The 72,089-nt window shown below is 40.5% G+C and overlaps 3 protein-coding genes across 3 annotated transcripts in view; 2 read left to right on the top strand and 1 right to left on the bottom strand.

The window, feature by feature from the left end:
• The window catches only part of FCAR (Fc alpha receptor), an 8,807-nt gene extending 1,399 nt beyond the window's left edge, over positions 1-7,408 (top strand). Inside the window, 3 exon segments of the mRNA XM_087422272.1 lie at positions 2,528-2,812; positions 5,016-5,303; positions 7,031-7,408. Of these exon segments, the coding sequence (XP_087278398.1) occupies positions 2,528-2,812; positions 5,016-5,303; positions 7,031-7,278 (821 nt within the window). The 3' untranslated portion in view covers positions 7,279-7,408.
• An 8,311-nt stretch (positions 7,409-15,719) lies between these two features.
• NCR1 (natural cytotoxicity triggering receptor 1) lies at positions 15,720-29,959 on the top strand. The gene is made up of 7 exons (XM_087421131.1): positions 15,720-15,788; positions 15,872-15,907; positions 16,091-16,375; positions 25,098-25,376; positions 25,643-25,693; positions 26,579-26,626; positions 26,758-29,959. Exons 1-7 carry the CDS (start codon positions 15,755-15,757, stop codon positions 26,946-26,948), a joined length of 924 nt encoding a protein of 307 aa, XP_087277257.1. The 5' UTR covers positions 15,720-15,754; the 3' UTR covers positions 26,949-29,959.
• Positions 29,960-38,885: 8,926 nt separating this feature from the next.
• On the bottom strand, positions 38,886-52,931 carry LOC101387171 (NACHT, LRR and PYD domains-containing protein 2-like). Its single transcript, XM_014794198.2, has 7 exons — positions 51,469-52,931; positions 50,022-50,192; positions 47,460-47,630; positions 45,555-45,725; positions 45,067-45,237; positions 42,903-43,070; positions 38,886-39,214 (listed from the first exon to the last, which is right to left on the bottom strand). The coding sequence occupies exons 1-7, from the start codon at positions 52,914-52,916 to the stop codon at positions 38,911-38,913; spliced, it is 2,604 nt and encodes an 867-aa protein (XP_014649684.2). The 5' UTR covers positions 52,917-52,931; the 3' UTR covers positions 38,886-38,910.
• Between the last annotated feature and the right edge of the window lie 19,158 nt (positions 52,932-72,089).

Genomic DNA, 72,089 nt, shown 5'->3' with positions numbered 1-72,089 from the left:
TGTTGCCAATCCTCCTCTTTTTTGCTGAGGAAGATTGGCCCTGGGCTAACATCCATGCCCATCTTCCTCTACTTTATATGGGATGCTGCCATAGCATGGCTAGACAAGCGGTGCATAGGCCCACACCCGAGATCCAAATCTTTGAACCCCGGGCAGCTGAAGCGGAGCCTGCGAACTTAACTGCCACACCACTGGGCCGGCCCTCTCATTGTCCTTTCTACCTGCAATGCCCCAAACCTGCCTATCCACATCACCTAGGCAATTCCTACACAGCCTTATATATCAGCTGAACCCTCACGTCTGTTATCAGATCTCCGAGTTCTACGTCTTTATACTGCAGGCCGTATGTCATGATCTACAATTGTATATTTGTGTATTTTTTAATTAGAATCTCACATTTCCCATATCATCATCCCCCTAAAGGTATTGACCAGGTCTGTTCAGGTAAGGTTTCTTGAACTCAGCACTATTGACATTTGGGACCGGATAATCCTCTGTTCTGGGGCTGCCCTGTGCATTGTAAGATGTTCAGCAGCATCCCTGGCCTCTACCCACTAGATGCCAATAGTACCTCCCACCCCAGTTGTGACAACTAAAAATGTCTCCAGACATTGCCAAATTGTCGCCTGAGAGGCAAAATTGCCCCAAGTTGAGAACCACTGGTTTAGGTCATGATAGTAGATAAACAATGTGCTTGGGTCAATGGAGGCATCTTTTTATGTGTTTTGGAACAACAAATGCATGGATGTGTTGGTGAGTGAACGATATTGAATATAAGGAAATCCAGCAGGGTTTGTCTTGCTTGACAACAATCCTTGTGGGGATGGCAAACTCCCTTCTTATCCCCTGCACAGAGCTGCAGTTGAGCACATCAGTATCAGGTCTAAAATGATGATGGACCTTGACAAAGGGAACCAGCAGGTTTTGAGTGTCCCTCCCTCCGGTTTCCTATAATAGAGATTGGAAACTGGAGAATTGCTTTTTCATTAATTTCTCTCTTACAGTACTCTGTCCAGGCAAGGAAATTCAGGCACAGGAAGGTAAGTGTTCCCTATATCTCCCCAGCTCCTTTACACACTGTATCAGGGTTAAAGCTGAAAGCAGAAGTCTTCAAAATGCAAAGTTACTTGCTCACAGCCACTGAGCATGAATGGATTGGTGCCAAGAAGCTAACCGGCACCTTCTTATACCCCAATACCTTCCCAAATCCCTTTCTGTCCTAAATCTCACTCCTGGAGCTATGTAGTTTCCAAGTCCCAGCCTCTGGCCCTCTCTCACAGAACTAATCATCATGTTCACCAGCCACTTGTGTTAGTTGTCCCTCACATTGCATTCTCTAACTGTTTCAGGATAGAGAGCTCTCCTCATCTGCAGAGAAGAAAGTGCAGAATCTAAATGAGACATTCCTAGTTTCCAAACCAGGTCTGACCACTCTTCAGTTTGTGGTCTTGAGCAATTGGCATGGTTTCTCCAAGCTTCAGAACCCTCACTGTAGAGTGAAGAGCAAGATTGCATGTTGAGAAGATTGCCATGGCAAGAAAACTTCATGCCAGACTATAGGTTCCCAGGGGCTGTGAGGAGGGTAGAATGGAAGTGACTGCTTGATGTATATGGGGTCTTCTTTGGGGGTGATGAAAATGGAACTAGATAGAGGTGGTGGTTGCACAACATTATGAATGTGCTAAATGCCACTGAATTGTACACTTTAAAAATGGTTAATTTTATGTTATGTGAATTTCACCTCAATAAAAAATAAATAAACACATAAAAAGGAAGGAATTCAGTTCCTCAAAGAGCCCTTCAGTTCCTCAAAAGCTAAACATATGATCCAGCAATTCTGCTCCTACATATGTGACTGAAGGAATTGAAAGCAGAGACTCAAACACATATTTGTACACCGATGTTCATAGCAACATTATTCACAATAGCCAAAAGGTAGAAACAACCCAAATATCCATTGATATGAATGGATAAACAAAATGTGGTCTATACATACAATGGAATAATATTCAGCCATAAAAAGGAAAGATATTCTGACACATGCTACAACATGGATGAATATTGAGGACATCATGCTAGGTGAAATATGCCATACACAGAAAGACAAATATTGTATTATTCCACTGACGTGAGGTACCTAGAATAGGTGAATTCATAGAGATGGAAAGTAGATTAGAGGTTACCAGGGGCTGAGGAAAAAGAGATTAGGGAGTTATTGCTTACTCGTTAGAAGGTTTTTGTTTGGAGTCATGAAAAAGTTCTGAAAACAGCTGATGGTGATGGTTGCACAATTTTGTGAATACTATTAATGCCACTGAGATGTACACTTAAAATGATTTAAATGGTGAATTTTATGTTTGTATAACACATTCTATTCTGCCACAGGTATGAAATACAAAAAAAAACTATTTAAAAAGGAAGGAATTATAAGTTCTTTGCACCTTATTTATGTTACCCCCATAGGGAAGGAAAGAAGTATGGTTTCCCCCATGTAAGCCTTCTGAGTCTGGGCTCTATTTTCTTCCAGGGTGTTTTCCCATTCCTATTATATCTGCCACACCCAGTTCTGTGATTCCCTTGAATGAGTCTGTGAAGATCCTGTGCCGGGGAACTCCCTGGTCTTTCCTGTACCAACTGGAGATCCTGGGAAACTCCATAAACAAGGTGGTGGAGGAAAAATTTGGATTTCAGGAGGAGGCTGAATTCATCATTAACCACATGGATACAAACACTGCAGGGCATTATCAGTGCCGATATAGGAAAGAGTACAGCTGGTCGGAGTATAGTGTAGCCTTGGAGCTGGTGGTGACAGGTGAGGAGACATCCAGGGTCTCCAGCCCTCAGGTGGCTTTTCTTTCTTATTTTTTCATTGATGTCACTTTTAGAACAGTTTCAGATTTACAGGGAAATTGAGAAGATATGACAGAGAGTTTCCATATATGCGGCACCCAGTTTTCTCTATTGTTAACATCTTCCGCTAGTATGGTACATTCCTTACCATTAATGAACTGATGTTGATACATTATTATGAGCCAAAGACCACAGTTTATTTAGATGTCCTTAGGTTTTACCTAATGTCCTCCATCTATTCCAGGATCCCATCCCGCACTGAATTTAGTTGTCATGTCTCTTTAGGCTCCTCTTGGCCATGGAAGTTTCTCAGACTTTCCTTGTCTTTGACAACCTTGGCTGTTTTGAGGAGCACTGGTCAGGTGTTTTATACAATCCCCCACTGTTGGAAGTTGTCTGGTGTTTTACTCATGATAAGACAGGTGTTATGGATTATTGTGAGGGAGACATAGAGGCACAGTGTCATTTTTTTTTTTTTTCTTTTTTTTTTTTTTAAGATTTTATTTATTTTATTTTTCCCCCCAAAGCCCCAGTGGATAGTTGTATGTCGTAGCTGCACATCCTTCCAGTTGCTGTATGTGGGACTCGGCCTCAGGATGAACGGAGAAGTGGTGCCTCGATGCGCACCCGGGATCCGAACCCGGGCCACCAGCATCGCAGCGCGCGCACTTAACCACCAAGCCACAGGGCCGGCCCGCACAGTGTCATTTTAATCACATCATATCAAGGTTACATACTCTACAAATGATGTGACTGTTGATGTTGACCTTGAGCCCCTTGCTGAGATCCTGTTTGTCAGGTTTCTCACTGTAAAGTTACTTTTCCTCCCACCCATCCTTTCTGTTTGGAAGGAAATCACTATATGCAGCCTGTACTTAAGGAGAGAGGAGTTATTCTCCTGCTGCGGGAATCCAGCCCTCAGTTTTAAGCTCTGTCCTCAGTGTGGCCTGGACTCCGTGTTTCTAGAAGGGAGCACGCTGGATTTCCAGGTTGTTCTGCACGCTAGCATTCTTCTTACACATTATCACCTCCTTCAGCTCCTGACATAGCTCCTCAAACTTCTGGATACCATCCCCCCTTTTCTCCAACATACAGCTTGTGATATTGTGATTTATAATAAGAAATATATGTTTGGTCTTTGTCCCTGTTTCTGGCACAGAGCTCCTAAACCCTTGGAATTTCCTAAGAAATAAGAGTGATAAAGGTGTCTTGATAATCATAGCAAACCCCTTTCAACCACACCTGAGTATAGGTTAATGAGGTGACTTTTGGGAAGCACCTAAATATGGCGGCTGGTTACCAGTGGGGCCAATCATGTGATTAGAGGGTTGGAATTTTCAGTCCCAATCCCTGATCTCTGGGGAGAGGGGAGGGGCTGGAGATTGAATTCAATCACCAATGGCCAATGATTTAATCAATCATGCCTATGTAATGAAGCCTCCATAAAAACCCAAAAGGACAGGGTTCAGAGAGTTTCTGGATTGTTGAACACGTGGAGGTGCTGGGAGAGTGGTGCACCTGGAGAGGGCATGGAAGCTCCACGCTCTTTCCCCATACCTTGCCCTATGCATCTCTTCCATCTAGATGTTCCTGAGTTATATCCTTTTATAATAAACTGGTAATATAGTGAGTAAAATGTTTCTGTGAGTTCTGAGAGCCACTCTAGCAAATTAATTGAACCAAAGGAGGGGTTGTGCAATTGGAGTTCTAAAGTGGGTAGGGGGAAGTTGTGGTACTGAGCCCTTAGCCTATGGGATGTGACACTGTCTCAGTGTAGATAGTATCAGAATTGAGTTGAACTGTGGGACACCCAGCTGGTGTTGCAGAATTACTTGGTGGTGTGGGAAAAAGAAAACCCACAGGTTGTCATTGGTAACAGAATTGTATGGCTCTTCTGGCTTTAGAGACCAGATCTCTCTCTTGAAGATGGTGTCTCATCTAAGCCTCATGGGCTGCTTGTTTGCTCAGCCCTGTCTGCAACAGTTTGTGACAGAGTATAGGTCCTGTGGTAGTGAAGTGGGCTATTCCCAGCTCCCATTCATTTACAATAGGAAACATCAGTATCTTCCAGTCTCTTAGCATGGATCCAACATGAGTGGTAGGAATAAAAGGGAAAGAGAATAATTGCTAATACCTTGCTAATAGCTCACTCTCTTCCCTTTTAGGCTTGTATGACAAACCCTTCCTCTCCACTGACCAGGACTCTAAACTGATACCAAGAAAGAATATTTCCCTCCAATGTGGTTCAACACACGTCCTGTTTGATAGATTTTCACTGATCGAGGAGGGAGGAGCCACCTTGCCACAGCACCAAAGTGAGGGACACCAGGGCAACTTCACTCTGGGTCCTGTGAGCCCTGGCTTCTCAGGGAACTACAGGTGCTATGGTTGGTGAAGTGGCAGCCCTTATGTGTGGTCAGCCCCCAGTGATGCCCTGAAGCTTGTGGTCAAAGGTATGTGCATCCTAGCCCAGCCTATGTCTTCCTCTCTGGGGCTCTAGCTGGCTGTCCAGGGCCTGGGCATCAAGCAGGAGTCTGAAGAGGTGCTCTGAGAAAGAAGGATGGGGCAGTAGAGAGTCATTACTCAGAGGACTGTGAAGAGAGAAGCACTTCTATCCTACACCACATTCGACTTTCACATCCTCTCCTAAAGTTCTCCAGACAATATCCTTTGAAAACATGTGTGGTCTATTGAGAAAGCAGAAACCAACGTTCAGAATCATGTTAAGGGGCACTGTTGAGACAATAGATAGCTGACACAACCTTAGACTTGCTCTCTTCCCTTTTTCGCATGCTTAGTTGCCTCTGGGCATCCTTATACTAACCTGCAATACTAGAATCCATTCTGAGTGACTGGCTAGGAACTTACGGCTTGTGGGAAGAACTCTTAAAAGCTCTATTGCGGGCCGGCCCAGGGCACAAGTGGTTAAGTGTGCGTGCTCTGCTGCGGCGGCCCGAGGTTCGCTGGTTCGGATCCCGGGGCCGCACCGACACACCACTTGGCAAGCCATGGTGTGGCGGTGTCCCTTATAAAGTGAAGGAAGATTGGCACAGATGTTAGCCCAGGGCCAGTCTTCCTCAGCAAAAAAAGAGGAGGATTGGCAGATGTTAGCACAGGGCTGATCTTCCTCACAAAGAAAAAAGAAATCTATCGCAAGCCCCATTTTTATATTGTTTGCGTACATCACTCTGCTCAGAGGGAGAAAATAAGAGTTATAGCCGAGGAAAGCAACTGCCAATCACTGAGCAGGGCAACTACATCGTCTCTTAGGTCCACGTTGTCTAGTCATTCTACAAGCTAAGCAAATACGACAGTCACGGCTAGAATGGTCTTTTTGGTTAATGATGCATGGACAATCGGGCATCTATAGAGGAGGAGTGAATTTATTAGTCTTTTCCTTCAGAGTAGATAGTCACAGTATCTTGTTTTAGAAATAATCTGCTCTTCCAGTGTCAAGATGATTCTCTCGTATTATCTTCTCAAACTCAAAATATTTTGCATTTCACAAGTAGGAATTTTAAGTCCATTTGCAATTGATTTCAGCTTTTTAACAGGAGAGAGTTACTAGGATTTCTGAGCATTGTAATTTCACAGTATTTTATTGTGAGCATCCTTGAGACCAACAGAGGCCCATGCAGTCCACATAAAAAATGAAGAAATTTTTTAAAGTTTCAGAGAACAGCAAAGGTGTGAAAGTGAAAGGTCACACAATAATGGAGACCAATATTACCTAAGTTCATCTGAAAATTTTTTCCCACCTACTTACCAGATACCAACAGTGCTGTACCCTTTGTCATGTATAAGAGAGGAATAAAAATTCTTGTGTGGGTTGAAGAAGGTGTAGAAGAGAGAATGTAGGGCTCTGGATACATGGAGGTGTTGCTGGGATATGATTAGACATTCAGTGAAATCACCGCATGAGGAGGGAATGAAAAGTAAACACAAGATCCCCACAGCCACTTCCTTTCCCATTTATAAGACTCTCCTGGGAACCACAGTTCCTCACCATTGGACCCAGGCTTACAGACTAAGTATGGTGCTCATGAATGCATGACCTCATCGCAGAGGAGGTCCAAGTGGTACCACAAATAGGGAAAGGAGATCTCCCTTCAGGGCTCTGGGGTTGAAATGGAATAGAACGTGACCAATGACTGTTCATCTCCTTGAATTATGTCTCTAGATACCATGAACCAAGACTATACGTTGGAGAATTTGATCCGAATGGGCGTGGCAGGGATGGTCTTTGTGGCTCTCTTGGCCATACTGGCTGAAAATTGGCACACTTGTAAGGTTCCTCACAAAGAAGACAGGCAAGACTTGCCTGAATCGAGCTGGGGTAAGCAGAAACAGCATACTGAACCTCTGGACCAACCCCTAAGAGCCTCTGGACTGACTTCTAACAGCCACCAGGCAGACACGGGGTGCTAAAGGTAGATGAGTAGAAATCTACAGCATCCTGCAAAGCTACTTGGAGAATACAAGGAAGAAAGAGGCACTAACAAGCTTGGATACATTTTCAAGCCAATCAAATGGTTTGATATAAGCCAATCTTATATGGATCTGGTATATTTGCACTCCACCTTCCTGAACATTAGTGATAAAATTCTCACCACTGTTTTGGCTTAACTCACTCACTGTGATAAAAATAATTCAAAGCATTCCCAGTTCTCCTTGCTGATTGTTTTTCACCCTTCCTCTGTAGAAGTTCTGACCCATAACTTCGTTTTGTCTTGACTTTGTCAACAAAACTGAATACCTTTACATCCTCCTATATAAGACCTTAGCACTTAGAATTCCATGAATTATTAATACTAATAATTAATTAATTATTAATACCGTGCACTCAACATACCACATATTCCATGACATATGGGCTTCTAGTTTTTCCTACACCAAAATTTGTGTATTAACACATGCTTTCCCCATTGTTAAGAATACTCTCCTGTTCTTATGAAACTGTGACACATTTCAAAATGTCTCATGCCTCCCAGCACAGTAGATAGACTTGTGAAAACAGCCGGAACAAGCGTCTCCTTTGGGTTATCTCGCACTTTGAGCTACTTAGTCCATTGATTCGTCTTTTTGTAGTATTCATCACGAGGTCTAGAAAACATAAAATATTGGAAATATTTATTGAAATCATTAATAAATAAGTTGACGAAGAAAATGTTCGTGATTGGGCCTGATAAAACAACAAGCAAGTGCCACAATTTCAGAGGAGGGCTAATAAGAGTCTTTACATAAGATCCAGGGTTTGGACCAGAGAGATGCAATGGGGTTTGATTCCGAGAGAGGGATAAGATTAGCCTCAGATACATGGTTTAGTTGACAGCAGGGCCTCGTTTGAAGACAGGCTTCTGAGAATAAAAAGGTCTTGCACTCCTAGGAAAAGACTCTATCGTCCTGTAACCCCGGTAAACAAGGAGCAACCAGAACCGGTTTTTAACCCATCATCGATGACCACTCACCTCAGTGAAAATGCCTTGGTGATTCAACCAATCAGACAGCCTCTTGCTTCTAAACATCAGCCAATCAAAAACGAGTTCACTCCACTAAACACATCTATGAGTGACAACCAATCAAAATAGTCTCCCTCAAAAAAACATGCTTTTATAGGTGATGTCAAACCACAAGAGCCCCCGAAAATCGACATTTCCCCCAAAACCCTATGGGATATAGGATCATCAGTAGGCTTTGCTCAGAGACACCATGTCTGGCCAAGAGAACTATCCCTTACTATAGTAAAAATAAATTTGACTTTGCCTTTTTATTTCAGGCATTGAATAGTGAGTGCATCAGCCTTTGATAATTCATATATTGGATTGATCTAGGTTAAGTATAAGATTTTGCTTAGAGGCAAAGAGAATGGGGGCTTATATTCCGGGACCTTCTCTTCTATGTTAGGTTTTATGCTGGTCATTTCGTTTACAGGAGATCACTGTAACCCTGTGAATTTTATTTTAATCAAACTGCATTTCACATGAGCCAAAAGAGGCTCAGAAAATGACATGATTTGGATAATGATACAAATATATGGATACAGAGTTTCAGTTTGTGATGATGAAAAAGTTGTGGAGACAGATGATGGTCACACAACAACGTGAATGTACTTAATGCCACTGAACTGCACACTTTAAAATGGTTAAAATGAACCTCTATCCATTAAATGACAACTCCTCTTTTGGGGTACAGGGTTTCAGTTTTGCAAGATAAAAAAAGTTCTGAAGATTTGCTTCACAACAACATGAGTGTACTTCTCATTACTGAACTGCACACTTGAAAATGGTGAAGATGGTAAATTTCATGTTAGAAGGTTTTTTTACCACAATAAAAAAAACCTTTAAAAATGGTTAAAATGGTAAATTTTATGTTATGTATATTTTTCCACCATTTGTAAAAATTTCTTTAATAAAGTCTATAGAGACTGAAAGTAGATGAGTGGTTGCCTCACTGAAGGGTGAGGGGGTAGTGGGCAGCAACTGCTAGTGGGTATTGGGTTTATTTTGGGGATGCTGAAAAAGTTCTAAAATTAGATTGTGGTGATGGTCAAGCAACTCTATAAGTATACTAAAAACCACTGAATGATATACTTTAAATGGATGAATTGTATTGTATGTAAATTGAATCTCCATGAAGTTGAGGTTTTCTTCAAGTACCACAAACATGAATAAATTGGGATTGGCCCAGTGGCATAGTGGTTAAGTTTGCATGCTCTGCTTAGATGGCCCAGTGTTCACAGGTTCCAGTGCCAGGCGAGGACCTACACACCACTCATCAAGCCATGCTGTGGCAGGGTCCCACATGCAAAATACGGGAAGATTGGCACAGATGTTAGCTCAGGGCCAGTCTTCCTCAAGCAAAAAGAGGAAGATTGGCAACAGATGTTAGATCAGGGACAATCTTCCTCGAGCAAAAAGAAGAAGATTGGTAATAGATGTTAGCTTAGGGACAGTCTTCCTCACCAAAAAATAAATAAATAAATAAATAAATAAATAAATAAATAAATAAATAAATAAATAAATTATTAGCAACATCCTCAGTGTCACTTACTTTTTAATTGGTTGAGTCATGACTTGAAATCCATTATCCACAACATGTCTTACTGTCTGTATATGGGGATAGTTCTAGGAGTACAGGTGTGAGCTTAAGGTGGAAACCAGGCTGAACTAAATAGATACAGAAGACTCCATAAGAAAGCAGAGACAAACTTAGCGAGATGGATGGTATGGTTCAACTTAGAGTGTGGTGTCCAGGGAAGACACTCAGGTTCAGAGGCATATCCCCCTAAGATGATCACCCGACACCTCTAATTACCTGGATAAAACACGGCATTTATTTAACATCTTTGTACCTCAGTTTCTTATCTGCAAACTGATGGAATAAATGCTACCAATTTCATCAGTTTATCGTGAATATTCAATAAATTAATGATTGCAAACCAGTCAGGACAGTGCTTGCCAAATAGGAAACATTTATCAAGTCTAGTTAATGCAAGACACACTGTAAAGATGATTCTATCTTCAGGTCTTTATACACTGTTGAAGTAAACTGTTCTGCTCTGAGCAGCCTCATGCACCCAAGGTCTACATTGGTGAGTTCTGAAGCAGAAAAGAGAGGAGGAAAGAATCATTAATATGCTATGGGAGGGCATTGCCCTCCTCCATTTCCATACCGACTTCAAGAATTACTATAAAGCTACAATAATACAGTATAGTATTGGCAAAAGAACAGACAAATAGATCAATGGAACTGAATAGAGAGCCCAGAAATAGACCCACATAAATGTCAACTGATTTTTGACAGAGAAGCAAAGGCAATACAATGGAGCAAAGATAGTCTCTTCAAGAAATGGTGTGGAACAACTGGACACCCACATGCAAAAAAAATAAATCAGTCAAGACACAGACTTTAAACCCTTCGCAAAAATTAATTCAAAATGAATCTCAGACTTAAATGTAAATTGAAAACTATAAAACTCCTAGACAATAACATAGGAGAAAACATAGATGACCTTGGGCATGGTCATACCTTTTTAGATACAACACCAAAGACACAATCCATGAAAGAAATAATTGATAAGCTGGACTTCATAAAAGTCAAAAACTTCTGCTCTATAAAAGACAATACCAAGAGAATTATAAGGCAAGCCACAGACTGGGAGAAAATATTTGCGTAAGGATTAAATTGGACCCTTGTTTTACACTATTCACAAAAATTAGCTTGAAATGAATTAACAACTTAAATGTGAGACCTGAAGCCCTAAAACTCCTAGTAGAAAACAAATGCTCCTAGGCATTGATCTTGTCAATGAGTTTTTTGGATCTGACACAAAAAGCTCAAGCAACAAAAGCAAAATTAAACAAGTGGGACTACATCAAACTAAAAAGTTTCTGTACAGCAAAGGAAACAAACAAATGAGGGTATTATGCAAAGTGAAATAAGTCAGAGGGAGAAGGTCAAATACCGTATGATTTCCTTCATTAAGTAGTAGATAATAACAACAATAAACAAAGACATAGAGATAGAGATTGGATTGGTGGTTACCAGAGGGGAAGGGGGGAGGGAGGAGGGCAAAAGGGATAATTCGGCACATGTGTGTGGTGATGGGTTGTAATTAGTATTTGGGTGGTGAACATGATGTAATCTACGCAGAAATAGAAATATAATGATGTACACCTGAAATTTATACAATGTTATAAACCAATGTTGCTGCAATAAGCAAAAATTTTTTTTTAAAAATGGTATTTACAAAATAAAAGCAACCTACAGAGTGGTAGATAATATTTATAAACCATATAACTGATAAGGGGCTAATATCCAAAATATGTAAGGCACTCATAACTCAATAGCAAATGATGATAATAATAACACAATTAAAAATGGGCAAAGGACCTGAACAGACATTTTTCCAAAGAAGACATACAAATGGCCAACAGGTACATGAAAAGGTGCATGACTTCACTAATTATCAGAGAAATGCAAATCAAAACCACAATGAGATATCACCTCACACCCCTAGGATGACTAGTGTCCAAAAGACAGAGATAAGAAGTGTTGACAAGGGTGTGGAGAAAAGGGAAACTTTGTGCATTGTTGGTGAGAATGTAAACTGGTAAAGCCATTACAGAAAATAGTATGGTGGTTCCTCAAAAAATTAAAAATAAAACTATCATATGATCCAGCCATCCCAGTTCTAGGTATATATCCACAGGAAATGAAATCAATATCTCAAAGAGATATCTGCATCCCTACGTTCACTGCAGCATTATTCACAATAACCAAGATATAGAAACAATCTAAGTGTTCATTGATGTATGAATGGATAAAGAAAATGCGGTATGTTATATATATAGTGGAATATTATTCAGCCACAAAAAAGGAAATCCTGCCATTTACAACAACACGGATGAATTTGGATGAGCCTCATTATGCTAAGTGAAATAAGCCAGACACAGAAAGACAAATACTGCATTATCTCACTTATACGTAGAATCTGAGAAAAGTTGAATTTATAGAACCAGAGAGTAGAATAGTGATTGTAGAGGCTGGGGAGTGGGAGAAATGGGGAGATATTGGTCAAAGGGAACAAACTTTCACTTATGAGCTGAAAACTTCTGGGCATCTGATGTACAGCATGGTGACTATAGTTAGTGTTATTGTATCACATACTTGAAATTTGCTAAAAGAATAGATCTCAAGTGTTCTTACCACACATACAAAAAAAAATTCTAACTAGGGGAAGTAATGGATGTGTTAATTAACCTGATTGTAGTAATCATTTTACAATGTATACATATATTAAATCATCATGCTGTAATTATATACAAATATATCATATATATAAATATATATAATTTTATTTGTCAATTATCCCTCAATAAAACTTGGGAAAAATTTTAAATAAGAGGAAATAAAAAGGCAAATTACCCACTCCTAGAAATGGAAACTTTAAACCATTTTGTTTAAATTTCTCAGGACAGAAGTCATGCCTACTAGACAGATACTGGACAGGATGTCATCTCTAAAGGCTTGGGGATGTGGTTTTAGCACCTTCTGAGAAAACAGATCTGGTCTTAAGTCCCCATGATGCAAGTATTTTGAACTAAGAGATAGTATTGTGGAGAAAAGAACACTTGAGTAATGCCAAGTCTTTGGAAGGATTTCTCTCTTAGGAAAAGCAGCTCTAGAATTGCTCCAATCACCATCTCAGAAAATGACAAGAAAACTTGCTTATGTTTGCAAGTCTGGAAGCAGACTTATGAAAAATCGAAAACACAGACATCTTTCATGAGAGTATGAGATTGAATTTCGCTCATGACCCATGTGGGAACAAAACCATAAATTAATGTAAAATTGGCTACAGTCTGCTGAAACCCCTGGGAACTCCAGAAAAGTCAAATGGAAAACAATACTACAGTCACGCGTCACTTAACGACAGGGGTACATTCTGAGAAATGCTTTGTTAGGTGATTTCATCATTGTATGAACATAATAGAGTGTACTTACACAAACCTAGATGGTATAGCCTACTACACACCTAGGCTACATGGTACTAATCTTTTGGGACCACCGTCAAATGTGCGGTCCATGGTTGACCGAAACATCGTTATGCAGCAAATGACTGTATTGCTACAAGTGCACAGAACTATATTGGAATCACATAGACAGGAAAATTCAATGTAAATCATCATCAATAAAAATTACAAACCTCCTGAGGAAACAAAGAACTCTCAAAATATAACAGAAGAATTAGCACCCCCAAAGAACTTGAGATAAAGAACTATCATATGCATATATAAATTATTAGAATAGTAAGAAGAGAGAACGCCCATAAGGAAACTGAAGCTATACCCATTCTCTAAAGTCCAGACCCAATCCCAATGAGGGCCATGCCATGGAGAGAGGGCCATGCCTCATCCTCGGTGGTGCCAGGGGGTTGACTCAAATTCCAGGGATGTTCCTCCCAACTTTCTAAATAATTTTCCAGGAACATCTCATCAGGCAACCAGCCACGTAAATAGAACCTCAGTGTCTCTGAGGAGAGAAGTAGCAGAACTTTCTCACCCTTCCAGGAGAACTATTTCTCTGCCCCTGGTCACTTGATCCCCAAAGGACAACTAGCCCTCTCCTGACCCAAGGATCCATTCACTCGTAAACTTATATTCATGTTGTGGTTGGAATTTAGGCTGACAGAGATGAATAAATTAAGATACATTATGTGGGAGAGGTGAGACAAGACACTGTCTTGGTCCAGAGACATCTTACTCATCTACAGACGAGCTTGCCCCACCATCTCCTTCAAAGGAGCTACCACATGCTCTGGTATCTAAATGTTTCCACAGACCAAGTGTGATCAAAAACCATATTACATAATCAGGTTTCTTGCATGCATGGGTTGAGTCCACTCTCTGTATATGTGGTGAACATTTAAATTCTGATGGGTGGCCCTGGGTCCTCACCCACTATTTTCTCTGCACCCATCTTTCCTATAAGTCTACCTAAGGTCTCCAAACAGTGCAAAACAAGAAGTTAGTTAGAAGAAACACTCAACTTTATCCTTGGTGAGTCCTATATTGGAGACCCCCAATATGCAAAGACAAGACAGTAGCAACCCAATGGGTGGTCTTGTTCACAGGAGGAACAGGGTTTCTTATTTTAGATCAGAATCTGCCTGGGATTTTGATGTCCAAGCTGTCATCTTGATCAAGAGTGAATATCTCACTTTAGTTTTCCTCTCTGGCATAGCTTCTGAGCAAGAATTTATGGACACATGGGGATGACGTTTTCTCTCAAAATTTTATAAGGACATTTTGGAAGAGACTACCTAGACAGGTAGAATTGGTCGATATTGCTTGGCTGGAGAAGGGGAATTCTGGGATTTGAAGCTGAACATTGAAGGCAACAGAAAAAAATGGAATGGAAATCCTGTCATTTGTGACAACAGGGATAAACTCGGAGGACACTCTGCTAAGTGAAATAAGCCAGACACACAAGGACAAATACTACTGACACCACTTAACATGAGGATGAAACTGTCCTATATTTTGTTTGAGGTGTTGGTTACACGATTATGTGCATTTATCAAAATTCATAGAACTGAACACCAAATGAGTAAATTTTACCATACGTAAATAAGAACGTGAAATGGAAAATATTCAACAACAACATCAAGAAATAAGAACAAAAGGTGATAGATTGGGGGAGGAGATTTTCTCGTAAAATGTGAGGCAGAATATGAATTGGCATAACATTTAATTTTCAAAAATTATTTAGACCTTTTTAAAAAAAGAATGATGGACACATTTTGAGTTAAAAACGTATCAAAATAGTTAAGATTTTGATATTTAATATCTGCTTTATAACAGACTAAAGGAATATACTTACGTAAGAAATAGAACATTTTTTGCTTAAAGAATAGCATTTGATTGAACCATTGTAACAAATATTTAAAGAAGATAGTGTTATCATTCCTTTCTGATGAAGCCAATTAGTTTATCCAAGCATATGCATGCTGTACACAGGGGAGCTGAAGTTAAACACTTTTTTTTTAATGATTCTAAGCTTTTTTCTCTGTATACTGCCCCATGCCTTTTCTGGGCATAATGTCCACATTTCAAAACTTAGAAATTGACTCAGAAATGAGGTTCAAGTGAGGCAGACAATTGTCAGAGGATCTGGTTAGACCGCAGATATGATCAGTTGTGTCATAGGGACCATGTCTTTTCCTTACACCCTATGGTCAGAGGCAGAGGGAGAGCTGCGAACTTTCTTGTAAAAAAGGTCAATGTGAAATCCCCATGGCGATTGGTGCTGGGCTTCACTAGCCACATCCTGTGAACCTCCCTGGCCTGCTGGGCTCAGTCTCCATCCAGCTGCTCCACACTAGCCTGGCAGAATCTATGCTATGCTTTCTACACTCGCTGCCCTGCTCTGCCTCGGTGAGTTCTGGCGTGGAAGGGAGATGGAATCCAGCAGTCTGGGTACGGGTGGGTCAACGTGTCTTATTAATCCTGTCTTCCAGAGCTGTGTCTGAGCCAGAGGATCAGCACCCAGAAGTGTGAGTCCTTCCTTCAAAGCCCCAGAGTCAGTCTTCTGGGTTCAGACTAAGTATCCCCCTGAGAACAACTGGAGGAGAGGGCAAGGGCTCTGGCTTGCTAGGAGGGCTTGAGGCAAGCAGCTGGGTGGAGAGGGGGGTAGGCAGGGGCTTTATCTAGAACTCCAGCATCTGATTCACTTCCAGATACTTCCTCAAAACCCATCATCTGGGCCAAGCCTGATGTCGTGATTCCAAGGGGAATGCCGGTTGTCATCTGGTGTCAGGGGACTCACGAGACCGTTGAGTACCAGCTGTATTTCGAGGGACAGCTTTGTGCCTCAGAGAGACCAAAAACACCCGGGATGACAAACAAAGTCAAGTTCCCCATCCCGGCCATGACCTTAAGCAATGCAGGGCAATACAAGTGCTTCTATCGAAGTGGAGAGCTCTGGTCAGGACCTAGTGACCCTCTGGACCTCGTAGTAACAGGTAACTGTCCCATTCTCTAGCTTTAGAGTCATCTCCTCAGCCTGAATCCTGGGGAGGGCCATTTTTATTCATTTCATTTAGTCCCTTCCAAGCTCACTCAAGTACTGTCTGTCTTGGAGGTGAGGGTTTGATCACTTCCTACAGGGTTTATCTATGGAAAGTTGTCTCCATGTCCTAGGAGTGGATTTATCTTAGGCCAAGTTGTCCGGGTAAGAGGCTCTGAGATAGATGTGTGTGTGCAGGGGAGATTACTGGGAAACATCCTGAACCACAACAACTGCGATGGGTGAGGGAAACAAGCTGGGCAGAAGGTTAAGCTGGCCTGTGCTTTAGTCTCAGAAGAGACCTCAGCTGAGCAAATGAGGAGCTCTGGACCTGGGACGGCCCTTCAGAGTCATCTTGAAATGAGGCTAGGGGCTCTGTACCCCCAGCATCAACCAGTGATTGCATGAGAACCCACTGCTATTGAGGTTCCACACAAATATCCTTGCTTTTGTGGCACCTGTATTCTAGCAGAAGACAGACCATGAGTCGAAGTCAGGATAAATAAATCAATTATATAGCACTTGAGGAGGAAACGGTGGTATGGAAAAAGACAAAGCAGGACGGTATTAAAGTGATTAGGAGGGAGGAGTATCTTAAGTCAGGCGGTTCCCTTCAGCTGATGGATGTGGTTCTTGCACTTAAGCAAGTATCAGAATCACCAAGTATCAGAATCAGAGGACTCGTGGAAACACGGGTGGCTTTAGTACACACGCATTAATGGAAACACTATTCACAATGGCAGAAAGGTAGAAACAACCCAAGTGTCTATTGATGGATGAATGGATAAACACAATGTGGTACACACATAAAATGGAATATTATTCAGCCTTAAAAAGGAAGGAGGCTCTGATACCTGCTACAACATGGATGAAGCTTGAAGACATTATGCTGTGAGAAATAAGCTAGTCACAGAGGGATACTATATGGGATACTTAGAATAGTCCAACTTAGAGCCAGAAAGTAAAATGGTGGTTGCCAGGGGCTGGGTGGAGGGGGAATGGGGAGTTATTGTTTAATGGGTACAGAGTTTCAGTTTTGAAAGATGAAAAGAATTCTGGAGATGGATGGTGATGATAGTTGTTCAGCAATGTGACTGTACCTAATACCACTGAAATGTACACTTTAAAAAAATGGTGAAGATGGCAATTTTTTTTTTTTGGTTTATTGTGGTAACATTGGATTATAACATTGTATAAATTTCAGGTGTACATCATTGTACTTCTATTTCTGCATGGATTACATCATGTTCTCGTGTTCACCACCCAAATACTAATTACAATCCATCACTGCACACATGTGCCTAATGATCCCTTTCACCCTCCTCCCTCCCCCCTTCCCTTCTGGCAACCACCAATCCAATCTCTGTCTCTATGTGTTTGTTATTGTCTACTACTTAATGAGTGAGATCATCCAGTATTTGACCTTCTCCCTCTGAATACTTCACTTTGCATAATACCCTCAATGTCCATCCATGTTGTCACAAATAGCTGGCTTTCAACATTTCTTATGGGTGAGTAGTATTTCATTGTGGATAAATACCACATGTTCTTTATCCATTCTTCCCTTGATGGGCAGTTAGGTTGCTTCCACATATTGGCTATTGTGAATAATGCTGCAATGAACAGAGGGGTGCATATATATTTACGCATTGGTGTTTTCATGTTCTTTGGATAGTTACCCAGCAGTGGAATAGCTGGATCACATGGTAGTTCTATCCTTAATTTTTTGAGGAATCTCCATAGTGGTTTCCATGGTGGCTGCACCAGTTTGCACTCCCACCAGCAGTGTATGTGAGTTCTCTTCTCTCCACATCCTCTCCAACACATGTTGTTTCCTGTCTTGTTAATGATAGCCATTCTGATGGACATGAGGTGATATCTCATTGTAGTTTTGATTTACATTTCCCTGATAGTTAATGATGTTGAACATCTTTTCATGCGCCTGTTGGCCATCTGTATATCTTCTTTGGAGAAATGTCTGTTTATGTCTTTTGCCCATTTTTTAATTAGGTTGTTAGTTTTTTTGTTGTTGAGATGCATGAGTTCTTTATATATTTTGGAGATTAACCCCTTATCAGATGTATGTTTTGCAAATATCTTCTCCCAATTGTTAGGTTGTCTTTTCATTTTGTTGGTGGTTTCCTTTGCTGTGCAGAAGCTTTTTACTTTGAAGTAGTCCAATTTGTTTATTTTTTCTATCGTTTCTCTTGCCCGGTCAGACATGGTGCTTGAAAATATGTTGCTAAGGGCCAGCCCCGTGGCTTAGTGGTTAAGTGCTCATGCTCCGCTGTTGGCGGCCCGGGTTCCGATCCCGGGCGTGCACCGATACACCGCTTCTCCGGGCATGCTGAGGCCGCGTCCCACATACGGCAACTAGAAGGATGTGCAGCTATGACATACAACTATCTACTGGGGCTTTGGGGAAAATAAATAAATAAATAAAATTATTAAAAAGAAAAAAGAAAATATGTTGCTAAGACCAATGTCAAAGAGCATACTGCCTGTGTTTTCTTCTAGAAGTTTCATAGTTTCAGGTCTTACATTCAAGTCTTTAATCCATTTTGAGTTAATTTTTGTGTATGATGTAAGGTAATGGTCTATTTTCATTTTGTTACGTGTGGCTGTCCAGTTTTCCCAGCACCATTTGTTGAAGAGACTTTCCTTTGTCCATTGTATGTTCTTGGCTGCTTTGTAGATGATTGGCTGTCCATAGATGTGTGGGATTATTTCTGGGCTTTCGATTCTATTCCATTGATCTGTGTGTCGGTTTTTGTGCCAGTACCATGCTGTTTTGGTTACTATAGCTTTGTAGTATATTTTGAAATCAGGGAGTGTGACACATCCAGCTTTGTTCTTTTTTCTCAGGATTCCTTTGGCTATTTGAGGTCTTTTGTTGTTCTATATAAATTTTAGGATTCTCTGTTCTATTTCTGTGGAAAATGTTGTTGGAACTTTGATACAGATTGCATTGAATCTACAGATTGCTTTAGGAAGTATGGACATCCTAATTATGTTAATTCTTCCCATCCCAGTGCACAGAATATCTTTCCATTTCTTTGTGTCTTCTTCAATTTCTTTCAGCAATGTTTTATAGTTTTCAGTGTACAGATCTTTCACCTCTCTGGTTAAGTTTATTCCTAGGTATTTTATTCTTTTTGTTGAAATTATAAATGTGATTGTATTCTTAATTTCTCTTTCTGCTACTTTGTTGTTAGTGTATAGAAATGCAACTGATATTGTATCCTGCAACTTTACCATATTCATTTATTACTTCTAAAAGTTTTTTTGTGGATTCTTTAGGGTTTTCTATATATAAAATCAGGTCATCTGCAAATAGTGACAGTTTCACTTCTTCCTTTCCAATTTGGATCTCTTTTGTTTCTTTTTCTTACCTGATGGTTCTGGCTAGGACTTCCAAAACTAAGTTAAATAGGAGTGGTGAGAGTGGACATCCTTGTCTGGTTCCTTTGCTTAGAGTGATAGCTTTCAGTTTTTCACCATTGAGAATGATATTAGCAGTGGGTTTGTCATATATGGCCTTTATTAGGTTGAGGTACTTTGCTTCTATACCCATTTTATTCAGAGTTTTTATCATAAATGGATGCTGTTTCTTGTCAAATGTTTTCTCTGCATCTATTGAGATGATCATGTGATTTTTATCCTTCATTTTATTAATATGGTGTATCACATTGATTGATTTGCGAAATTTGAACAATCCCTGGAATAAATCCCACCTGATCATGGTGTATAATCTTTTTAATATATTGTTGTATGCAATTTGCTCGTTTTTTTTTTTTTTGAAGATTTTTGCATCAATATTCATCAGCGATTTTGGTCTGTAATTTTCTTTTTTTGTGTTGTCCTTGTCTGGTTTTGGTATCAGGGTAATGTCAGCTTCGTAGAATGAGTTAGGGAGCTTCCCCCCACCTCAATTTTTTGGAAGAGTTTGAGAAGGATAAGTATTAAGTCTTCTTTGAATGTTTGGTAGAATTCAGCAGGGAAGCCATCTGGTCCTGGACTTTTATTTTTGGGGAGGTTTTTGATTACTGTTTCAATCTCCTTACTGGTGATTCGTCTATTCAAATTCTCTACTTCTTCTTGATCCAGTTTTGGAAGGTTGTATGATTCTAAGAATTTATCCATTTCTTCCAGATTGTCAAATTGGTTGGCATATAGCTTTTCATAGTATTCTCTTATAATCTGTTGTATTTCTGAAGTGTCCATTGTGATTTCTCCTCTTTCATTTCTGATTTTACTTATTTGAGCCTTCTCTCTTTTTTTCGTGGTGAGTCTAGCTAGTCAATTTTGTTTATCTTTTCAAACAACCAGCTCTTGGTTTTATTAATTTTTTCTGTTGATTTTTTAGTCTCTATTTCATTTATTTCTGCTCTGATTTTTATTATTTCCATTCTTCTACTGATTTTGGCCTCTGTTTGTTCTTCTTTTTCCAGTTCCTTTAGGGGCATTGTTAGATTGTTTATTTGAGATTTTTCTTGTTTGTTGTGATACACCTGTATTGTTCTAAACTTCCCTATTAGAACTGCTTTTGCTGTAACCCTTAAATTCTGGCATGGTCTATTTTCATTTTCATTTATCTGCAAGCATGTTTTGATATCTCATTTGATTTTTTCATTGATCCAATCTTTGCTCAGTAGCATTTTGTTTACTCTCCACATATTTGTGGGTTTTCTGATTTTCTTCCTATAGTTGATTTCTAGTTTCATACCGTTGTGGTCAGTAAAGATGCTTGGTATTATTTCAATCTTCTTAAATTTATGTAGACTTGTTTTGTGGCCTAATATGTGATCAATCCTGGAGAATGTTCCATGTGCATTTGAAAAGGATTTATATTCTTCAGTTTTTGGATGGAATGCTCTGTATATATCTACTAGGTTTGTCGGTTCTAGTGTGTCATTTAACACCAATGTTTCCTTATTGATCTTCTGTTTGGATGATCTATCCATTGGTGTAAGTGGAGTGTTCAAGTCCCCTACTATTATTGTGTTACTGTCTATTTCTCTTTTTATGTCTGTTCATAATTGCTTTATATATTTAGGTGCTCCTGCATTGGGTGCATAGATATTTACAAGTGTTATGTCCTCTTGTTGGATTGTTCCCTTGATCATTATGTAATGCCCTTCTTTGTCTCTTTTTATAGTTTTTCTTTTAAAGTCTTTTATGTCTGATATGAGTATTGCTACCCCAGCTTTCTTTTCATTGCCATTAGCATGGAGTATCTTTTTCCATCTCTTTACTTTCAGTTTGCGAGTGTCTTTAGGTCTGAAGTGTGTGTCTTGTATGCAGCATATATATGGGTCTTGTTTTTTTATCCACTCAACCACCTTATGCCTGTTAATTGGAGCATTTAGTCCATTAACGTTTAAAGTAGCTGTTGACAAGTATGTACTTACTGACATTTTTTAACTTTTTTTCTTGGTGTTTTAGTAGTTCTTCTCTGTTCCTTTCTTCTCTTGTTCTCTTCCCTTGTGGTTTGATGGCTTTCTTTAGTATTATGTTTGGATTCCTTTCTCTTAGTTTTTTGAGTATTTATTGTAGGTTTCTGGTTTGTGATTACCATGGGGTTCATATATAGTAACCTATCTATATAGCAGTCTACATTAAGTTGATAGTCTCTTTAATTTGACCTCTGTCTGAAAGGTCTACTCTTTAATTCCCCTCCTCCCACATTTTATGTTTTTGATATCATATCTAACCTCTTTTTTGTGCATTTGTATCCATTACCCTCTTATCATGGAAATAGATAATTTTTCCTATTTGTGGTCTTCTCTTTTACCCTTAAATAAGTCCCCTTAGCATTACTTGTAGCACTGGTTTCTTGGTGACAAACTCTTTTAATTTTTGCTTGTCTGGGAAACGTTTTATCTCTTCTTCCATTTTGAATGATAACCTTGCCAGATAGAGTATTCTTGGCTGTAGGTTTTTTCCTTTTTGCACTTTAAATATATCTTGCCACTCTCTTCTAGCCTGTAAGGTTTCTGCTGAGAAGTCAGCTGATAGCCTTATGGGGTTTCCGTTGTATGTAACTTTTCTTTCTCTTGCAGCTTTTAGGATTCTCTCTTTATCTTTAATTCTGGACATTTTAATTATGATGTGTCTTGGTGTGGGCCTCTTTGGGTTTATCTTGTTTGGGGCTTTCTGTGCTTCCTGTACCTGGATGGCTGTTTCCTTCCTTAGGTTAGGGAAGTTTTCAGTTATTATTTGTTCAAATAGATTCTCTGCCCCTTTGTCTCACTCTTCCCCTTCTGGGACACCTATAACACGGATGTTAGTGCACTTGATGTTGTCCCAGAGGTCCCTTAGACTGTCTTCACTCTTTTTAATTCTCTTTTCTTTCATCTGTTCAGCTTAGGTGATTTCTTCTAATCTTTCGTCCAGCTCTCAGATCCATTCTTCTGTATCCTCTACTCTGCTTTTGAGTCCCTCTAGTGAATTTTTCATTTCCAGTATTGTATTCTTCATTTCTGATTGGTTCTTTTTTATATCTTCCGTTTCTTTGTTCACCTTCTCACTGAGTTCATCCATTCTTCTCCCCAGATCAGTGAGCATCCTTAACACTCTTTGTTTGAACTCTCTGTCGGGTAAGTTGCTCATTTCTGTTTCACTTAGTTCCTTTTCTGGGGTTTTGTCCTGTTCTCTTACTTGGAATGTATTCCTTTGCCTCCTCATTTTGCCTCTTTCCCTGTGCTTGTGTCTATGTATTAGGTAGGTCAGCTACGTCTCCTGCTCTCGGAGTGGTGACTTTATATAAGTGATGCCTTAGGAGGCCTGGCAGTGTGCTTCCCTCTCCTCTCCAGTTGCAAATGTTCTAGGAGTGACCTCTGTGTGGGCTACATGAGTCCTTCTGTTGTGGTGGGGTTGTTCTTCCCGTAGGTGTTCAGGGAGTCTGAGCTATTCCCCTGGCGAGCTGTTGTAGTGCTCAGCTGTGTGTAGTTGTTGTGGGCCCTTCAATCTCTTTATCGGGTGTGGGGTGTCCCAGCACAGTTGGATGCAAGGCCTAATAGCACAATTCGGTTGCTGTATTTCTATTAAGTGAGCTGGCCCCCAATGTGGCAGATTGTTAGGCTCAGGGACTTACAATTGCTATAAGCCTCTAGCCTTTAGGTCCCTTGTCAACTCTCTCAGGATTGCAGCCATGTGGGGCGGGCCTCAGGCAGGGGAGCACCCAATTGTTTCAGGCTTTTGAAGGTGGGACCAACCCCATATGTCACTCTTTGAGAAGCACACATCTTCTGAAGCTGACAAGCCCCACTGCCCACAGGTCCACACACACAGTCAACACAGTCCTGCCCCGTGCATGAGCCCCAACCTCCTGACGTGGACCCAGTCTCTCCAAGGCGGGAGCCCCATACTCTCCACCACCCCCCACACTCTCCACTGGCTCCTTGAACACACCCTGCCCTACAGAGGCGGACCCAGTCACCAGGCTGTGGAGAATCCAGGTACCTCCCTTATCAGGCTCACAAGTTTCCCGAGGGCTTGTTTTTGGGTGGGGCCAGCCCCTAGGGCGGGCTGCTTGCCCTGGCTGAGCTGGATTAAATCAGTGCTCTCGTGGGTGGGGCAGAACCTGGGCTAGCAGGCCCCAGTGAGAACTCCAATGGTGTTTGCCAGCGTCTATGTCAGCACGCCCACACCAGGTCACAATTATGGCTGCCACCAATGTCCCAGTCCCAGGAGAGGTCTCACCTCTCACCAAGATGTACTCAGAGCCTATCAGGTGAGTCTCTTTTTCCCAAAGGGCTATGCACCTTTCTTTCTGCTGATTTTAGGTTGCTTTCTGAAATGGGTGAGTTTGTGTGGGGGCCCTTTAAGAGCTGGTTTTAATTTCTTTGTGAACCAGCTTTTCTGGGGGTACTCAGCAATGTTTTAGTAGCAAGAAAAGTCAGTTATTATGCCACTCATCTCGATTGTGCTGGTTCCAAAATATGCCTACAGTGGGGGCGCTACCCGTCTCAAGCCCCACACATCCAAGGAGGGCTGCATACCTTTGGGCTACTCCCGGGCAGCCAGGAAGCGCTGCAGCTTGTGAAGGTGGGATTTTTTCTCTCCAGAAGGGAATTTCTGTCTTTTCCACCTCAATTAGGGTTGTCGTTTGTTGCAGGAGGTCCTCATATCCAGTTTTCAGTTCTCTCTCAGGGGTAATTTTTCCAAGAGTAGTTGTAAATTGGCTGTGTCCATGAGAGGAGGTGAGTTCAGAGTCTGCCCATGCCACCATCTTGACTTCTCCCCCTCAAGATGGCAAATTTTATGTTGGATGTATTTCCCAACAATTAAAAATAATAATAATTTTTAAAATAGATGGCTGCCCCACTCCTGAGTTTCTGATGCAGTGGGCCTTGGGTGGAGCCTGGGAATTTGCATTTCTAACAAGCTTCCAGGTGATGCTGATGTTTCTGGTCCCAAGGACCAAACTCTGAGAACCACTGATGTATGGTAATTCCCAGAGAAAGATTCATATTAATACTCCTGGAAGCTAGGGGAGTGAGTGTCTCAGCCTTGAAGGGAGAGATCAGAGAGGGTGTGTCTACGACCAGGACAAATTTAGGAAATAGAAGGGACAGATTCTGGGGAGTGATATCTGGTCTTAAGGACAAGGAGGATGGGAGATATAGGAGACAAGATAAAGATGCTCTTTACCTACCAGCCACTTTCTCTCACAGGAATGTATGACACACCCACCCTTTCAGTTCAGCCTGGGCCTGCAGTGATTTCAGGAGAGAACGTGACCTTCTACTGCCGTCTAGGGACTGCAACAACCACGTTCTTTCTGCTTAAGGAGGGGAGATCCAGCCGTCCACAGCACAGATATGGGAATGTCCAGGCTGAGTTCCGCCTGGGCCCTGTGACCACAGCCCACAGAGGAACATACAGATGTTTTGGTTCTTATAACAACCATGTGTGGTCTTTCCCCAGTGAGCCTGTGAAGCTCCAGGTCACAGGTGAGGAAATCCCCAATTTTCCCCCATGTCCTTTCTGGAAGCCCAAGTGAACCCAACTAGTGGTGAGGAAGGCAGCAAAAGGACAACTGGGAAGATGCAGAGAGGGCACCTCCTACCAGTGCCCTCATCCACATCCATTTCCTGGAGGCCCAGTTGATTGTTCATGAGGAAGAATGCCAGAGGGATGAGGAGGAGGGTATAGAGAATAGGTGGGAATAACAGAGGAAACCCCAAACCCTGACTTGTTTCCTTGTCTCCATTGTCAGGAGATGTCGGGGACCCCAGCCTTGCACCAACAGAGTACACCTCTTCTCCTGGTGAGTAACAGATACTTCTAAACTTGGAGGAGAATTCAAAGCCTCCTAATGACACTAAAAACATGATTTTCATTCAAAATATCCATTGAGTGTACAGTGTATGCCATGACCTACAGTTCTCTCAGCCAACCAGACAAATACCCTTGTTTTCGTGGCACTTGTCTTCTAGCAGGAGACAGACAGTGAGTCAAAGGCAAATAAATCAATTATGCAGCAGGTGAGGAGGAAATTATGGTATGGAAAAAGACAAAGCAGAACAAACAGAGTTATGGTGATTAGGAGGTCAGGTAGCAATGCTAACAGAGTTGTCTGAGTTGGCCTCACAGAGAAGGAGGCGTCTGAGCAAAAACTTGAATGAGTTGAGGGCATTAGTCCTGTGGCTATCTGGAGAAAGAAGTTCCAGAGAGAAGGAATGGCCACTGCATATGCCCTAAGGCAAGGAGATAGCCAGTGTGATAAAAGAATAGCAAGGAGGCCAGTGGGACTGGAAATGATGTCAGAAAGGGGATAGTGGGGAAGGGCTGGGGCTGGGGCAGCCCTTTTAGGACCTTGAAGAAAATGATAAGACTTTGAATTTTAGTATGTATGAGGAAGAAGAAATGATATTGATTGACTTAATGAGGAAACTGAGGCTCATATACAAGATATGCTTGGCACGAAGACACACACTTATTAGTCCTCGAGCTTAATTCTTCCTCAGGTTAGTCTGTCTTTTGACTCTTCCACTCTACCTGCTGAATGAAGCCACTAGGACGTATAGTGTGAGATAGGGACCTCAAAAAGCAATAGGATGTCATGGGGTACATCCAAGGGAAGCAGAGCCTGGATAGGAGAGGCCAACACCATCCCTTTTCCTGACTTCTTCACTTTCCTTATCACCTGCAGACTCTTGGAACCCCTACTTGTTAACCACAGAGATGCAATTCCAGAAAGGTAAGCAAGTATCTGGGACTTTAGGATCTAAGGGAAGTAAGGTCTGGAAAGGAGAGAGGGAGAGAGATGAGGTGAGGTGGTGTGCTGTGCATATGTTCCTGTCAGCAATCACTCTGTTCTTCTGACCCCAGATCCTGCCCTCTGGAATCATGCTGCCCAGAATCTCCTTCGGATTAGTCTGGCTTTCCTGGTCCTGGTGGCCCTCATGTGGCTCCTGGCTGAAGACTGGCTTCACAGAAAGAGGGCTCAAGAAGGAGCCAACAAGTCTTCAAGCCAGGAAGGCAGGAGAAGGCACAGAATACAAAGGCACCTGGACAAATAACCAATGGATGCAGTGGCCATAGGTAGAGCTGAAAGCTAATCTCGACCTTGGGCTATGTGAGCTCTGTGTTGTGCCCATGCAGGACGGAGTAGTTGCAAGAAACTAAGGGATGACTGCATGGAGTTTGGTGAAGCATCCTGGGGGAGGCAGGAGAGGGGATGAAGATGCTCAATTTCCTCTGCATACAAATCCTATTGTCTTCCCTAGGTTCTAAGTATTTTTGCGCTCGCTTACTGTAAACCAAACTTCTAGCCACTCTGGTCTTTCCTTAAAAGATCTTTAACATCACAGCCATGGGGAATATTTCCTTCCTACTTGGTCTTTATCCCTATTTCCTCTTTGCTTTCTCTGCAGATGTCATTCAAAATATTTACCGACCAGTGCAGAATAGGCATCTATCAAATGCAATAGGAGTCAGAGAGGCAACAACCAGTCACTGGAGACACAGGCTGTAAACAAACAGTGCAGCTATATGAGTGTGTCCTGGCTGGATCTGACTCATCTCAGCCTCAATTCCCTCTATCCTGTCCACCACAGGATCCTGTCTTCCCTTCTTTATCCATGCCTCACATTTTTCTTTGGGTCTCTGAGTAGATATCATCTCCTTCAAGAAAGTTTCCCAAGTCCTCTAGGGACTTGCACACTCCCAAAGCACCTGTTATTTCTCCATAACAGCACTTGAACCCTAACACTGCATACATATCCATTTTCCTGTCTCTACTGTGAACTCATGTGAATTAAATCTATGTCAGATTTCATGGCCGTGTTCACAGTTCCCACTACTAGAGCGTTCTCAGGAAATGTATGTTGGATAAATGGGTATATAAATGGGGCCAGAGTACAGTTTGAAACTTGAGCCTCCTGAATATGATCCTTTAAATGCTGTCTGGGCACCACATTCTCTTTCCTCCTTGAGAATTTCTACAATTTCTACTTGACCAACCCACTAATAGACCCATTGTATGGGTCCCCATCCCCTCACAATATTCTGCAGGTCAAATTCATCCTTTAAATCTGAGTTTTCTGTTAAATATCAGGGAATAATCATTCCAACCTCAAAGAGATAACACGAAAATTTAATGATATAAATAATATCAATAAACCGGCAAAAACTCTGACTTATATAAGTTACTCAATGCATAGTAACCATTATTATTCACAGTACCATAGGGAATTGAAAATTTCACCAATTATCATCTCATTACCAGTGGCCCCAATACTGAATTTTCTTCTTTCTGTTCTTCATCTCCCCACTGTCCTAAGGTCTACGAATTTCTAAATTAGTATCAAATTATAGTCTTCTTCATCCCAAGATGAGATGGACGTGTTCGGAGTGGGTTTATGACATTCCAAAGATTCCATATTCTAGTTTGTGACAAGAAATGTAGAATCTCAAGGAAAAAATGTGTTGATAGAAGTATTTTAAGTCTCAAGATATAGATGCAGAGGCCTGACCTGGCAAAGGAGCCTCTTCAGAGGAATGGAGGGGTCTTTAACACCCATGGCCCTGCTAGTCTCCTCATCAGTGCAAGTCAAAGTCTTCCAAAACTAGTCAACAGGGCAAGACCAAATGTTTAAGTATTGCATTACTCTTTTTGAAATGTTGAACATGGCTTGAATTGCAGACAGCAAAGTGAAGGATGGAGAGGAAGAAAAGAAAACAGGGAAGGAGGTAGGGAGGAGGGGAGGGAGGAAAGTACTGGCCAATTGTTTGTTACAAAGATTTCTTGGAAACACACAATACTTCCATTTATCTCTCAATGATAGGAACCTAATAGCTTGCCCCAGCTAGATGCAAAAGAGGTTGAGATATGTAGCCTTTATTCCATGTGGCACTGTGCCAAGCTAAATGTTGGTGCTTCTGGTACCAGTGAAGGGGGGGATAACATGATAGAGTTTTGTAATAGGTAACCCCAACCTCTGCTACAAGAGCCTACTGTGTGCCAGGCGCTATGAAAGTATAACACACCAAGGCAAACATTATCCCTGCCATAACAGGATTGATTGTCCAGGAGTACAGATCATAAATAAGTGAATAAAGAACAGAGGATAAGTCTTGTGATACAGGAAATCCAAGATGCTATTGGAGCCTCTTCCTGTGCAAGAGTCCGTTAACTAGACATTAAGGAGGATATAGAGGTGGGGAAAGGGATGATGGTGGTAGGTGTCTGTACCAATTCATGCAAAGGCTCAGATGCAAGATGGATGGTGAAAAACCAAAGATCAGTATAAGTAGAGCTTTGATTGTGAGAGACAGAGTGGCTCTGGGTGATGCTGGGCAAATGCAGGAGACATATCAAGTATGGCATGGACACCGCATTAATAAGTGCATGTTTTATCCTTAAGGCAAAGGGAGCTCATTAAGCATTTTGATCATGGATGTGATATGATAAATTGTGCACCATATAAAGACCCTTCTGATTTCAGTGAGAAGAAGGAAATATGCAGAAGAAGACAAAAAACATGGGGAAAAAAAGAGAGAAGAGTCGAGAATGGCTCACCTATTTACGGAGTTGACAATCAGGAAGATAACAATACCACAACTAATATTGGTAACCCAGAGGGATGTCCAGCTACGGGTGATGGGTACATGGTCTTGAGATTTGGTAACATATGTTCTTCAGCTTTGTCCTTATTTTTCAAGATTGCCTTGATTATTCTGGGTGCTTTAGATTTCAATATTAACTTTAGGCTGTCAGTTTTCAGAAAATACTCGCCTTGGTTGCACATGAGATTGTATTGAAGCTACAGATCAATTTAAGGAGAATTAGCAACTCTTCAACCTTTCAATCTGTGGGAGTTTCCAACCATAAATGTGGTATATTTCACCACTTAATTATATGTTCACTAACTTCTCTGAATAATATCTTGTAGTCTTCTATGCAAAAAATGTACCTATCTTTTGTTAGATATCCGCCAGAAATATCCTCTAGCTACATAACCTCCAGATAGATCCCTAGTTACCTGATTTTCATTTTGTAAGTGGTATCATTCTTTAAATAATTTTATTGCTAGTGTTTGTTGCTGGTATTATAAAAATAAAATTTGCTTTTGTATATCAAATGTGTATTCAGTGGTCTTGCAAAATTCACTTCTTAATTTTAATAGTTTTAGATTATTTTATTTTGAGATTGAAAAATTTTTGAATTTTTTCTACAATTGGTTTCTTTTTGTGCTTATTACCTGGTTAGATCCTCCAGTGCATTCATGAGTAGGAGTGACAATAGCAAGTATTCTTTTCTTAGTACCAATATTATGGGGAATATTTTTGATATATTACCGTTGAGTAAGCTAATCGCTATAATATTTTGTATATACTCATTGTCCCATTTGGAAAACTCCTTTGCATTCTTTTGCTAAGTTTATTTCCATTCAAAACTGAGAAAGAACATATCCAGTGAGACCAGTTGGGGGGGGTGTCCTACATTATTCTAGAAAGTTGACAACTACTCAGAAAGGTGGATGCCTTTGACGTATTTTAGGCACAGAAGCCATACTTCATTTTATTGTCTAGAAATGATGGCTGAGAAGGTGGCAGGGTCAACAAAGACTCTAAAATTTGTAAATTGGGCAAGTGAGTGGATGAAGGGGACATTTTTCCCCTCACTCCCACCCATTGGTGTTGATATTGTAGCTGAACCATGAGAGGTATGGCAAGCAGAGGATATATTTGGGGCAGAGGCAGAGGCACAAATTAGTGGTCCGTCTTGCCAAACTGAAAAGTGTTTTTTTTATTGAAATATAATTGACGTATAACACCAAGTTTAAGGTGTACAACATGTTGATTTGATACATTTATGTATTGCAATGTGAATACCAGCATAGCTTTAGCTAACACCGCTATTGCATCACATAATTATTTCTTTTTTGTGGCGGGAATAATTAAGATCTGTCTCTCTTAGTAATAATACGATATTGTTGTTTATAATACAACATTGTTGTCTATATTCACTATACTGTGCATTAGATCTCCAGGACTTTTTTATCTACTAGTTGCAAGTTTGTACCCTTTGACAATATCTCCCCAATTCCCCCTCCTCCCAGCCCCTGGTCACCACAGTCTACTCTCTGTCTCTATGAGTTCAGCTTTTTTAGACTCCACATATAAGTGAGATCGTACAGTATTTGTCTTTCTCTGTCTGACATCTTGCTTAGCACAGTGTTCTCAAGAGTCATCCATGTTGTCACAAATGGCAGGATTTCTTTCTTTCTCATGGCTGAATAATATTCTTGTGTGTGTGTGTGTGTGTGTATAAAAGCATTTTTAAAAAGTAGGCACACTCATCACTCTATACCACAGCACTGGTCTAGCCCACCTCCCTTTTCAAGGTGTTCACATACTGAGTGATCTGTCTCTGCAGGTTGATGCTACAGTATCCTGGTCTCACTGATGATGGGAAAGGTGAGGTTGGAAGGCTGAGATGGCCTCTCCTTTCCCTACCTCAGTCCAGCGTCTCTCCCTTCTGCATTTCCCCTAGTTTCTTCCATATTCCCAATTACAAAAATAAGACAGGATCTCCAGTCTGCCTTCCCTGTTTTCTTCATCCCATTTCATACAACAAATGCATTGCAGAATCATAGGGAGAAAGGACCAAATTCGATCTCTGGTAAAACCTGTGTTCCTGAGGCAAGACATGTCTCCTCTATTTCCACCTTCCATTTGCCAAAGGAGGGAACAGTAGCTCCTTCATAGCAATGTTATGAGGCCGTGATGTCATCCTAGGGATGTATCAATGCTCCCCCACCACTGGGACCAAAGTTTGCAACTCTGAGTTAGGAACAGGAGCTAAGCTTCAGAACATGGAGACAATTATGTGGAGCAATGTCCCTCCCCTTCTACTCTGACTGGTCCCTGGATCTGAAGACCAATTTCCCTGAGATACAACCCACACTGGCAGCCTTTGCTTTGCCCCTTCACGCTCACTCCTCAACCACTGGAAACTGGTTTCTCACCTCACACTTCCTCTGAAGCTGGTTTTGTGACAAACACTCACGAGCTTCCTGGAACTCGCAGTGGACACTTGTCAGCCCTTCTCTTTGTTCCTCTGTCAGTTGCACATGCCCACTTCCTCCTTGAAACAGTCACTCTTCTCTGACATTTCTCTCTACTCGCTTTCTGACTGTTTCTGCAACCATCAGGTTTGCAGGCTCTCCAGTGCCGGAGCTGGAGGGTCCTGTGGTAGACCCACCTTTCTCAGGACACAAGTCAGGACTGACCTCAGTTAACACCATGGTTTCAATTTCTCTAATATGGATGCCCAAATCTGTTTCTCTGAACCCTAATTTTTTTTCTGGAACTTCAGATCATTTTATCAGCTTTTACCAACCAATCTGAATTTATCATCTTCCTACCACCAAAGTTGTTCCTCTAACTTGGAAAAATCCCAACCCTGTTCACGGTCACTTTGCTCTCCTCTCAATACCTATACTTGTGCTTCTGGTCACTTCATTTTCACATTGTCAAAAATGGGTCACACAAATCGGCAGGTAATAATGCAATTTACCATTTATGCGTTTATGGGTAGATATGTATTTTTTTTATTTCTCCTAACAAATGTCCTGATGTCAATTTGTCTTTTGAAATTCCAATCAGATAAAGGTCTCATATATAAACCTTTTTAAAGGATTGTTTGTCTTATAAATTTTAGGAGTGTGTTATACTATAATTTCTTTAGTTGTAATTATGACACAATGTTTCTCTGATATATGGCATCCATTGCAACTCACAACACTTTGATTTATGTGTAATCAACATTTTGACTTTAATGTTCCTATATTCCATTTAAAGGCCTCACAAACCCAAACACAAATTGTCCTCATCTTTCCTATTAAACTTCTTTTTCTTTAGATTAGCTTCTTTAGATTAGTTTCATTATACACATACATACACGTCATATGTTTCTAGTGCAGCAGTTAGTTGTTTAATTTAACAATTTAATGTAATTGTTATGTACATTGTTATGTAATATAACAGTTAATGTGAAAAACCAGGATGAGTCAGTCACTTCACCTATAAATCACTCTCCCACAGACATCTCTACCTGTATATGCATGTCTCAGGCTTTTCAAACTCAACGTGTTAGCAGGGTTTCTCAATCTCAGCACTACTGTCATTTGGGGCCGAGCGATGCTGTATTGTGGGGGACTGTGTTAGTCTGCTTGGGCTGCCATAACAAAATACCACAGACAGGGTGGCTTAAACAGCAGATATTTATTTCTCACAGTTCTGAGGCTAGAAGTCCAAGATCAAGGTGTCGGCCTATTTGGTTTCCAGTAAGAGCTCTCTTCCTGACTTGCAGACGATCTTTCTTCAGCGCATGCTCGTGGAGAGCCAGACCTCTGCTTCCTTTTCTTATAAGGCCACCAATCCTATTAGATTACGATCCCACCCTTATGACCTCATTTAACTTTAACTATCTTCTAAAATCCCTATCTCCAAATGCAGTCACACTGGGTGTTAGGGCTTCGAGGGGGCAGGGGGGACGACACAGTTCTGTCCATAGCAGTGACTGTCCTGAGCATCACCTGATGTTGAGCAGCATCCCTGGTCTCCAATCACAAGATGCCAGGAGGACCCACCCACCCCAACTTGCAACAACCAAAAGTATGTCTGGATATTGCCTCCCAGTTAAGAACCACTGGCTTAGAAGGATATAACTAGGGTGATGGGAGGAGATGAGTGTGGCGGAGGAGGGGCTCCATGAGATTTGGAGGTCAGGGAGCAGCTGGGGGAGTAGGTAGTGACTGTGCTGAGAAGAGGCAGCTGTGTGAACTGCTGTAACACCCTGAGATCACACACCCACAAGGCACAGAGAGCAGCCAGTGCAGGGCCCGAGGTGGGCGTGTGCTTGGGGAAATAGCAGATGCCCAGCATAGCTGAAGCAGAGCGAGCTCAGGGGAAAACCTAGCTGAAAGGTGAGAGAAGAGATCAGCAGGGCCAGAGAGAGGGCTTTTTGTTTAAAGTTTTTCTTTATAAAATATCTCAATCTATGCATCTTCTCCAGCTTTGCTTGATCTCTTTTCATTGCCAGCTCTCTAAAACTAGGAAGTCTTACCCTAAGCTGATTTTGGAGAATTGCCCTGGACTTGTAACCCTGACTTTCCCCCAAATTGAGTGGCCAAAGGTGGTTATTGTTTTCTGGCGGAGAATCATCTAAGCCAAGGTTTCTCAACCTCCCCACTATTGACATTTGAGGCCAGATAATTCTTTGTTGTTTTGGGGGATGGGGCTGTACTGTGCGCATTGAAAGGTGTTTAACAACATCTCTAGACTCTACCCACCAGACGCCAGTAGCACCCCCTCTGCCAGTTGTGACAACCAAAAATGTCTCTAGACATTGGTGAGGGGGGGGGGATCGCCCCCCATTGAGAACCAGTGGACTAGAGAGAGATCCAGAATCTTAGCCTGGGTCCCAGAGATGGGTCTAAGAGAGCTCTGAGTGAGACCTAAAAAGACTGAGATTTAGGATGGGATGATGGCCAGTGGATCCGCTGGAGATAACAGACCCCAGTCCTGCCCTGACCAAGACGTCCCTGTGAGTTCCACTCACCCATCGCCATCTGCTCCAAGGGGTCACTGAGCTCTGTCCAGGGTCCTCCGCCTTGATAGGAAGAATGGTACTTCTCCGGTCTGTCTGGATCCATCTCTGAGATGTGCATTGTACCTGTGGTCTGGACACTGAAGGTTTCTCTCTACACCAAGTGTGAAGTCTCCCCCCTCAGTCTATCATGGTTGTTCCGATTCTGGAGGACCCAGATGCATGGTGGTCACAGACTTCTTGTTTGAAATCTTGGAACTGGGATGAGCTGAAAGAGAGGGTCTGGCAAGTATTGTTGGGAAGAGGGATTGAGCCCTGAATCTCCCTTGATTCATCTCTCAATGCCATCCTTCCTCTTGAGACTTTCATGAAAGTGAACTTATAACCCCAAATCTGTCTTCCACAACCACCTTGTGCTAAACAAGAACATTAAATAACTATGAGGTTGGGGGAAGGATTCACCTTCCCATGCCTGGATCCTCTGGTTCACACACACAGCCCTGGAAGAGAAGCCCTGATGCGATCAGCTCAAAATTCAAGAGTTTGCCTTCCTTTCTGGGCATGGTACGGCCCTCCACCTTCTCTCTGGGACTCACCAAGGCTCAGCAGGATGGCAAGAGTAGGAGACATAATTCTACAGCCATTCAGGCCCTCTGGCCCCTGCAGAGCTGAGCTATGAAGGGACTGATGCTGGACGGTCAGGTAGAGGTACACAATGTGGGAAGCAGGGCCCACCTGACACCATGAGGCTAAGGTTTTAACACCTGCCCTCTCAAAGGAAGAGAGAAGAAAAAATAAACTCCCCCTAGGTCTTTATCTACCCAGTGTGGAGGCTGAGGGAGGGTGCAACATCCTGAAGACATCACATCAGACAAGAAGCCTTGCCTGTTCTCCATCTGCAGCAAGGTTTTCAACCTCAGAACAATGCAATGACTCTTTGTTGTGGGGGCTGTCATGTGCAGCATCCCTGGTCTCTGCCCCCTAGAAGCTAGTAGCGCAACCAGTTGTGGCTGAAAAAATCCAGGATAGTCAAAGCCATAGAGACAGAAAGCAGAGTGGTGGTTCCCAGGGGATGAAGGGGAAATGCAGTATGATTGCTTAATGGGTACAGGGTTTCCTTTCAGGGTGATGAAAAACTTCTGGAACTAGACACTTGTGATGGTTGCACAACATTGTGAACATACTAAATGCCACTGAATCGCATACTTTAAAATGGTTAAAATGGTAAGTTTGATGTTCTGTGTATTATGCCACAATAAAAAAAAAAATACCCAGGGCCAGCCTGGTGGCATAGCAGTTAAGTGCCCACGCTCCACTTCGGCGGCCCAGGGTTCCCTGGTTTGGAACCCCGGGCACGCACCAACGCACTGCTTGTCAAGCCATGCTGTGGTGGCATCCCATATAAAGTAGAGGAAGGTGGGCATGGATGGTAGACCAGGGCCAATCTTCCTCAGCAAAATAAGAAAAGGAGAAGGATTGGCATCAGATGTTAGCTCACGGCTAATCTTCCTCATGAAAAAAAAAAAAGCCTCCAGACATTGCTAGATTGGGGGCAAAATTGCACTCAATTGAGGACCAGTGTCTTATCCTATAGTAATGAGGGACTAGACTGTAGACAGTAGAGTTTCTCAATTTCAGCATTAATTGAATTTTGGGCCCAATTATTCCTTTTTTTTTTTAATTGAGGTGACAATGGTTTATAACATTATGTAAGTTTCGGATGCACATTATAATTCGACTTCTGTCTACACTACAGTGTGCTCACTACCAAAAGCCTAGTTTCCATCCATCACCATACAATTGACCCCTTTTACCTGTTTCACCCCTCCCCACCCCCCTTCCCCTCTGATAACCACCAATCTGTCCTCTGCATCTGTTTTTGTTTTGTTCTTTTTTATATACTCCACATACAAGTGAGATCATACAGTACAGTCATATGCCTCATGATGATGCTTCTGTAAATGACAGACCATATATATGGTGGTGGTCCCATAAGATTACCATATAGCCTAGGTGTGTAGTAGGGTGTACTATCTAAGTTTGTGTAAGTACGCTCTATGATGTTCACACAATGAAATTGCCTAACAACGCATTTCTCAGACTGTATCCCCGTCACTAAGGGATGCATGACTGTATTTGTCTTTCTCTGACTTATTTCACTTCACATAATACCCTCAAGGTCCATCCATATCGTCACAAATGGCAAGATTTCATAGTTTTTATGGCTGGTAGTATTCCATTGTATAGATCACATCTTCTTTATCCATTCATCAGTCGATGATACTTAGGTTGTTTCCAAGTCTTAACTGTTGTAAATAGTGCTGCAATGAATATAGGGGTGCATATATTTTTCAGAGTAGTTTTTTCTTATTCTTCAGATAAATACCCAGAAGTGGAATAGCTGGATCATATGGTAGGTCTAAATTTTTTGAGGAATCTCTGTACTGTTTTCCATAGTGGCTGCAATATCTTTTCAGATATGTCTCCTCAGGCAAGGGAAACAAAAGCAAAAATAAACAAATGGGACTGCATCCAACTAAAAAGCTTCTGCACAGCAAAGGAAACTATCAACAAAATGAAAAAACCACCTCCTGACTGGGAGAAGATATTTGCAAATCATACATCTGATAAGGGATTGATATCCAACATGTTTAAAGAACTCATACAACTCAGCAAAAAAAAAAATGAACAACCTGAATAAAAAATGGGCAAAGGATCTGAACAGACATTTTTCCGAAGAAGATATACAGATGGCCAATAGGTACATGAAAAGATGCTCAACATCACTAATTATTAGGGAAATGCAAATCAAAACTATAATGAGAAATCACCTCATGCCTATCAGAATAGCTATTATTAAAAAGACAAGAAATAAGTGTTAGAGAGAATGTGGAGGAAAAGGAACCCTCATAGACTGCTTAGGGGAGTGTAAATTGGTGCAGCCACTGTGGAAAACAGGGTGGGATGGATCATTCTTTGTTGTGAGGGGCTGTCCCCTGCATTGTAAGATGTTTAGCAGCATCCCTGGTCTCTACACATTAGATGCCAGGAGCGCCCCCTAGCTGTGACAATAAAAATACCTTCAAACATTGCCCAATGTCCCATGGGTGGCAAAGTCACCCTTGCCGAGAACCACTGATCTCCAGTGTCCTGAACCCTATGCTGTTTTACCCCAAATTCCCTGGAAGCATAAAAGGAAATAAAATTAAAAATAGTAAATAAGAAAAGAATACCTCAACAACAGCCAGAATTAAAGGATGATTGGCTACAAAGAAACAGCAACTAGATTGGGATCAGATATTCCAACAGCAGTGAAGGCCAAGGTGTTATTTAAGCTTTCAACCTAAATCGCTAACTATAGGCCATTGTTTTTGTAACTAGGACTTTGATAACATCCCCATCTCAGTGTTCTCATCCTTAAAGTAGTCACATCACCTACCTGTTCAATTTGGTGAAAAAATTGAGTGAGGATACAAAGATCACTCACTTTTGTCAGTGCCTAGGAATTAGTGCTAAATAGTGATTTTGAATTGTTTATTTTTTAAAAGCAAGTTCAAGTGGTTTTGCCACCTTTTCTATGAATTACTGGCAATAAGTTGAGGATAACTTTGAGAAAGGCTGTGCTTTCCATGGGCAATGGATTATACACACAGAGAGAGAATTATTGAAAGTTTAAAGAGAACAGTGATGTGGTCATATTTGTGCTTCATCAATAATAGGATAGATTAGAAGAGGGTTTGGCAAACTATGGTCCATGGGCCAAATCTGGCCCACTGCTTGCTTTTGTAAATAAAGTTTTATTGGAACACAGCCATGCCCACTCATTTATGTATTGTCTATGGCTGTTTTCCCACTACAATGGCAAAGCTGAATGGTTGTGACCAAGACCACACAGCCTGCAAAACCTAAAATATTAGCTATCTGGTCCTTTACAGAAAAAGCTTACCAACTCCTGGGTTAGAATATCATAAAACGGATTAAGGAAGCCACAAACCACACTGATCAAGTAGACTCATCAGGCAACTACCGAGAAATTATTAGGCTGAGAAATACCTGAGCTACAACAGAAAGAAGAAACCAACATAACCATCTACGAAATTTGTAATATTTTTTCCTAGGCTGTCAAGCATAAAGTTTACTCTAAGTTAGCTCTTGGGCATATTAATAAGTAAAGCTTCAAACAAAGTGCTTTACCTTTTATTATCCTTATATCCTTGTGAGAGATAAAACGTTTTAACATCAAGTGGGTACGTGTCTTGTACAGAATTTACCAGAAACCAGACAGTGAAAGCCAGCGCTCAATTCTACATTTTGACCCAGGAATTAACATTTGACTCTCTGGATCTTCATGAATGAGACATCTGAGAGATATCCAATCATCCCTCTTTGAGACGTGTAATTACTGGAGAATCATCTCAGGGTGTTCAGGAGAGGAAGTCACAACACGAGGATCTTGTTGTTCTGGCACCCGTACATTCAATCGTCAATTTTGGATTGCTGTCTTTCACATCCTCCAACAGCTTCTGGATTTCCACACTAGATTCATCGATCTTCAACCTGAGTGTCTTTAAGGGGCCATCATTCTGTTTTAAAGCCTCAAAGAGCATCATTATTCCATTCCTTCCCAAGATATTCTGGCCCAGGTCCAGAGTTTCCAGCCTCTGATTGCTGATGAGGGCAGATGCAAGGTCCTGACAACAGAAAGGAGTAATGGAACAGCCCCAGAGCCTGTTGAGAAAGAGGACAGAAACCCACACATTCATTGAGCTGGTTCTTATTTAGAACCTACCATGTCGCCAGGCACATTCTTACTTGCTGAGGACCTGGTAGTGAAGAAATGGAAAAGAAAAATTATTTTCTTTATGGAGATTATTTTAGTGACATCAGATATCAGGACATGTTGTATTAAAGACAGTAGATAATGGTATTATAACAAAACCAACAGGATTAGGGTAAATTGGCCAGAAAAGGATTAGGTAGGTTTATAGTGGTCAGTGAATTCCTCATTGGGAAGGTGATATGAAAAAAAACTAAAGGAAGTTACAGAGTAAGACACTATGGTAACTGGGGAAGGAAGCCAATATGGCTGAAATATCAAGCTAAGGGGAGGCACAAAGAGTGGCTCTTAACTAATCAGAGGACCCCATAGTGTCTCATTGGCTATTTTTAAAACCTTCAGATTTTATCTGCAGTGAGCTGAGGAGCGTTTGAAACAAAGGTGCTGTGGTCCAGCTTGCAAATTGAAAGGTACCTCAGGGTGATGGTCTGAGAACAAACTTCAGGAAATCAAGGACCAAAATTGGTAGACCAGCTCAGAGATTATGCAACAATCTGTGTGAGAGTTGGTGAGTGTTAGCAGTAGAGAATGTTAGCAGTGGAGGGTTAGATGGTCATCGTCTAGGTATCTAGGAGATACCTCAAAAGAGTTTGAATGTGAGGTATCAGATGACACAAGAAGTAAGAGATCAGAAGCCTTAGAGTCAGTGAATAGAAGGATGGATTGGTTTCTTTTAGATCTTACAGCAAGTTGAGTTAATGATACTAGGTAGGGTATGATATGTTATCATTCCCTCCATTCTTTACCTGCTTTTCCCAGAGCTCCTTTTAAAAGATGCCTTTGCCAGTGGAGGACAGAGAGAGGCTCTATTTAGAGTAGCTACAGCTCATGCCAGCTTACATATAGCCTAGTGAGCTGACTCAAGCCACACTGACCCCTCAGCCATGTGCCCTTGAGCATCTGCCCATCTTTATCACTTATCTCTAACCATCTTTCTGCTGCCCCGGGCACTATGATAAGCAGCAGAGATACAGAAAATGGATTCAATTCCACTCTAAAATAAAATTTACAATGAGTAAATGGATTAACAAATTGTGGCATATCCATACAAAGGGACATTATTTAGCCATATAAGAAAGGAAGTACTTACACATGCTTCAATGTGGATAAGCCTTGAAAATATTATAGTGACTGAAAGAAGCTCAACACAAAAAAACTACATGTTGTATGACTCCATTTATATGAAATATACAGAACGGGTAAATCCAGAGAGACAGAAAGCAGATTTGTGGTTGCCAGGGGCTGAGGGGAATGGAGAGTGACTGTTCATGGGTCTAGAGTTTCCATTTAGGATAATGAAATAGTCCTAGAACTAGATGGTGGGAGTGGTTGCACAACATTGTACGTATACTAAATGCCACTGAGTTTTATACTTTAAAACAGTTCATTTTAATTAAAAATAGAAATACTATATAATCCAGTGATTCCACTACTTGGTGTCTATCCAAAGAACATGAAATCAATTCAAAAAGATATATGCACCCTATGTTCATTGCAGCATTATTCACTATAGCCAAGTCGTGGAAGCAACCCACGTGCCCATCAACTGATGGATGGATAAAGAAGATATTGTACATATATATACACACACACACACACACACAATGGAATAGTACTCAGCCATTAAATAGATAAAATAAAATCATGCCCTTTGCAACAACATGAATGGACCTTGAGGGTACTATGCTAAGCTAAATGAGCCAGACAGAGAAAGACAAATACTATATGATTTCATCCATATGTGGAAGATAAAAACACACACACATAGATAAGAAGAACAGATTAGTGGTTACCAGAGAAGGGGGGGTGAGAGGAGGGCAAAAGGGATAAAGCGGTACATCTGTATGGTGTTGGATAAAAACTAGACTATTGGTGGTAAACACAATGCAGTCTACACAGAAACTGAAATATAATAGTGTACACCTGAAAGTTACACGATGTTATAAGCCAATAACCTCAATAATTTTGTGTGTGTGTGTGTGAGAGGAGGACAAGCCCTGAGCTAACATCCAATGCCAATCCTCTTCTTTTTTGCTGAAGAAGACTGGCCCTGGGCTAACATCCGTGCCCATCTTCCTCTACTCTATATGGGACACCACCACAGCACGGTTTAACAAGCGGTGCGTCGGTGTGCGCCTGGGATCCGAACCGGCGAACCCCGGGCCACTGCAGAGGAGTGCGCACACTTAACTGCTTGCGCCACTGGGCCGGCTCCCTCAATAATTTTTTTAAATGGTTCATTTTACATTATGTGAATTATCTCAAATAAACTTTTAAAAAGTTACAGTTCTGGTGTTTGGCCAGGTCAATACTACGGTTTATTGAGAGAAGAACATGCTGCAATAGGATAGTTAGAAGATCTCTGAACTATCAAAACTAGTTTGTTGTTCCCCATAATAACCAAGATGAAGTGTGAAATATTAAATAGCCCTGCAAATTGCAGGGTCTGAGTGCTCTTGTCAGAAACAAAAACAGTAAGAACGAAGACCTTGCAGTGGGAAAGAATTGGGTGTGTTCTGGGAACTGAGAAAGAAGCTAGTTGAGGGATGTGCACCAAGGTGGGAAGAAAAGCACGAGATGAGGTTAGAGAGACAGGAAGGGGGCTAGTCATAGAGAATGCTCTAGACTTGGTAACAAACATGGATTCACATGCTTATTATATAAAAGATTTTATAATGAGGCTGACACGTTCACAAAGTAATTCGATTAATGCATTAACTGTCCTGTTAAGAGGATGAGTCCTATAGAAGAATTGTCCGTTCCATAAGGGAAAAACTAAATGTCAGAAGTCACAGCTAATAAACATCAGATGGTACCTGAACCATATTCTGATGTCAATGCCCCCATTCAATGCCTTTGCTATAGTTCTGGGTCCTTGTTCAGGGATGTGGAAAGACGAATCCCAATTGGTAGATACTGTGGATTTGCTTGTTCAGTGTCTTCTCCAACTTCTAATAGAGGGGAGCTCAAACTTGACTGAATATTGGAACCATGTGAAATGTCTTTAGAAATTGATGCATGGATCCACTTCACCTAGATTTAATCAGTCTAGGAGAAGCTTGACCATCAAGAATTTTAAGTTTCCCAGGTACAGCTAAGATGTAAAACAAAACCACCATATGTGTGTTCTAGTGTTCTTTCTTGTCTCTGCAAGGCTAAGGTAGTATTCACATGATCCAGATTCTGTTTCCATTAAGGTTCTAGTTGCAAATTAGGTGGCATCAATGAGATGCATTTGACTGAGACTTGGAAGAGAGAAGTGATGCATCCTGGTGGAGCCATTGCATTTCCCGGAGGTAGTATCCATCTGAGCTGGGGCAGGCCCACTGTGTCCTGATCACTGGATCCAAGCAGAAGCAGTGTATTCCTGAAATCCACTTCACTGGAGGCCACCCCTAGCTATATCCCACTCCTCCAGACCCTCTGAAGGATTTTGTAAGCACCCAGATACCTGTACTCAATCTCTGGAGGGGTTTGCTCCTAAAACTGGACCAGGAGTGATACCATTGCAGTCTACATTCCAAAATATCTCAGATTAAATATTTCCAAACACTTTAAAAATGAATAAAAAGTACTTACCCCAGGTATTTTAGGTTACAATTTGGCTTCTTCAAAGCCTCACAGAGAAACCATAATCCGGTAGCTATGGGATTGAGACCCAGGTCCAGGTTTGTTAGGCTGGAGTCTCCTTGGAGAAGTTTTGAGATAAGTTTGCAGCCATGTCTGGTTATGTTGCAATGCCACAACCTAAGAGGGCAATCAGAAGAAGAGAAGTCTATTATTCCTCTGTGACTTATGTCCTCTGAAGTCATTGTTACTTCCAATACCACGTTTCTTCTACCTGGAGCCATATACTTTTGGGCAGGCTTGTATATAAAAAAAAAATACAAATGGAATGATGATTACATTATTTCCACCATGCCAAGGTAGAGAGTTAAACTGGCCTTTGTCTGCCACATTTTATAGTGGAGAAACAGACACACATCTGCAAAGATACAGGTTTTCCTAGAAGGTCAGAATATTGTATAGGTCAAGACTTCAGCCTCTCAGTTCAGACAGACCCAGGACTGAATCTGAGTCCTTGCTTATTTTGTGCATGGTTAGATCAATTGGGGTTCCCTCTCCCTGTCTTTTTATGTTTTATTTCAAATCTTGGATTTAATCGTCCCAGCAGAATTATGGTACACCAAAAGCTCAACATTCCTGATATCTTAGAGGCTGTGTTTCTAATTTAAATGCTGCAGATTCTACTACACACTTAGACTTCTACAAGTCCTCCTGGGCCATAGAGAAGGATGGTCACACGGTACAGTTAGGCAGGTGGATCTGCAATCAACCCTAACAGCCTTGTGCCCCAAGTATGGCATAATAGCAACAGAGTCTGCAGAACCCGAAGCGACACGACAAAGAGCAGACGGATGATAACTGGCCCAAAAGAGGTTTTGTATTATTTGAAATCCTAAAATCATACTTAAACCTGGTGAGTTTGGGGAGGGGGCCTAAAACAAAGTCTAAAATTAAGTGTAGACAGTCTACAAAATGGAGGCTTGGTCCAACATTGACCTTATGTATAAAGCAATGATCGTTGACAACTCAGTTTATAGAGGCGGCTTCATACCTACTATGCAGGAAATGACCATACAAGCTAAGGATCTAAGCTTCAGTTTTTCAATTAGTAAAAGTGAAATAAAGGTAACTATCACATGTAGTTGTAAGGATTAAAAAGATGATTCTTATAAAATTTAGTCGAGTCCCTGTTACATAGTAGGTGCTTAACAAGCCGACGTTTTTTGTTGTTTAGATGCCTAAATCAATTCCAAATTTAAGATAGGGTTGTCTACATAGCAACATCATATATGATATTTTACACTCTTCTAATGAATACCATTTAGGTAGAGATGTGATCTTTTTCCTTTTCTCTATCTGCTGCTATACACTGAATACCTGTTTTTCCTTTTCAGTCTTAAACGATTGGGGCATGTCTAGATTAAGGTATATCCTAGGTTAAGACAGAGTTTCTAGGACCAGCTAGAAGCCACAGGGCTAACTAGCAGATGGTAGTTGTATAGGAGAGCAAGAGCCCCAGAGAAATCAAAACCAGACAGAATTGCTGAACAGAAATAGGTCTCCAACTGCACACAATTTCTTGAATGTTACCCTAACTATGATTCTAACAGGGACAGGTAGTTTGTGCTGGGCCTGTTCCCAGGTAACAAGGGTCAACAAACTATAGCCCATGGGTCAAATCCAGCCCACCACCTGTTTTTTATAAATAAAGTTTTATTAGAACACAGCCACACTAGTTCCTTTACAAGTTCACACTGACAACGGCAGAGTTGAATAATTGCAAAAGAGATGATATGGCCCACAGAAATATTGACCATCTGGCCCTTTGCAGGATAAAAAAAAAAAATGTGTTTAACCCTAACATATAACACAATCCATTCCCAATGGCAGGAATAAGTATGTCATGTGAACTTTAAGAATATACACAAAAATTCAGACCTGAGGACCAGTCTCCCATCCCAAATTCCCAGAATAGGAAGAGGCAGAAAGTAAAACCTGCTCTGAAAGACATGCAAATATTAGTATCCATTTCTACCTGGTCTTTCCCAAGCTCATACAATGGTCTTGCCGGTTTCATTCAAGTAGACTTATTAAGTGCTCTCATACCTGTCTTACTTGAATCTAAGTATGTGTGCGCACATACACGTACACACACACACAGCCAGGAGGAACTTACACAAGAGTCTGTAGCTGACATTCGGGGTAACTCAAGCCCTCACATAGAAGTTTCACCCCGCCATCCCCAAGGTTGTTGTTGGCCAAGCACAGGTGTGTCAGCCTCTGGTTGACAATCAAAGTAGAAGACAGCTCCTTACAACAGGCTTCAGTGAGGTGACAGTCTTCCAACCTGCAAAAGCACCACACAAGTGGTAAGATGGTGAGAACATTTCCAAAGTCCAACCTTCTGGGCTGACATCACTTCTTGTTAATTCTCCACCCTCTCTTGTCTTGTGCTAGTGATCAAAGCCTGAAGGACCAGGAATGAGAGAAGAGCAACCAATATGCATGAGTCATCTGCCTGGGACCAAATATGGGAACCAGGTGTCGACATCAGTAGGAGGTTCCACGTGAGTTGCCCTGTAAGTCTGGAATTACCATGACTCTTCTCTAGGTGGCCCCAGACCTAAAACAGAGATGCCCCATGGGAGCAGATGAGGAACTTACGACAACTTCTGCAGGAAACACCTTGGGTGTCTCAGAGTTGTACACAGCAATTTGACGCCCTCATCCAGGAGCTCACTGGCTGTGAGGTCCAGGCATCTCAGGGACTGGTTGATTTTGAGGCCCGAGGATAAATCATCCCGCTGCTTAGTGGTATCAGAACAAGATCCCAACCTGAGGGATAAATGGGGGCAAGTCATTCTTCTGGGAGGACAGAGAGACTACATCAGTTTATTATGCTTCCCTGAAAACTGCATCCTTGATTTCCATCTCATTCTACTCCAATATGTGTCCAACCTTGGCCTGAACTATTGGAGAGAGTTGATCTCCTTTGCTTCTTCAAATACCCCCATGGCCATTTGATCAACATCCAGCCTCATCTCTATGAGGAAAATATCTGTAATACAATCTGTGTGAAGTTGCACCAACATGGTCTGCTATTTCTCAAAGCCCACTTTTTATCTGATCACTTTCTTCCACCTGAGTCTGTTTGAATTCCACTTAGAATTAAATATGTGATTCCATAGGGGAAAAAAAAGTGCCCAATACTCAAAAAGTTCAACTTCATAGGTTATTAGGAAAGATGCAAATTAAAATGAGGAGAAAATTTGACACTTAGGCAGCCAGATCCTAAATATGTTGAGTTTAAGTGTTGCAAGGATAGGGACAATTGGGAACTCCTGTTGATGGGAATATGAATGTGGTACAGCTGTTTTAGAGAACACAGAAGCAAGCAGTCCATTACATTTGTCTCTGAGACCCAGCTGCTCTTGTAAACACAGATTCAAGTGCACAACTCTAGGACAAGCTTGTTTGCATCATGGCTCTGCCTCTTAATATCTTCAAAATCTTTGGAAGTTACTTAACCTTTGTAATATTCTTTTCTCCCCCAATCTGTACTTTGAGGAGAGATAATACCTTTATGTCAAGAAAATGAAGGATATAATCAATCCATGTACTGTGCCTATTATAATGTATTCATAAGTAAAACTGAAGTTCTTAAAATTAGTACCTTTATTCCCTTGGAGCTTAACCTATAACAAGGACATTATAAGTTTACCTAAGTAATTAGAATACAAAGTGGAATGTGAAGGGTCTCAAATCAAGTGAGCGTAAATAGGAGATTCTGTATCAGCCATTTGTCACTTTGGAGCCTCAATGTATCCATTCATAAACATCATTCATCAGAACTTTAGAGCAACAGATATTTTTTCTAATTAAATGAAAAACAGCACCATCAGAAATCGTCAATAATGGTTAGAGCTCCCATTATTGCCTGGTCCCTATGCAAAGCAGTTCACATCCCACGTTTCAGTCAGTCCTCAAAACCCGATTTTATGAATGAGGAAACAGCTCAAGATCATAAGGGTCATAAATGTCAGAGCAAGGATTTCAGCTCATTTCCAAATCCAAAAACCTGTGCTGCTAACCAGTACCTCAGGTTGCTGCTCAACTAAGTCGAGGGGGGAAAATGGCACCCTAAAGACAGCAATGATAATCAAAGCACTCATTAGGAGAGCTCACCGAGGAATCTCTCAAACCAGTGAGCTACAAGGAACCAGGACACTTGATGCTTCCACAGTGTTACTGAGTGGTCACTTAAGGTTGATGGCTACTCTGAATCACAACAGGTAGGCAACATGCAGTCTGAAACGTCATGTCCCTAAGCTAGAGAATGACAAAATTCTGGGTGTTTCTCTGCATTCAAGGCTCGTTATTCAATGCATTAAGGCAAGCTGGCTGGGGAAAGAATAGAGGCTAAAACCCCATCCAGGTTCTATTTGAGAATATGGCATGGCATGGCATCCATTCAGAGTGGCTACCATTTTCCTTCTAGTTCACCCAGCAGCATAGCGTAGCTTACAGCATCCTTTTGATGCTGAGAGCAGCAATGACCATGAGATCTACCTCAGATACTGCAGATTACATCTTGAGTGTTTCAGGGTCTCACACAACAGCAGCAGCAGCATCTTGTCACCGTGGACATCGCCTTCCAGGATCAGGTGTGTCAGAGTCTTCTTACCAATGAAAGCCAGACACAAGTCCCGATAAGCATCAGCAGGGGAGATGTTTTTAATCCTAGGAAAGATGAAAAGAAGCGATTCCACTTTGGGTGTGCTATAGATGGTTGGTGCTGAGAACAGACAGTGAGATGAGATATCACAAGGTGTTCATGTGACATGGAGATGAGGAGGGGGAGACGGTCTGGTAAGGGGGAGATAGAGAGGAAGAGATGATCTGGTAAGCTGACTTCAAGGACAAGTCAGTGGAGTGGTAGCTGGAAGGAGAAAAAAGGAGTGACTACCAGTGGAAATAGTATATGCTGATGGGAGGGAAGATGGAATCGGACGGTGAAGGGCTCGTCTTTGCTCACGCTGCTCTTCAGATGGAATATCCCTATCCTTATTTTTCATATCATATCCTTTATTTCCTTCAACACTCAGCTCCCATACTTCTCCCCCCTCCCTCTTTTCCTACTAAGAAGAAATCACTTCTTACTATATCCCCATGTAGTCATTTGCATTTCCACAAAGCAGTTTTCATTTAGGCTACAGTAACTTATGGTTCATAAGTTAGCAAATAAATTACAGACTCCTTGATGGTATGGGCCATTAAGAGTTGTTTGCCTTTTATTTCCCGTCATCTAGCATGATTGTGGAATTTTAAATTAAAATATTTAAATATATCTTAACATTAAATATACCTTAGATTAAAATATACCTTCAGTGGAATATAACATGAATTTTCTCTAATCAAACTCTGGGCTTCAAGAAACAATTCAGCATTAAAAACATATATATGATTTTCCTAGCACCTGACTGCACCACCTTCTTCAGAATAAAAGTTAATCAACCTCATGTTATGCGATAATGAACCAGCTCCTGAGTTTTCCTGTGTACATGGTAGGAAATAACTGGGGAAAGGACTTTTGTGTGTGTGTGAGGAAGATCAGCTTGGAGCTAACATCCATGCCAATCCTCCTCTTTATGCTAAGGAAGACTGGCCCTGAGCTAACATCCGTGCCCATCTTTCTCCACTTTATGTGGGACACCGCCACAGCATGGCCTGACAAGCGGTGCGTTCGTGCGCACACGGGATCTGAACCCCGGGCCGCCAGCAGTGGAGCACGCGCACTTAACCGCTACGCCACGGGGCCGGCCCCTGGAAAGGATTTTTTTAAGGGATTCTTTTAAAAGCATGCTTAATCCACCTTAATTTGAGACACAATCAACAGCTGCCTTACTGTCTCTTCTGCACTCTTATTTCAGATATTCACTTTGGATCGAATTTTTAGAGCTTCTTAACCTATCTTTATCTAGCACCTCCAAACCCTCCAAACCAGGCAATCCACCCCCACATTGTGAAACACTCTTCTCCCTAAACTCACAATTGGTTTTACAACCATTGAGCCTTCATTTTTAGATAGTGAACGTTCCCTGTGGCTCATCCAAAAGAAGCTTCAAAATTAAATTTCAGCACAGAGAATTCCAGGATAAGGAGGGCTGCCATCTGTTCAGAGCCTCTGCTTAAACTGTCCTTAACTTGGTGGAGTTAGAAGTACATTCTCATTTTTGTTCTCTCATGTAGCGCCTCAAAAACCAGAGCAATGTAAACTTTTCAAGTCCATACAGAAGAAATTGTCATCTTTGACAGCAACAGCCTATTGTTAGATTGTGTTGCTTTGTGCACACAGTTCTATGGCATTCTGAGATAAGCAAGCTATCTCAGCTTGTCACCTGACATCAGCAGGTATGGTCAATTGATGTTTGGCGTAGCTGTTTGTTCCAAGTAAATAGCACTACATTTGCAGTGGCTTAATGAAGATGTCTAATGCATGCCAGTTTGTGGAAAAGTTCCAGCAACATATCTGTGTGTAATTTTGAACAGAGCTGATAAAGTTTATCCCTTGAACATGAGTTGGTTTAAAAGGATGCCCTAGAAGTCACTTGCCCAGGTGGTTCACATCATGATTTGCATCTGCCACAACCTCCCTTACTCAGACTCATTTCTCAGTCCCATCCTACACACAAGTTACAAGCTCATCATTGCCTTACCAACATCCTTATTCATGTATTTTAAATTTTTCTCTCTGAAGTATTCCCACCTAGGTCTCCTTCTGACAACATGCCTGTGCCTATATTTCCTGTAGACTGAGTTTCAAATACACTCATAGCAAGTATAGAGAAACATCTAAACTCTTGGCCAAATTTCATGAAAACGACTTCCTGTCCTATGATCCAAGTCTGCTCCACAGTGGATGTTTGCCAGCATCCAAAATCTTGGTAAAATTACATGAAAATGACTCAATGTAATACATTACTCTCCTGCTAGACATGCTTAAGGATAAGAATCATTTAATTTCTTTGTGTTCTGAGCACCTAGCTGGTCAGAACCTGGTAGGGCATTCAAAAACTGCTCCCACCTTAAAAATGCCTGGGGATCACCATCACAGGACTAGCTTCTACTCACACCACTTTCTGGAGAGGACAGGTGACGTGGGTTATCTGCTCACACAGAATCCTCACTGAGGAGTGACTCAGGAAGCTTTGACTCACGTCCAGAAAGCTCAGGTTCTTGTTTGAACTGAATACAGAGCAGAGATCTGTCCAGAGATGGAGAGAGCGATGGTCGCGCTGTGACCTAGGAGGAAGTGATAGACAAAAGCACATATGCAGAGTATGCATGGAAAAGTAACAGGAATCAGTAGGCTTTACTGCAGAGGAAACCACCAAAAAAATGAAAAGGCAACCTACAGAATGGGAGGAAATATTTGCAAACCACATATCTGATAAGGGATTAATACCCAAAATATATAAAGAATTCATACAACTCAATAGGAAAAAAAATCTGATTAAAAAATGGGCAGAGGAACTGATTAAACATTTTTCCAAAAAAGACATACAAATGGCCAACAGGTACATGAAAAGATGTTCAATATCACTAATCATCAGGGAAATGCAAATCAAAACCACAATGAGATACCATTTCACACCTGTTAGAATGGCTATTATCAAAAAGACAAGAGATAACAAATGCTGGCAAGGACGTAGAGAAAAGGGAACCCTTGTGCACTGTTGGTGGGAATATAATTTGGTGCAACCACTATGGAAAACAGTATAGAGGTTCCTCGAAAAATTAAAAACAGAACTGCCACATGACCCAGCAACCCCACTTCTCAGTATTTGTCTGAAGAAAATGAAATCACTAATTTGGAAAGTTATCTGCATCCTCATGTTCATTGCAGCATTATATACAATATTCAAGGCATGGAAACAAATGAAGTGTTCATCAACGGATGAATGGATAAAGAAGGTGTAGTATATGTATACCAATGGAATATTATTCAGCCTTAAGGAAGGAAATCCTGCCATTTGGGAGATGGATGGACCTTGAGGCCATTATGCTAAGTGAGATAAATAAGACAGAGAAAGACAAATACCGTATGTTTTCTCATATGTGGAAATCTACAAAAACACGGAAGAATTCATAGAAACAGAACCGATTGCTGGTTGCCAGAGGCAGAGGTTGGGTGAAATGGGTGAAGGGGGTCAAAAGGTACAAACTCCCAGTTATAAGATAAATAAGTTCTGGGGATGTGATATACAACATGTTGATTATAGTCAAAAAAAAATGGTAGGGAGGGAAAATATATGAAATGTCAAGAGTGTCTAGAGATATCTGGAACCCATTCCCCATGCGAACACTATAAGACTAAAATAAAGTAAGGCTCCAAGCCCCCATTCCTAATCTGAAGATCGTGTTCCCATCTAAAATGGTGAGCCAGCAGGAACAAATTCCAGCAAGAATAAAATTCTGACCCTAAGCCACAGGGCACAGGAGACTGTCTTCTTCTTAATGGAGCATGAGATGAGGCTGAAGATGGCAGAGCTTTAGAGTAAAAAATCAGAGTTCTTACCTCTCAACCCAAGTGTCTGATTCCGATGCTGTATCATTCTCCAGGAATAGCCCCTTTTCTACCTGCAGCGAAATTTTCTGCAAGTTTTCACAATGTTTAAGGCAGAAAGAAGACTGCATCATTTCAAATGTATTGGTCAAGTGAATGGAAATTTCCTTGATGCCGGTCATTGCATCCTTCACAAGCTGCTCCTCCTGAGATTCGTAGAGACAGTACAAAAACTCCTTCATGTCCATCGCTGAGGAGAAGGGTTTACCCTCATTGGACTTGATTCTGCATTCCAGCAATTCCTGCTTGACCTCCAAGGACACTCGGCAGCCAAAAGTTGTCTCCAGCTCCCTGGCTCTCTTTTCATTCAAAAGGCCAAATAAGAAGTGCCCCACATGGGCCAGGGTGGGGTTCTTTAGTCTTTCTTCCTTGGAGAGCAGCTTCTGCACATCCCCAATGTCCCACCCGTGGCTATCCCCATCTTCCTCCTCCTCCTCTCTCTCCAGGACATAGAACAAGGCAGCAAGAAACTGCTGGACACTGAGGTGGATGAAGGAGTAGCAGCCCTCACAGTCTTTGCCCTTCTGGAGGATATTCCTGTCCAGGAAAGGATGGAGGGCAGACTCCTTTACCCCAAGTCTCTCGAGGTCTTCTCCATCAAACACAGACGTCTGTGTCCAGACGCCCTCAGCAGCCAGGAGACACAGGGCCTCCACTGGAGCTTGGAGGCCCTGACTGGGGCAGCTGCCGGGAGCTGGCGTGAACTGGCTGCACAGGAAACGCAGGAACAGTGACGTGGTGGTCTGGCAAGTCGGGGCGGGGTCTTCCCCCTTCTCCATCTGCAGTCGCAGACAAGTGCAGACGATCCAGCACACGGCGGGGGCCGCGCCCATGTGGAACAAAGCTGCGTTGCTCCTCATCGAGTCAAAGGCTCGCAGTGCTTGAGCCTCCTCTGCAAAGTGTTTCAAGAAATACGCCTTCCTGTCCAGCTCTAAGAACCCTTCGATTTCTATGAAGAGTGGCTGTTCAACCAAGAGCCGGAGCTCTCTCAGGGCCCCCGGTCGAGTGGTGATCAGTAAAGTGGCCTTGGGTAACATTTTTCTCTTCAGCAAACTCCCCAGGAGGATGGGCACCGGCTTCTGCTTCCGCCAGTCGCCACATATGTCATGGATGAGTGCCCCCGGGGGGACTCTCAGCTCGTCAAAACCATCGATGATGAACAGGATCTTCTGCGCTTGGGCTAGGATCTCTGGAATGGCATCCTGCAAATCTGGCCAGCTCTCGGATATCAGCTCTGCAAAAGTGCACGCCCCCTTGTGGTTGAGCTCCTTGCAGCTGAGATAGAAAGTGGAATTGAATGTCATCATGATGTGGTCCTGTGTCCAGTCCAGCATCCACTTTTTGGCCAGTGTGGTTTTCCCAACACCCGCAGGACCATGCAGCACCACTGTAAGGGGCATTAGCTGTGTGGATATTTGGTGATTCAAGAATGTGAACTTTTGGCTTCTCTGGGTGATGTAGTGAAAATCATCACCATCTCCTGGCCAAGATGTATTCTTCCAGATAGAAGAAAATTTCTCCATTGTGTTTCTCTCTCTCCTCTTCACCTGTAGTGTTATGCAATGGGAGAAAGTTGGGGTTCAAATTATAGTCACCTGGAAAATATAATTTGCAAAGGACCAGAAATGAGGAATACCAAGAGGCAAATTATCTACCAAACACCAACTGTGTGACTATGAGACAGTATTTATCCACCTGGCTTTTCCAACCTCCAAGTCCTCTTCTGCCTCCCCTGGCTTTGGGTTATCTGTTCTTTGCACTTGTGTGCACTTTGTAAAATACCTGTGAGTGAAAACTTGACCACAGGGTTATTTATACTTCCTAGATGAGACATTATTGTAGATAAAGTGAACTTCAAGTATTCAAGTCTGTTTTATTTTTATTATGGTAAAATACACATAAAAATTTTAACTATTTTAAAGTGTACAATTCAGTGGTGTTGAAAACATTCACAGTGTTGTGCAACCGTCACCACTATCTGGTTCCAAGACTCTCATCACCCCAGATGGAAGCCCCATGCCCATTAAGCTCTCACTCCCCATTTCCCCCTTCCCCAGCCTCTGGAAACCACTAACCTGTATTCTCTCTGGATAAATTCTGGATTTATCTATTTTGGACATTTCACATAAACAGAATCATAAAATCTGTGGCTTTTTGTGTCTGGCTTCCTTCGCTTAGCATAATGTTTGAGCTTCATAGAGAGTCTATCATTAAGTCTATATTGCTTTCTTGGATCATCCACTTTGAGCAAGCTGTGATGTAAGAGAAGCCAAAAGAACAGATACACTGTTAGAAGTGATTGAATCTGTCAAGTCCATATGCTACAGGAAAAGCGATACACATATACACCAAATACCTAAGAAGAAGTCTAAAATCGTGTGTCAGGTCTCTCCCCTAAGAGTTACAAGTTTGTGAACAATATCAAAGAGATCCTCACTAAATGGAGAAGTAACATTCGTGGGTTGGAAGATTCTGTATTATAATATCCGTTCTTTCCAAATTTAGAACAATTTAGAAATCCCTTGCAATATGCCAGCAGGTTTGGGTATCTGATGAGCTAAGTTTAAAGTTTACATGGAAATTCAAAGATCTAAAATATCAAGACCACTTGCAGAAAACAGGAGTTGGAAGACTTACACTGCAAGATAAAGATGAGGGTCCAGACGAGGATGAAACTAAAGAGGAGCCCAGAGAATAAAATTTAAGATGACACTTACTTGCCTTACCCTTGTCCTGACCTTGAGGAAGATTACTATAAACCAGAGCAAAGGATAGGAAGCTCATCTAAGGCCAAGAATGGACCAACGAGAGAGAATAGTGAGCATATAACAGACTCACAGGCACACAGTCAGTGTCTTAGCTGCGACCCTACTGTGCACAGCCATGGGGAAAGAACAGTCTCTTCAATAAGCAGTGCTGTGTCAATCAGATATCCACCTAAAAGACAAACTCTGATCCCTACATCACAGCATACACAAAAACTAATCTGAGATTGATTATAATCCCAATTGTGAAAGGTAAAGCAATAAAGCTTGTGAGAAAAATCAAGACTACCCCCACTGCTTTGAGGTCGTCAAGATAACAGACTAGACAAACTATGCGCAGGGCCAAATCTGGCTCACCACTTCTTTTTTTTTTATTTTATTAAGGTCACATTGGTTTGTAACATTATATAAATTTCAAGTGTACACCATTATATTTAGGCTTCTGTATGGACTGCACCGTGTTCACCACCAAAGTCCAGATTCCATCCCTTTACTCCTTTACCCCATTAGCCCTCTCCCCACTCCCTTCCCGTCCTAGATGAGTATGTCCAGGTTGAGGCTTATGCAAGCATGTCTTTAAAAAGCTCTACAAGTGAAAAGGAACAAGGTACTGATACCTGATACAACGTGAATGAACCTCGAAAACACGATGCTGAGTAAAAGAAGGCAGTCAAAAAAGGTCACATTTTGAATGATTCCATTTATATGAAACGTCCAGAACAGGCAAATCCATAGAGACAGAAAGCAGATCAGTGGATGCTGGGGGCTGGGGGAGAAGGAATGGGGAGTGACTGCTAATGGGCACAGAGTTTCCTCTTGAGGTGATGGAAATGTTTTAGAACTAGAAAGACATGATGGTTACACAACATTGTGAATGTAATAAATGCCACTGGATTGTGTATACTTTAAAAGGGTTAAAATGGTGAATTGTATGTTGTGTGTCTTTTATCACAACAAAAATTTTAAAATCTCAAAAAAAAGATAACATACTAGCAGTACAGGTCAAGATTGATAAACCAAATTTGATTTTAAATTGGGATCTTAGGGTCATCTCCCAAAAAAACAGCAAAAAAGCAAAAAGAGGCTGCAAACTGGGAGCACACAAACTCAAAATATGTATATTTTGAGATAGATATTTCTCTAAGGAATTCCAACAAATATATATAAAAATAAGGTAAAACTCCGTGAAAAGAAATAAAAAGATTGAAAAAGGCACTTCAAAAGAGAATGGTCAATAGGCCAATAATACTATTAAAAGGCGCTCAACCCCTTTAGACCTCAGAGAAATGCAAATTAAGAACCTAATGATAATGCTGCTGTGAACACAGGGGTGCAACCTAAGTGCCCATCAATGAATGAGTAGATAAAGACGACGTGGTAAAACTATAGTAGAACAGCATGGTACTGGCAGAAAAACAGAAACACAGATCAATGGAACAGAATTGAGTGCCCAGAAATAAACCCACACATCCGTGGACAGCTAAGTTTTGACAAAGGAGCCGAGAACATACAATGGAGAAAGGAAAGTCTCTTCAATAAACAGTGTTGGGAAAACCGGTCAGCCACGTGGAAAAGAATGAAAGTAGACCACTATCTTACACCATACACAAAAATTAACTCAAAATGGAGTAAAAACTTGAATGTAAGACCTGAAACCATAAAACTCCTAGAAGAAAACACAGGCAGTACTCTCTTCGACATTGGTCTTAGCAGCACCTTTTCAAATATCATGTCTACTCAGGGAAGGGAAACAAAAAAAAAATAATAAACAAATGGGACTATATCAGACTAAAAAGCTTTTGCATGGCAAAGGAAACCAGGAACAAAATGAAAAGACAACCCACCAACCGGGAGAAAATATTTGCAAATCACATATCTGACAAAGGGTTAATTTCCAAAATATAAAGAACTCATACAATTCGAACAAAAAAATGAACAACCTGATCAAAAAAATGGGCAGAAGCTATGAATGGACATTTTTCCAAAGAAGATATACAGATGGCCAACAGACACATGAAAAGATGTTTGACATCACTACTTATTAGGGAAATGTAAATCGAAACTACAATGAGATATCACCTTACACCTGTCAGATGGCTATAATTACCAAGACAAGAAGTAACAAGTGTTGGAGAGGATGTGGAGTAAAGGGAACCCTCATACACTGCTGGTGGGAATGCAAACTGATGCAGCCACTATGGAAAACAGTATGGAGATTTCTCAAAAATTAAAAATAGAAATACCCTGTGTTCCAGCTATTCCACTACTGGGTATTTACTCATAGAAGATGAAGTCAATTCAAAAAGATCTATACACCCTTATGTTCATCGCAGCATTATTTGCAATAGCCAAGGCATGAAAGCAACCAAAGTGCCCATCAACAGATGGATAGAATAAGATGTGGTAATATATATATATACAGCAGAATACTGCCATAAAAAAAAAAGACAAAATCGTGCCATTTGCAACAATATGGATGGACCTTGAGGGTATTATGCTAAGCAAAGTGTCAGACAGAGAAAGACAAATACCATATGAGTTCAGTCATATGTGGAAGATAAAACAAACACATAGATAAGGAGAACAGATTGGTGGTTACCAGGGAGGAAGGTGAGTCGGGGGAGGGTGATAGGGGTAAAAGGGCACATATGTATGGTGACGGATGGAAACTAGACTTTTGGTGGTGAATACAATACAGTCTATACAGAAGCTAAAATATAATTATGTACACCCGAAATCTACACAATATCATAAGCCAATGTGACCTCAATAAGATAAATTTTTAAAAAAAGAACCTAATGGTAGAAAAGACACCCCATCAGAATGGTTAAAATTAATGACAGACATTAAGCCCTGCTGCATACAATGAAGGAGCCCAACTCTCTTACATCACCCACAGGAGTTAAATTTTTAAAAAACTGCATTGCAAAACTAGTGGATAGTTTTTACTAGAGCCAACCACATATGTGTGCTCTATGACACAGCATTTTAATCCTATTTATATCCCAAGTAAATCAGGGCTTAGGTCTACAAAAGACCACGCACATCTTTTCACAGCACTTTATTCATCCTTTCTTCACCAAACTGTAGTTGTAAAAGAAATCACACAAAAAGAACTCTACAACTGAATTGACTCAATCTGTATGAAGTCATAATAAGCAAAACTAATTGATGATGTCAGTGATCAGATTAGTGGTGTTCTGATTGGGAAAGACAAGAATGGACATCTGAACAAGTCTGTTGATCTGGTTAGTGATTACACGGGTGTGTTACTATATACACGAATGTACACACCTGTGCAATCACTAACTAGATCAATATTAACCATAATTATTAATATTAACCATTATGGTTAATATTAATATGCATAACCAGCTAGAGGTTATATATACATGTATACAGACAAATGCACATACAAATGTCAATATGTTTTTAAAAATTAAGAGGTTAGTGTAGCTTTTTGATTTAGAAGTGACAGAACTAAGGTAAAGGATGAAATACGACTGCATGAAATGTTCACTTTATAAACATAACCCCTTTATCTGGATAATCTCCTCTACATTTTTCTGTAATCTCTTTTTAAGGAGCTATGATGACAATCAACACCTGAGTATTTTCTACATGCTGGAAACTATGATAAGCTCTTCCACTGACCACATTTAATCCTTGTAACAACCTCATCAGGTAAATTCTATTACCTATGCCTCACAGCATGAATCTGAGGCTTAGGGCAGTGGTTCCCTAAGTGTGGCTCCAAGACCAGCAGCATCAGGTGGGAACTTGCTTAAAATGCAGATTCTTAGTCCCAACCCCAGGCTTTCCAAATCAGAAACTCTGGAAACGGGCCCAGAAAGCTGTTTTAACAAGTCTTCCAGGTGATTATGATGAATGCTGGTTTCAGGACCACTGACATGGGGAAATAAGATGGGGGTCCAAGTTCACACAGCTGCTCAAGTTGAAGCCAAGATTATCATCGAGGAATTTAACTCAAGCTCCTGTGCTCTCAATCACTGGTACACTGCCTCAACCAAACAGTTAAATAAAAGTCTTCACTTCCTCAGGCATTAATTGGGCAACACCAGGGAAGCTTCACAAGATGAAATACAACTGTTTAGTAAGAACACAGAAAACACATCCAAACAGAAGACTGATTATGCAAAATGTTTCAGAACACAATGGATAATAAGGGCTCTTGATTGTTATGAAATATTTACAGTAAAAATGCTCATACTAAAAATGCTAAGTTGGAAGAGATCAATAACCAAAAAAAAAGTCAAGTTACACATGTAGCGTGCAACTGAAGCAAGACCACCACCTCAAACAGAAAAGTGCTGGAAGCATATGCACCCCCAAAACCCAATGACTGTGCTTGAGTGTCAATGTCATGGATGATTTTATCCTGTTATTTTTTTCCAATGCTCCCTTTGATCAGCATGCATTTGGTTATGTGAGGAAAAAACCTAAGAGGCAGAACGGGTCATCCAGGTCATAGAGAGTCACCAAAGGGCGAACACGCTGTGTCTGTCATGCTTTTCAGTTAAGACTGAAGGAAGCAATTTCAGGAAGGTGTTGGGATTAGGAGATTAGAAGCCCAACTTGAGCTTCTGTGACACACCGGAGTGGTGAGGACTTGGAGATGCGTGCAAGCTATTCATAGACACCTGATGGGACAGGGAGAACCTAGGATTCAGCTTTAAGAGCCCACAAGGTGAAGGGAGGGGTGAAGATCCTTGACAAGCAAACCAAGCAAGGGAAAAATTAAGTCTGATGGAAACTTTAGATATAGACAATGAGGGAGGAAAAATGTTTGCACCCAAAGGTGGAACACACAGGAAAGCACAGTATAAAGCAGGCATTAAGATGGGCAGGCATTCCCTGTCTGGTTCTATCCAGAGTGCTGCTTACAGACTGAGAATTTGGTTCTCACACAACTGAAGACCAGCTAGGGTTGCCATTAACACCAACTAGGAGCTGCTCACTTACTAAACAAGGTAGCCCAGGACAGCAAAACCATAGAGCTGTGTGGAAAAGCGAGAAGGTGAATATCCAGCAGATGGTGCACAATAACCTGAGGGAGACGCTGGGTGCAAACCCAGATGAAGTCAGAGAAGGAAGAAAAAGAGGAATTTCTGGTTTTGCACAAATGTGTAATCATGACCACCCACATTCGAGAACCCCCCGAGTGGGGAGTATCGTAAACCTCCTGCTTCCCCTGCTGACCCTGCTCAAGTAACTGGAAAATACGTCGTTTGATTCTAGTTCCCATCGATCCGCCTGGTCTGCCAACTGCCGTGCATGGAACCATGCGATGCCGGGAATATGGAGGATCCTTCCCTGAGCGAATGTGCCTTGTGAGGGCAGCAGCAGAGGCACTCTCTCGCTTGCTTAGGTCATGCTCTCTGCTCTAACCATTGTGAAAGAGGGTCGTTGCCACCCAGAATGAACGAGTGAGGAAAAGAAGGAAGTCAGCAATGTGGGTATATTCATAGACAGGTAAAAGAGACTTAAGAGATAGCCTTAGAATATGAATAGTAGAAAGTGAGTTGGTGATGAAGCCAAGTCCCAGTGGGACTCCAGGGGAATAGCTCTACCCTTGGTGGGGGAGGAAAGCAATTCTTTATTTTAAATAGGAATGGGTGATGTAAGGATGAACACCAGTGCTGATAAGCCAAGGAGCTGAGTCAGAATGAGCCTGAGAGGCTCTGTCATCACAGCAAAATCAAGGCTGAGGCACCTGCCGAAAGGAAGTAACATGCTACAGCCTCCAACTCATTGTACCAAAAATCACTGTACATTTAAAACAGGTGGATTTTATGAGATGGAAATCAGACCTCAATGAAATACTTAAAAACAACATTGGAAAAGATTACATACAGAACCATTGGCAGCTGTCCCCTCCAAATCTGTTTTCTCATCCTTATAGCGAGTTCAGCTTGAGGACCTCAAAAAATCCTTCTAAAAGCCTCACATGGACCATTAAAGTTTGCAACCTTCTGTGGTAGAGACTCAACCAGTAATTGCTGTTTACTTCAAAAATAAGACAGAGAAATAGGTACAAAAGCTGGTACTCACCTCCCCTAGGGTAGGGCTTACTTGCAGCCTGTGGGTATTCCATGCAAACAGTCTCCAATAAGAGGAATTCTGCTGCTTACCCAAGCTCTGTGATTGGCCAGTGGGACCCTGGGAAGAAGAGGGGGCAGGTTTTCCTCGCGGAGGGTGGAATGGCCCCACCATGATTACCAACAGATGGTTCTCAACCTTTACTATGAGACTCACATTGAAATTACCTGGGCCCTATCCTCAGCGATCCCAATTGCATTGGTCAGCGGTGGGCTTTAGGGAACCAGGAGCCTTCAAACCTCCCCAGGTGGGTCTAATGTGCAGTCTCTCTCCTAAACCATCTGGTTCGGGGTTTTCAACCTCGGCACTACTGACATTTTGAGATAAATGATTCTTTGTGGCGGGGGGCTGTCCTGTGCACTGCAGGATGTTTATCAGCATCCCTGACCTCGACCCACTACATCAGTAGCATCTCCAGTTGTGACAACCAAAAATGTCTCCAAACATTGTCAAATATCCCCCGGGGGGTGGCAAAATCACCCCTGATTGAGAACTACCGATGTAGTTGCGATTAGCTGCCTCCTTCCATCATATTGAGTATATTGAAATGCATCCAATATTCTATGTTAAATAAAATTTACACATCATAACGGTCAACCTCGATCGTTCTACAGTTAACCGTATTAATCTATGTTGACATCCATTTCACTTATTTTGTATTAATTTTTTATTAATTCTTGTGTATATTAATTTTAACTCATTTTGCCTATTTGAGAGCCAATTTTTTCCCAGGAAAGAAATGAAAACTTGAAGACTCTCTAGGCTCTACAACTGAAAGGTAGCCTATGGCTAGATAAGAGCGATGAAAGAATTCAACAAATTCTGGGGTTTTTTCAGGGGGATTGTTTGTTTGCATTTACTTTACTTTTTGGTTTGCAATTTCCTCTCCAAGACATTTACTTACCTCCAGGATTATGGGTCTCAGGAAAGAAAGAGAGCGAGAGAGAGAATTTTAGACTTATCAAACTTTGACGCTTAGAAGTAGAACAAAGGGGTAGAGAAATAAATCACTGAGGTAAAAATGATCATGTCAATAATAATAGCAGCAGTCATAGTAAGTATTATAAAAACATAAAATTTAGTGATGATTTTGTGTCATGTACTTTCTAAGCCCGTTGCATAAAGTAACTCATTCAATTCCCAGACAATAGTATGAGGCAGGTATTACTATTATCATAACTGTTTTGCAGATGATAAACCTGAGAAATGGAGAGTGTGAAAGGCAAATTCCAAAGGCCATACTGTTAACCAGGGGCCAGATAGTAAATATTTTCAGTTTTGCAGGTCATACAGTCTCCGTTGCAACTACTCAATGCTTCCATTACAGCAAGAAAGCAGCCACAGACAATACATAGTGAATGGGCTGACTGTGTTCCAATAAAACTTTATTGACAAAAACAAGTCGTGGGCCAGATTCAGCCACTGCTCCTAGTTTGCTGGCCTTGCTTTTCCTGTTATTCTATACTTTCTGCTTTAAATTGGAGAAATAGAAGAAGAAGGTGGGGGAGGGAGGAAAAAAGTAAATAAAGGAATAGAGAAGAAATGAGAATTAAATTATTTCAAGAGGATTCTCTGCATCACAGCAAGTTCTCTGCATAATCAAATGTGAAATCTCTACCGCACATCTGTGAAAAGGACAATATTTCAATTGTACAATTGGGAAAGCGAAGATCAAAGACATTGCAAAGCTGGACAAATGTCTTAACTATCAGGGCAGGAAAAACCTAGATCAGAGAGATATTAAAGCTTCTTTCCAATAAAATTCTTCTCTGAAGGTAGAAGGAGGTCACATCCTCCCAACCCTGACCATCAGGAGTCCCCAGACATTAGGGGGATCTTGCAGCCTTGGCTGATAAGTGATTGAAGAATACGACTGTGTGATTGTAATCCAACATTTATCTTTATTCTCTGTGAGGCATTTGATCTGATATAAGCTGTTATAGCTAAAAGCGGAAGTTCCTTCTTAAGGGGGATTTTAAACTACTGATTTTATTTCTTTGCTTTCTCTAGAAATATTTAGGTTTTGCTTTATTTCATAAGTCAGTTTTTTTTTTATTTTTTTCCAGCTGTATTGAGGTATGATTGACAAATAAAATTGTATATATTTAACATATACAACGTGACGTTTTGGTGTACGTATACATTATTAAATGATTACCACAATCAAACTAATTAACACATCCATCACTTCATATAGTTACCTTTTTTTTGTTTTTTTTGGTGAGAACACAAGATCTGCTCTCTTAGCAATTTTCAAGTGTACAATACAGTATCGTTAACTATAGTCACCATCATGTGCATTAGATCCCCAGAATTTATTCATCTTATAACTGAAAGTTTGTACCCTTTGATCAACATGAGTCAATTTTGATAAGTTAAATTTGTGTAGAAATGTATATATTGTCCAAGATTTCAAATTATTTGGCAGACATGGTTCATAATATAATATTATCATATATTCTCTGCTATATGTATGGCTCGCATTTGCTTTTTCTCTGCTACTATTTACATGTGTCTTCTGTCATTTTTGTCAATCTTTTGTGAAGTTTATCATTTTTATTAGTCTTTTCCATGAACGAACTTGTTCCTTTGTTATTCTCTTTAGCATCTTTGTATTTTATTTCGTGGATCTCTGCTCTTACCATTATTGAAAACTTCCTTCTATATTTTTTGATGTTATTCTCTTTCCACCTTCTTAATTTGGACAGAATTCAATAATTTAAAGCTATTATTTTATATTCTAATATGAATATTTACTTGGATACATTTCTATCAGTGAAACACAAATATCAATAATAATTTCATTATTACTCAGTTCTAATTGTTTTTTTAATTCCCTTTTTGTTTCTTCTTTGACCTATGAATTACACGGAGGATTTTTTTTAAATATACAAATGCATGACCTGTTTAGGGCACAGAACACAATAACAATTAGTGTTGGATGCAGGATTCTATGTACATGTATATTGATATAATTATCAATCCTGTCATTTGGGTTGTTCAGATGTTCAATAGACATTTTTCTTGCTTGATCAATCTATAATTGAGATATCTGTCTTGTCACCTCCAAAAGGGATAGTGATTTTATCAGTTTATTCTTGTTTTTCTATTAATTTTTGATTAATTTTCTATTAATTAATTTTCTATTAATCTTAATAGATTTTGAGGTTCCTTTATTATTTGCATACATGTTTAGAGTTGCTATAGCTACATGATGACTAACTCATGTTTCACTGTAAAAACAAGCCACTTTATTCCTAATAATGACTTTTTTCTCAAAATCTGGTTTTTTCCAAAATAGATATACATATCACAGGTTTATTGGTTAGTGCTTGGCTAACATAACTTTCACTCCTTCTTGTACTTTAAAATTCCTTATCCAAGATGTGGTATATATATACAATAGAATACTACTCAGCCGTAAAAAGACAAAATCATCCCATTTGTAACAACATGGATGGAACTTGAAAGTATGATGTTAAGCAAAATAAGCCAGATGGAGAAAGACAAGTACTGCATGATTTCACTCATATGTGGAAGATAACAAACACATGGATAAAGAGAACAGATTAGTGGTTACCAGAGGGAAGGGGGTTGGAGCATGGGTGAAAGGAGTAAAGGAACACATATGTACTGTGATGGACAATAATTAGACTACCAGGGGTGAGCATGATGAAGTCTATCCAGAAACTGGTAAACAATAATGTACACCCGAAATTATACAATTTGTAAACCATTATGATCTCAACAAAATTACCGGAAAAAAATAGGAAAAAGAAAATTCCGTACCCAAATGCTTGAAGTGTGCCTCCTATAATCATCATACAGCTGGAATTTCAGGTCAAATATGACTTTTTCTTTTAACTAGCAAATTTAATCCATCTCCACCCATTTCCCATGCGTTATGTATTTTTTTCTTTACAGCAATTAATCGCTGCCTGAAATTATCTTTTTTAATGTGTGTTTTTAAATATTTATCTCTAGAATAATATGGTATCTATGAAGGATTGGGGATTGCCTGTCCTCTTCACTTCTGTATCTCCAGTACCTGCTCAAAATACATACTTGAGTATGAGTTGAAATAATCAATAATAAAGTGAATATTGTATTGGAAGTCCACGTATGTTATATTGTCTATTTCTCAATTGTTTCTTGTTTTTTCACCAAGCTGTCTTTTTTTCCCAAGATTTATTGAGGTATAGTTGACAAATAAAAATTCTGTATATTTAAGGTTTATAACATGATTATTTGATATAAATGTAATTTATCAATAGCTACTTTAAACGTCAATGGACTAAATGCTCCAATTAAAAGGCATAGGGTGGCTGACTGGATAAAAAAACAAGACCCATATATATGCTACATACAAGAGACACACTTCAGACCTAAAGACACTCACAAACTGAAAGTGAAGGGATGGAAAAAGATACTCCACGCAAATGGCAATGAAAAGAAAGCTGGGGTAGCAGTACTCATATCAGACAAAATAGACTTTAAAACAAAAACTGTAAAAAGAGACAAAGAAGGGCATTACATAATGATCAAGGGAACAATCCAACAAGAGGATATAACACTTGTAAATATCTACGCACCCAATGTAGGTGCACCTAAATATATAAAGCAATTATTAACAGACATAAAAACAGAAATAGACAGTAACACAATAATAGTAGGGGACTTTAACACTCCACTTACACCAACGGATAGATCATCCAAACAGAAGATCAATAAGGAAACATTGGCCTTAAACGACACACTAGAACAGATGGACCTAGTAGATATATACAGAGCATTCCATCCAAAAACCGAAGAATACACGTTCTTTTCAAATGCACATGGAACATTCTCCAGGATTGATCACATATTAGGCCACAAAACAAGTCTCCATAAATTTAAGAAGATTGAAATAATACCAAGCATCTTTTCTGACCACAACGGTATGAAACTAGAAATCAACTATAGGAAGAAAATCAGAAAAGCCACAAATACATGGAGATTAAACAAAATGCTACTGAACAACGATTGGGTTAACGAAGAAATCAAAGAAGAAATCAAAAAATACCTGGAGACAAATGAAAATGAAAATACGACATGCCAGAATTTATGGGATACAGCAAAAGCGGTTCTAAGAGGGAAGGTTATAGCAATACAGGCCTATCTCAACAAACAAGAAAAATCTCAAATAAACAATCTAACAATGCACCTAAAGGAACTGGAAAAAGAAGAACAAACAAAGCCCAAAATCAGTAGAAGAAGGGAAATAATAAAAATCAGAGCAGAAATAAATGAAATAGAGACCAAAAAAAACAATAGAAAAAATTAATAAAACCAAGAGCTGGTTCTTTCAAAAGATAAACAAAATTGACAAACCTTTAGCTAGACTCACCAAGAAAAAAAGAGAGAAGGCACAAATAAGTAAAATCAGAAATGAAAGAGGAGAGGTTACAACAGACACCTCAGAAATACAAAAGATTATAAGAGAATACTATGAAAAACTATATGCCAACCAATTCGAAAATCTGGAAGAAATGGATAAATTCTTACAATCATACAACCTTCCAAAACTGGATCACGAAGAAGTAGAGAATTTGAATAGACCAATCACCAGTAAGGAGATCGAAACAGTAATCAAAAACCTCCCCAAAAATAAAAGTCCAGGACCAGACGGCTTCCCTGGTGAATTCTACCAAACATTCAAAGAAGACTTAATACCTATCCTTCTCAAACTCTTCCAAAAAATTGAGGAGGGGGGGAAGATCCCTAACTCATTCTACGAAGCTGACATTACCCTGATACCAAAACCAGACAAGGACAACACAAAAAAAGAAAATTACAGGCCAATATCACTGATGAACATCGATGCAAAAATCCTCAACAAAATACTAGCAAATCGCATACAACAATACATTAAAAAGATTATACACCATGATCAAGTGGGATTTATTCCAGGTATGCAGGGATGGTTTAACATTCGCAAATCAATCAACGTAATACACCACATTAATAAAATGAAGAACAAAAATCACATGATCATCTCAATAGATGCAGAGAAAGCATTTGACAAGATTCAGCATCCATTTATGATAAAAACTCTGAATAAAATGGGGATAGAAGGAAAGTTCCTCAACATAATAAAGACCATATATGAGAAACCCACAGCTAATATCATCCTCAATGGTGAAAAACTGAAAGCTATCCCTCTAAGAACAGGAACCAGACAAGGATGCCCACTGTCACCACTCCTATTTAACATACTACTGGAAGTCCTAGCCAGAGCAATCAGGCAAGAGAAAGAAATAAAAGGGATCCAAATTGGAAAGGAAGAAGTGAAACTGTCACTATTTGCAGATGACATGATTTTATATATAGAAAACCCCAAAGAATCCACCAGAAAACTTTTAGAAGTAATAAACGAATATGGTAAAGTTGCAGGATACAAAATCAACATACAAAAATCAGTTGCATTTCTGTACACTAACAACGAAGTAGCAGAAAGAGAAATTAAGAATACCATCCCATTTACAATTGCAACAAAAAGAATAAAATACCTAGGAATAAACTTAACCAAAGAGGTGAAAGATCTGTACACCGAAAACTATAAAACATTTCTGAAAGAAATTGAAGACGACACAAAGAAATGGAAAGATATTCCGTGCTCTTGGATTGGAAGAATTAACATAGTTAAGATGTCCATACTTCCTAAAGCCATCTATAGATTCAATGCAATCCCTATCAAAGTTCCAACAACATTTTTCACAGAAATAGAACAAAGAATCCTAAAATTTATATGGAACAACAAAAGACCCCGAATAGCTAATGGAATCCTGAGAAAAAAGAACAAAGCTGGAGGTATCACACTCCCTGATTTCAAAATATACTACAAAGCTATAGTAACCAAAACAGCATGGTACTGGCACAAAAACAGACACACAGATCAATGGAATAGAATCGAAAGCCCCGAAATAAACCCACACATCTATGGACAGCTAATCTTTGACAAAGGAGCCAAGAACATACAATGGGGAAAAGAAAGTCTCTTCAACAAATGGTGTTGAGAAAACTGGATAGCCATGTGCAAAAAAATGAAAGTAGACCCTTACCTTACACCATACACAAAAATTAACTCCAAATGGATTAAAGACTTGAATGTAAGACCTGAAACTGTGAAACTTCTAGAAGAAAACATAGGCAGTACGCTCTTCGACATCGGTCTTAGCAACATCTTTTCAAACACCACATCTGACCGGGCAAGAGAAACAATAGAAAAAATAAACAAATGGGACTACATCAAACTAAAAAGCTTCTGAACAGCAAAGGAAACCATCAACAAAACGAAAAGACAACCTAACAATTGGGAGAAGATATTTGCAAACCATACATCTGATAAGGGCTTAATCTCCAAAATATATAAAGAACTCATGCATCTCAACAACAAAAACCTACCAACCCAATAAAAAACTGGGCAAAAGACCTGACCAGACATTCCTCCAAAGAAGATATACAGATGGCCAACAGACACATGAAAAGATGTTCAAAATCACTAACTATCAGGGAAATGCAAATCAAAACTACAATGAGATATCACCTGACGCCCGTCAGAATGGCTATAATTAACAAGACAGGAAACAACATGTGTTGGAGAGGTTGTGGAGAGAAGGGAACTCTCATACACTGCTGGTGGGAGTGCAAACTGGTGCAGCCACTATGGAAAACAGTATGGAGATTCCTCAAAAATCAACGATAGAACTACCATATGATCCAGCTATTCCACTGTTGGGTATTTATCCAAAGAACTTGAAAACACCAATTTGCAAAGGTACATGCACCCCTGTGTTCATTGCAGCCTTATTCACGATAGCCAAGACTTGGAAGCAACCTAAGTGCCCATCAAGGGACGAATGGATAAAGAAGCTGTGGTATATATACACAATGGAATACTACTCAGCCATAAGAAACGACGAAATCCAGCCATTTGTGACAACATGGATGGACATTGAGGGTATAATGCAAAGTGAAATAAGTCAGAGGGAGAAGGTCAAATACCGTATGATTTCCTTCATTAAGTAGTAGATAATAACAACAATAAACAAACACATAGGGACAGAGATTGGATTGGTGGTTACCAGAGGGGAAGGGGGGAGGGAGGAGGGTGAAAGGGATAATTCGGTACATGTGTGTGGTGATGGGTTGTAATTAGTATTTTGGTGGTGAACATGATGTAGTCCATGCAGAAATAGAAGTACAATGATGTACACCTGAAATTTTTACAATGTTATAAACCAATGTTACTGCAATAAACAAAAAATTAAAAAAAAAAATAACTAGCAAATTTAATCCATCTCCACCCATTTCCCATGCGTTATGTATTTTTTTCTTTACAGCAATTAATCGCTGCCTGAAATTATCTTTTTTAATGTGTGTTTTTAAATATTTATCTCTAGAATAATATGGTATCTATGAAGGATTGGGGATTGCCTGTCCTCTTCACTTCTGTATCTCCAGTACCTGCTCAAAATACATACTTGAGTATGAGTTGAAATAATCAATAATAAAGTGAATATTGTATTGGAAGTCCACGTATGTTATATTGTCTATTTCTCAATTGTTTCTTGTTTTTTCACCAAGCTGTCTTTTTTTCCCAAGATTTATTGAGGTATAGTTGACAAATAAAAATTCTATATATTTAAGGTTTATAACATGATTATTTGATATAAATGTAATTTTGAAGTGATTGTCACAATCAGGCTAATTAACACACACCGTCTCACATAGCTACCTCTTTTTTTGTGGTGAGGAAAATTAAGATCTACTCTCATAACAGCGCTTAAGTATAAAATACAGTATTATTAACTATAATCACCATGCTGTACATTAGATCCCCAGAACTTATTCTTCTTATAACTGAAAGTTTGCACCCTTTGGCCAATGTCTTCTCATTCCCCCCCTACCCCAGCCTCTGACCACCACCATTCTGCCCCCTGCCTCTATGAGTTTGACTGTTTTAGATTCCACATATACGTGCTACCAAGCAGTATTTTGTCTGTCTGTGTCTGGCTTATTTCACTTAGCATAATGTCCTCCAGGTTCATCCATGTTCTCACAAATGGTAAGATTTCTTTCTGTTTGTGGCTGAACAATATTCCATTATATCTATATTCCATGTTTTCTTTCTCCATTCATCTGTCGATGGACACTTATGTTGTTTCCATGTCTTGGCTATTGTGAATAATGCTGCAGTGAACACAAGGGTGCAGATATCTCTTTGAGATATTGATTTCATTTCCCTTGGATATATACCCAGAATTATTTCTAAACTTAGAGGAAGAAGAGGTAAATTAAGCACTTTCAAACCAAAAAGTCATGATTACCACCAGCAATTTTGCAGACTTTGAGTGGATATAATAGCATAAATAGGGAAAAAGCCACAGTTCAGTGTGTTTGTGTGTGTGTGTTTGTGTGGGTGTGTTAAGAAGTGTTTTCTATTTTGCCCTGATTTGCTGAATTATGCGACTGGAAGACCTTTGGCCAGAGAAGTTCTGGATATCATTACTCAAAATATAGGAGAAAAACCTCGATTACTGTTGTCAACTTATCTTTCTGTCTCCTTGAAAAATAAATTGTACTGTGAAATGTTATGTTTGCTATATCTACTAATTAGCCTAAGCAAATGGGAATTTGATTGAAACCTCATCATGCCATGTGTCAACTCACTATTTATAAAAAGCCCATCACTTTGCTGCTTCTATACACACACACATACAATGCACACCCCCAAAACCTATTTCTCCTTCACTCTGTAAAAAGTCATATTTCTCATCCTCTTTTCAAAACTCACACTTATAATTCAGAAAGACTGAAATACAAATCCAGTAAGTGTATTGATGATTAACCTCATCAGTAAACAGCGAACAAAAATTTTTAAAAATGGCATTTATTGGAAATCCATCTGACAAAGAATGGAAAGATTTTCAAACACTCCTAGGAGAGATTAGGCTTCTGTAAATCAACCAAATGCCCAAGAATAAGCATTGTTGAAACAGGTTATGTTAGCCAACGTCTTGGAATCCAAAACTATGCAGTATTTTAACATGATGGTTTATCAACCTGTGTAATTAAAAGGAAGTATCCATGATCAATTTTAAAATGAAAAATTAATGTTAGTAATAATAAAATTATTGAGCAAACTATTGCTTAGAACTATTTTAACAGCTTTCTGTGTGTTACATCCTTTAATCTTCATAAAACTTATGAAGTAGGTACTATTATCATTTCAATTTATGTTAAAAACTAATGCTCAGTGAGTTATAGGATTGTAGTTGGCTGACCTAGGATTGAAATCAAGACAGGATGACATGACAGTCAGTGCCGTGAACGATTAGCTAAACACAATAACTATCAAGCTAGCTAACTAACTAAAAAACCAAACGCGTAAATTGAAAGTGCACAGTTGATTACTCACATGCACTCACATACACATTTTAGGATTCAGAAAATCAGCTGGAAGAAATATAATCACATATTTCTCCGTGGATTCATATGTACCATAAGCCAGTCATTACATTATTTCATTTAATCATCCTAAACCCTATGAGTTATGTGTGCTTTTAACATCCTCATTTACAAGTGAAGAAATTGAAACTGAAATGTTAAGTAACATCCCCAAGTTCACGTAACTCATGGTGGGAGGGGAGAGGGATGGACTTAAACAGACTTCTGTTGGAATAAGTGAGTTTGGTGGGGTAGACAGAGCCTGCAAAGGTGGTCGGACATGTAAAAGAGGAACTATATGGCCAAAACAGAGCACTGGATGAACTGATAAGAAACCACAATTAAAAATAGTTCAACAGAATGCCCAGTGTTGTTAAAACTATCTAAGCCAGGCCGTGGGTCTCTACAAGTAGGCAGATGAGTCTCCTGGACAAGGCAACACTGTCTCCCTGTGAGGGAGAAAGAAAACCACCATCTAAATCACCTGCTTCTAAATAAGCTTTCCAAATGCTACCATTTGTGACGACATGGATGAGCATGGAGGACATCATGCCAAGTGAAACAAGCCAGACAGAGGAAGACAAATACTGCATGGTGTCACTTATATGTGGAATCTAAAAAATTCAAACTCATAGAAACAGAGAGTAGAATGGTTGTTGCCGGGGCCTGAGGGGTGGGGGGAATGGAGAGATATTGGTCAAAGGGTACAAACTTCCAGTTATAAGATGATTAAGTTCTGGGGATCTAGTGTACAGCATGATGACTATAATCAACAGTATGGTATTATGTACTTGAAAGTTCCTAAGAGAGTAGATGTTAAACATTCTCACTGCAAAAAAAAATGGTAATTATGTGAGGCGATGGAGGTGTTAGCCAAAACTACAGTGGTGATCATATTGCAATGTATAAACGTATCAAATCAATATGTTGTACACCTTAAACTTACACAATGCAATATGTCAATTATATCCCAAACAGTCAATAAAAATAAATAAAAAGGAATGAAATACTGATACATGTTATGACATGGATGAACCTTGAAAACATTATGCCAAGTAAAAGAAGCCGGATGCAAAAGACCACCTATCACCAATCCAAGAAATTTGAAATATGAAATTTCCAAGAAAGTCAAACCTACAGAGATACCAAGTAGATTGCCTGAGGCTGGAGATAGCAATAGGATAAACTGTAAAGTGAAAA

The sequence above is a fragment of the Ceratotherium simum genome, chromosome 33, assembly GCF_057802395.1.
Source record: "Ceratotherium simum simum isolate JZ-2026a chromosome 33, ASM5780239v1, whole genome shotgun sequence".
NCBI classification, from domain to species: domain Eukaryota; kingdom Metazoa; phylum Chordata; class Mammalia; order Perissodactyla; family Rhinocerotidae; genus Ceratotherium; species Ceratotherium simum.
The sequence above is the reverse complement of the archived record's forward strand: the minus strand, read 5'-3'. Positions and strand labels throughout refer to the sequence as shown.

Bases quoted from the DNA above. Each gene is read 5' to 3' on its own strand.
- NCR1 (XM_087421131.1), top strand. From the start codon at position 15,755: ATGCTTTCTACACTCGCTGCCCTGCTCTGCCTCG. The intron at 15,908-16,090 runs GTGAGTCCTTCC...ATTCACTTCCAG, and splicing joins GAGGATCAGCACCCAGAAGT to ATACTTCCTCAAAACCCATC. The intron at 26,627-26,757 runs GTAAGCAAGTAT...TTCTGACCCCAG, and splicing joins AGAGATGCAATTCCAGAAAG to ATCCTGCCCTCTGGAATCAT.
- LOC101387171 (XM_014794198.2), bottom strand. From the start codon at position 52,916: ATGCCCCTTACAGTGGTGCTGCATGGTCCTGCGGGTGTTGGGAAAACC. The intron at 47,631-50,021 runs GTGAGTAGAAGC...CATCTTTCCTAG, and splicing joins TGTCCTCTCCAGAAAGTGGT to GATTAAAAACATCTCCCCTG. The intron at 45,726-47,459 runs GTAGATCTCATG...TTTATCCCTCAG, and splicing joins TGTAATCTGCAGTATCTGAG to GTTGGGATCTTGTTCTGATA.